At 45.2% G+C, this 57,146-nt stretch overlaps 3 protein-coding genes across 5 annotated transcripts; all 3 read left to right on the forward strand.

Moving 5' to 3' along the window:
- The first annotated feature begins 1,115 nt into the window (after window positions 1-1,115).
- Window positions 1,116-10,906, forward strand: LOC125398432 (alpha-1-antitrypsin-like). The gene is made up of 4 exons (XM_048431191.3): window positions 1,116-1,743; window positions 5,169-5,439; window positions 9,126-9,276; window positions 10,417-10,906. Exons 1-4 carry the CDS (start codon window positions 1,116-1,118, stop codon window positions 10,606-10,608), a joined length of 1,242 nt encoding a protein of 413 aa, XP_048287148.3. The 3' UTR covers window positions 10,609-10,906.
- A 10,669-nt stretch (window positions 10,907-21,575) lies between these two features.
- On the forward strand, window positions 21,576-30,275 carry Serpina6 (serpin family A member 6). Its single transcript, XM_048431477.3, has 5 exons — window positions 21,576-21,733; window positions 24,803-25,416; window positions 27,338-27,614; window positions 29,249-29,396; window positions 29,883-30,275. The coding sequence occupies exons 2-5, from the start codon at window positions 24,822-24,824 to the stop codon at window positions 30,066-30,068; spliced, it is 1,206 nt and encodes a 401-aa protein (XP_048287434.3). The 5' UTR covers window positions 21,576-21,733; window positions 24,803-24,821; the 3' UTR covers window positions 30,069-30,275.
- A 16,574-nt stretch (window positions 30,276-46,849) lies between these two features.
- Window positions 46,850-55,619, forward strand: Serpina10 (serpin family A member 10). Of its 3 annotated transcripts, none has more exons than XM_085697874.2 (5): window positions 46,850-46,997; window positions 49,246-49,964; window positions 51,359-51,632; window positions 53,721-53,871; window positions 55,265-55,619. In XM_085697874.2, the coding sequence occupies exons 2-5, from the start codon at window positions 49,280-49,282 to the stop codon at window positions 55,454-55,456; spliced, it is 1,302 nt and encodes a 433-aa protein (XP_085554000.2). In that variant the 5' UTR covers window positions 46,850-46,997; window positions 49,246-49,279; the 3' UTR covers window positions 55,457-55,619. The 3 variants fall into 3 exon arrangements, with proteins under 3 accessions (XP_085554000.2, XP_085554001.2, XP_085554002.2); XM_085697875.2 differs by having other exon boundaries at window positions 46,980-47,092; XM_085697876.2 differs by lacking the exon at window positions 46,850-46,997 and adding an exon at window positions 48,799-49,054.
- The last annotated feature ends 1,527 nt before the right edge of the window (window positions 55,620-57,146 follow it).

Genomic DNA, 57,146 nt, shown 5'->3' on the forward strand with positions numbered 1-57,146 from the left:
CACGATCAGAGACCACTGTTGGGATCAGCTCCAAGAATACCCCAACTTTGCAGGGCAGCATATCACAGGGCCTGGGGGGCTAGTTTTCAGAGGATCTTATTACAGATGGACACCATTCTGAATGGGGAGGGACAGTGAAAGATAAAGCAAAGCTTCATTGTTAGAGACACAGACTGACTTAGAAACCCGGCTGTGCCACTAGCTGGCTGTGAACCCTGAACAGGCCACCTGACCTCCTAGGGCCCAAGGTTTTGCATTTAATAGGATTAAATGGCGTATTGCTCAGAGCCCTTCCCATGACTCAAAGAATGAGACTGGACTGAGTAGGTTAGTGGGTGGGGGGTTGAAAGAGTCAGGGTAAGAATTCAAGACGGAGGCATCCTGAGCTGGGCCACAGGTTGAGTAAGAGCAGGAAACTGCCCGAGTCAAAGGGGCAGAAACCGTGAAACGAGCTGAAGAAGGACTTTCCTGGGTGGCAGAAGGATGCCGGAGGGTGGCACTGTGCCAACAAGGGAACGTAGATCTACCAGCCTCCCTTCTCCTGGCAAACTCCAGAACAAGCCAGAGGGTACAGAAGAAGTGGAGACCAGTCCCAAGACCGCAGACTCCAAGGGACTTGCAGGGCAGAGAAGGGCAAAAGCAGACACCTGGGCAGCAGCTGGCACAGAGGTTTCAGGTAAGTGGAAAGCTTGACTTGACTTGGCATTACGCACATATTGAGAACACCTACGCAGACAATGGGAGGCCGGAGCTCAGCTCCAAAGCTCCCATAGGGAGCAGTCAGAGCAGGTGTGCCATGGTCTAAAATTTGGTTTGATATCTATCAGCTTCCTCCTACTCTGTTTTCACAGCAGGCCTGGCATAGTCCGTGGGCAGGTGTTCTGACCCCTGTTTGTACATGGGGGCCTCTGCTGGGAGGGGCAGAAGTTGACTGAGCCAGGCTCCGATCTGTCAGATTCTCAAGCCCGAATGTGCCCAAGATCTTGCCAGTCCCTTAGAATTCCCAGACCCTCCCCAACCAAAGCCCCTGACAAGCAGTAGGAAGAGTCTGGAGCTCTGTGTCTTGTTCAGTCACAGGGTCAAACTGAGTAACACTACTGCTTTCTTTGTCTAGGATGGCACGCTCCATTCTGTGCCTCTGGCTGCTGGTAGCTGGGCTGGTTCCCCATTCCTGTGACCAAGAGACACCACCAACATCACTGCATCAAAGAATATCACCAACACCAGGGATTCATAGGGCACCAAGACCCTTCTTCAACAACCAAAAATTTGCCTTGAGTCTGTACAGACAGCTGCCAGAGACAGAAGGAGGCAAAAACGTACTCCTTTCTCCGTTCAGTATCAGTATACCCCTCACGCTGCTGGCCTTCCATGATAAGCCAGAAGTCCGCCACCTGGTCCTGAGGGATCTGGGGTTCAGAGTCACCAAAGACCTGGACACTCAAGCGCCCTTGCACTATGGGGAGCAGCTGGGTGCCCTGATGCCTTCTGAGAAGTGTGGGATCCACACCGGCAGTTTGTTGTTTATGGACAAGAGAGTACAACCAAAACGGAGGTTCCTCATGCTAGCCCAGCGCTTCTACAACAGCGACGTCATCCTCGTCTCCTTAGGGGACTATGAGTTAGCCAACAAGCAGATAAACTCGGCCATTCGTGACAGGACCCATGGGAAAGTGAAGAGGCTGCTGAGGAACCTGAAGCCACTATCTAACTTACTGCTGGCCAATTACAACTTCTTTAAAGGTCAGTGAGCCTCAGATGGAGCCTTGGCAGCCCCTTGCTGGCTTGAGACTTCCTCTGCTCCTCTAGATCTTTCTGGATGTCCTCTGTTCCTTTGGCTTGAGACAGCTTCCTGCTCTTGCCCACCTCTGGATCTATCTCTCTCTCTCTCTCTCTCTCTCTCTCTCTCTCTCTCTCTCTCTCTCTCTTTCTCTCTCTCTCCTTAGTGTCATCTAGTCCTTTAGTCCTTTAATCATTAGAAAGGTCTTGAGCAATACTTTCCTTAGGGTCCAGGGAGGTCGGGATTATCTAAGTCTCTTCTCGTTTTTGGAAAGTCAACCATTTTTTGCCCCAGACAAATACTCCCTCTCCTCCTCCTGAACTGCTTGCCTGGCCTCTCCTGTGCTTACGTCTTCTCATCCTGCTCCTTTCTTCCATCCTGTACCTCTCTCTTCTAGAATTGGAAGCTCCTTTTATAGATACAGTCCCCACTCCCTCCTCCTTGCTAACTTTCGGGACAAGGCATCTCAATCCAGGACCAGCTACATTACTCTTAGGACTCACTGACAAATGAGACGAGGGGCCCTATGCTCTAAGGTCACATTCCAGTGTGGTGGTAGAGCATGAGGCCACCCGTGGAGCCCTGTGTGACCGTCTAGCCCACACCTCTGAAGGTCAGACTTGCCACTGGCGGTACACCACTGAGCCTTCCGTTCTACCTCACACAAGCCTGAGCTAGGGGAGGGTTATATGCTGTGTCTCAAACTCTTTCAACAAGCTGCCTTCGACCCTCCACACAGAAGGGTACCTTGTCCTTCCACACCTGTCTGGCCTGGCTGCCAGTGGCTCTTCTGCTGGCCATCCAGCTGGACACTTCCCCAAAGTCAGCAGGACTTGCAGCTCCTCTGCCCGACCTTGGTGTTTTTCTCTCTCCAGGAAATCAACACAGTGCTGACAAATCATGGCATTCCCTCCCTTCCCCCTTCTTCCAGTCTAGGTCCTCCCCTCCAGCAAGCGGGGCCGTGTAAGCTGCCTGCAACCTTTCTGTGCACGGAACACTCCCAACTTCGTGTCAGATCCCCATGCCTGCCAGGCCCCTGGTCACCTCCGTTCAAATGGAGCAGCCTGGGCTTGGCGTGTTTCATACGGAAGTAGTACCTCCACCCAGGAAGTCCCCTTCTCCTAATCCTTCTCTTCAAGGCTTGGTAAATTGTCCCGCGCTATCGTCTCGCCAGCAAGAACCACGCGGGACACTAGGATTCTTCTGCAGAAATAGCTTTAATGCATCCTGAGAGAGAGAGCATCAGCTAACATGGCCGGGGACCCAGATATGAAGGAACCCATCCCTTATATAGGAAACAGTCCTTGCTTCGGACATGTCACTCTTGGATTGGTCTGCTGCCCAATTAGCCCAGGTGAAGCCTCAGGAGTAGGCGGGGACAGCAGTGGAAAGTTACCAAGCACATGTACGTTCACCTGGCAGTGAAACCAGATGCCAGCGCCATCTTGTAATGGGGCATGTGGATGCGGCCCTTCACAGTAAATTGCTCTGATTCTAGCCCAAGCTAGGGACGTTGATGCTCCCTCGCCCCAGGCCTCTTTTCTCCCCACACCATGTGCTAAATCTGACCATTGCCCCAACCATGGCCACTATTCTTGTTCAGCTTGCCAAGCTACGTTAACTCTTCCCAACGTTACTATGAGTGTGTCTGCATTTTTCCTCTCTATTTCTTTTGCAGGGAGGGACGTATGATCCTTCTGCCTCAGTCTCCCACATCCTGGGACTCCAAGTGTGTGTCCCCGTACCCGCAGCTATGAGTTCTAAAGGAGTCTGTCTTCAACTTGTCTCCCCCAGGGCCCTTGAATGACCCATCCCCTGCCCTCTCTCCCATCCATCTCTGTTATCCTCTCTACCTCCCCCTCCCCCCAAAGCACCACAGTTACTTAAAACTTCAGCCCTACCTCAGCTACACAACCCTAGTGCTGTCAGCCTAGCTGATGCCTCCTCCATCGCGCACATGAATGGCTTTGCTCCTTCCTCCTCTCTTCTTCCTCAGCGATGGGCCCTCCTTCGGGGCTCAGCTCGGGCTTCCAGAAAGTCTTTCGTGACAAGCTCTCAGGAGAGATTGCCAACTTTAAGAAGAAAGCAAAACCACAAAATGTCACAGATATTTAACCATGGTTGTACCTCCAACATTTAGACGTAACTGGGCATCTTATCTTTTATCTGGGCTCCCTTCCTATCCCTGCTCGAAGGAGGTGGCTGTGGAGAAAAACAAGCTTTTGTTTGGTACATGAAATCTGAGCTGCTTCTAGGGAGTTTGGATGGCAGTGGTAGGCGGTTGTCGGGATGGGGTCTGGCACTTTGAGAGGTGCAGGTTTGGGAACTAGGGGCTTAGAGCCCCAGAGAGTGGACGGCTTGGAGCTGCTAAAGAGAACAGCTCGCTTCTGAGTTCACCCACTCCGTTCTATTAGGAGCTCTCATGACTTTCCGATTATTTTTTCTGAGGTTGTGAACGGCTTTGTAAGGAAGGGTAGGTTCTTCTGTAAAACACCCACCTTTGCCCTATCCAGTCAGGATTAAATGCAAGAAAGTCAGCTTCCTAGTCCTCCCCAGAGGTCTCCGGCCTCAGGTGGAGCTCCAAGTTCAGTGAATCCATAGCACTGTCAGGTTCGCCTGCCACTGAAGAGCTGACCATCCACATCCTGGCCAGAACCTCAGTGACAGGGAAAGAGGCTGGAAAAGCAGCTCTCAGATGGCTGAGATGTAAAAGTTCTTGGCTCTAAGCCCACGGGGACTGCATTCTCTCTGTTTCCACAGACACCAGGGGAAGAACGCCTTCTGCCTTGGTAGACTGGCGCTGTGCTAAGGAAACAGATGGCTAGCAATTTCTGAGCAACTGCTGTGTGAAGGACCATACACAGGGCTTTGCTTACAATGCCTCGCTGATGTGCACAGGCATCCTTAAGAGACCTATTACCTCTGCAGGTGACCCAGGACTGGTTGACTCCCACTTCCTCTGGCCTCACCCACAACTCGGTCTCTTCCCTTCTCATTCCAGCTACACACCTTCCCTGTCCCTGAAACAAGACATTCCCACTACTGGGCTGTTGCGCATCATTGTTTCCTCTTGAGAATGTTCCTCCGCTGGCTGTTCTGTGGCTTGTCCCACGCACTGTTAAGTCTTTAACCGGTGTCTAGGAAGTTACGTGGATATGCAACTATCCCTTATTTCTCTCCTTAGCCAATATCCCTGCCAGCTCATTGGCTTCCTTATCAATCGTGGTGTTTATATTTTCTTACTTCATAAGATCTGTGTGGACAAGGATCTCTCACATGTGCCTGTGTGGTTTGCCTGGCACGTGTCAGTCCTAGGGCCTCCCTGATGGACAAGTGATGTGTCCTGGATATTGCTGGCCACTCTGATTCCTGTGCACTCTCTTGTCAGGAAAATGGAAATATCGCTTTAACCCGAAGCTCACAGCAATGAAGTACTTCTCGGTAGGCGAGGGCGTCCGGACCATGGTACCCATGATGCAGCGGGTAGGCTGGTTCCACTTGCAGCATTTCAGCCACCTGCACAGCCATGTGCTCCAGCTGCCCTACACCTGCAACATCTCAGGAGTCTTCATTCTCCCGGATGAGGGGAGATTTGAGGACTGTGAGAACGCGCTGATGAAGGAGAGCTTCGACACATGGACTCAGCCCTTACCACGGAGGTGAGAACCCAGCTATTGCCACCTCCTGCAGCGCGGCAAGACCTTTTCCACCATCGCCTTAGCTCTGGGTGAGAGGTGGAGACCTTTCTAGTCTTTGGGGAATGACATGGCATGGGATCTGGGACATGGTCTCACACATTATCAGACAGGATTCAGTCAACCTTACCTTTCAAAGATGGGGAAAACACACAAATCAAAATCACTACCATCACCATCTTTATCATCATTATCACCATCACCACCATCACTATTATCACATCATCACCACCACCACCATCATCATCACCACCATCACCATCATCACCACCATCATCACCAACACCACCATCACCATCATCACCACCATCACCACCATCACCATCATCACCACCATCACCACCATCACCATGGTATCAGCCCGCTGCATCTTCCTGTGAGAGATTTACAGTCGTCAACTGTGCTTTGAAGTCCTGTAGAGTTATAAAGAAGTGAAGAGGGGAGGTGGGAAGATGCTTCAGTTGGTAAAGGGTTTGCCTTGTAAGTATGAGAACTGGAATTGAACCCCCAAAACCTATCTACAAAAAAGCTTGTGATTCTTGTGCCAGGTCAATCTGATGGAGTCATTTTCTCACTCTCTGTCAAGGGTCCTCTTCCCAGATGACCTTTCACAGTGTCCAATTGACAAAACAGAAAGAAAACTAACCAACACAGTGAACTCCAGGCTGATGGGAGACCTAGCTGAGAAAAAGAGGCACAACACTACTATTCCCCCTTTACCTTCACACATGTATGCACACACATGTGTACCTGCACACATATGCGCACAGAGTGGAAGGAACAGTGAGTCACTAAGAAGGCCATGAACAGACCACAGCACTGGGAAACCCTTGTCTGGATGTGTCCTGCCATGCCACTATTGAATGGTGACCTGTTAATGACCCCCCTGGGAACCAGAAGCTAGCCTCTTTTCTGGCGGCCTTGCCCAGAGGGAAAGCTGTGACTTTCTGGCCACTCGCCCTTCTCTGCCTTGCTCTAATGTTAGTTTCCTTGTGTCTCTAAGAAAGAACAGAGAACAAACAAAAAACACAAAATAACTGGACGCTTAAACACTGGTTCTCAGCCTTCCTAACGCTGTGACCCTTGAATACAGTTCCTCATGTTGTAGTGACCCCCCAGTCACAACATTTATTTTCACTACTACTTAATACCTGCAATTTTACTGCTATTATAAATCATAATATAAAGATCTGTGTTTTTTGAAGGTCTTAGGCAACCCCTGTGAAAGGGTTATTCGACCCCTCTAAGGGGTCATGACCCACAGGTTGAGAACCACTGCTATGAAGTAATGCTTTCGCTATCCAAAGTCTAGCCCATGGCCAACGTCTCTGGCTTCTGGATATTTGAACTCTCAGGTACACCCCAAATCCTGCAGGTTCCAGCAGACTGTGTACATGTTAAAGATTGAGAAGCCCTGGTACAGGCAAGTCTTTCTGCTTTTGGATGGATCCTCCAGCTCCCCACCATGCAAACCACCTCTGTCTTGCCTGCCTTGTCCTGTCTGTACAACTGTTCTGTCTTCTTCTGTGGGCTAGACTCCTGAGCATCAAGGTTTACTTAGATCATCATTATCACCATCACCACCATCACTATTATCACATCATCACCACCACCACCATCATCATCACCACCATCACCATCATCACCACCATCATCACCAACACCACCATCACCATCATCACCACCATCACCATCATCACCAACACCACCATCACCATCATCACCATCATCACCACCATCACCACCATCACCATCATCACCAGAAGTCAGAAATGTCTCCGTGTCTAGACGTAACAACCAAATTGTCCCCAGTTGTTGCTCTATGGCCACTGAGCATTAGAATTGGTTGAGCTGTAGATGGTGGGTCAGAGGCATCACCTAAAGGGCTGAGATTTCATCGCATTCAACACCTGTCTGGCGGGACAGGGAAGAGCTGCATGGAGCTTAAGGTTGCTTTCACCCAGACAGGACTTCTCCCACCCTCAGTGCCCCCCTGTAGAAACAGCTAGGAGACTCACAGATCACTGATGCTTTGTTCACAATGAAGACTCTGGAGCTATTATTCAGCTCCATTGGGCCAATGCCTGGGAGTCAAAGTGGAGGGAGATAGACTCACATCCTTGTGTTTCAGAAACAAAAGCCAGGAAGGTATACTTTTGGCACGTGGTCATCTGGGGTCTGTGGCACACAGCCTCCATATGGCTGTTGGGTAGAAAATGTCCTTTTGAGTGTATGATTTTTTTTAAAAAAAAATGTTTGTTTCTTACTTTATTTTTTCTAACATAAGCAGCAAGGAGACACAGTGTGTGTTTAAGGTGGGCACCCTGATGGGCATGGGCATAGTGTTCAGCTACTGAGCCCAGCCATTGCCCCACGCGGGCCCCATTTTGTATGTATGGCAGAAACACTTAGAAAGCCTCCACTAAGCCATTACAAGTCCAGGTCCAGGGCTGCATGATGGGAATCCAGAAATACCCATCCTGCTTGAGCCAAGCAGCACCTCCCATTTCTCCTCCCCCATCTCCTGGCAGGCACTCTCTAGGACCAGAGGTGAGACTCTTTTGGTCTCATGATCTGACGTGTGAACATATAACATCATCTGGTGTCCTTTTGATACACAAGCAAGAAAGTGTGACACTCAGTCTGTCCTCAGGCCTTTGAAATCCAAGACCGGGCAGACAGGAGGAGGAAAGGAACTTAGGCCAAGGTGAAGCACCGATAGACAGAATCTTTTTATTTCTGCTGGACCAGGGCAATCACAGCCTCTTTAAGAAGTAATATACTATAGCTCAAGGACCCTCAAGGACTATAGCTTTTAGGAACACTGTGACTTTGTGCCCCAGCCCTGGCAAGCCCCACAGCTGGCAACAGCTGGCAAGGAGAACTCAGGCGGTGAAGAAGGAAGCTCAGGTCAATACCACTTCAGCAGGTGCCGGCTGGAAACTTCCAGAGTTTGACCTCGTGGTTAAACGCAGTAAAACTTCAGGAAAGGTTTCCAGGTGACAGTTATCACAGCAAAGTAGTCAAGCACCTGTGACCTTACAATAAGAATGAACTCTATTGGCTGATAAACAGTGCTCAGGGCAAGGGTCTCAGGAGGAAGCATTTGTGATAAGAATCAGGATGGATTCTATTGGTCGAGGATGCAAAGAACAGGGGGCCTCTTTCATACAGATGGGTTCTTTCCACCGAGAGATAAAGTTCAGGACTAGGGGGGCCTAATCGATGTCCAACATTTGGGAGATGGCTGGCTCACAGAACAGCGCAGAGACCACCAGATTATTAAACAGCCTCTATGCCAGCCTTTCAGGTGGGCCGGTGTCAGTCATCCTCTTCGTTTAAAGAAAAAAGGTGGGTGTGGTTAACAAGCCTTGTTCCACCAATGCTTGCTCGAAGCTGTACCCCCTGCTGCTTCAGACAAACTCACACCCCCTTTGATTCCACCGCTCATGTTCTGAGCAAGCCCTCTGACCACCTCCCAACATTGCCAGGAGGATGGAAGGAAATTGCCTCGCGGAGTCCCTGGTGCAACCTGCCTGTTGCAGGCATGCAGCACAGAGCTGCTCTTGCTTGTTCAGGGAATCCGCAGGTTCGGGTGGACTATTAGGCTGCATGACTTCAACTCTGCTTTCTTTCATCTTCCTGAGCAGCAGGATGCAGCTGTTTTTCCCCAAATTCTCCATTCCCGTGGCTCTTCATATGGAGAATCTCAAGTATGCTACCAGCAGACTTAAATTGTTCTATGAACACAGGGACCTCATGGGAATCACTGTGAAAAGGACACCCATGAGGGTCACCACGGTAGGTTAACACCCGTGACGAGGCTCTTTATGCTTAATGGTTCCTATGGTTTCCCTTTCCTAACGCATTTAGGGACCGATGAGCACCCAGTGTTCTGTGAATGCAATGGGTGACGTGGTGGGTGACAGCTCCAGCAGTGTCCTGGACCTGGCTGTTCCTCAGAGATGGCTCTTCTAGGGAAATAAAAAGTTGTGTTCTCATGCGCACTACCTGTTGTGGAGACAGCCAGGATGCTGGGTGTGAATATGCAACCAAGGGACTGTCACAGCCCTGGTGACATGAAGGCATCCTGTGAATACAAGAGCGTGGTGTCATACACACATCCGGTGTCCACCCACAACCACACTGCAAGAGGTTAGGAAGTTAGATTACGGCAGAATACGGCAGGGATGGAGTCAAGCCACACAAGGGGGCTTTTCCTGGAACAGAGAAGGGGTGCCGAGTTACTGGTTGGCAAGGTTGCAGGGGAGGCCCAAAGAGCAGATGCTGGACCCAGTGACTCAACGACCTGGCCTTCAGGTTACATGCAGGTCACGTGTAGTGTGAGGACCATCAGGGCCTGTGACAGGAGAAAGATTGGATGGAATCTGAGCCAGTGAAAGGAGAGCACTGCAGGCCACCAGAGAAACAAGCCAGTGAGTGACAGCAGAGGCAGGCTTCAGAGAAAAGGGAGGGAGTGGGAAGAGAGTCTGGGAAAGTGTCATTTCAGGGGTGGAAATTCCAGGACTCTCAGTGGCTCGAGATAGGGCAAAGAATAAGAAAGCTATCCTTCTGGAAGGCAAGGCTGTGAGCCCGGCATAGAAGCAGGTGTACAAACGGTTGAGGCTACAAGCGCGCGCTACTCCCCAGAAAGCCAGGTTGCCTCTTGGCTGGGAGCAGAGGGAGGAAAACAGCCACAATGTGAAGTCAGAGGTGGGGGGTGGTGCAGACTGAGTGAAAAAACGGCACAGTGTTCTGGAACTCTCGGGGATGCAGAAATGAGCCTCCATTCTGCAACATCATGCACCTACCTATCCAGTGCTAGACCTGGATCCTGGGCATCCTGGGCCCAGTGCAGATAGAGAGTCAGGGTGATACTTGCTGAGGGTGGGCTTGTCAGAGCTCCTGCTCCCTCAACACTCTGAACCTTGATCTCCAAAGGCAGTGCACAGGACGGAGCTGACTGTGAATGAGGATGGAGCGGAAGAAGAAGACATCTCCAGCCTCCGGTCCATCCCGAAGCCACTCATCCCTTCCTTCCACTTCAATAGGCCCTTTATAATGTTAATCCTGGAGGGGGCTGGCCACAACCTTCTCTTCATGGGGAAAGTGATGAACCCTAATAGTGCCTGATCCATTTCCAAGAAAGAGTTGAGACTTTAGAAGACAGGAGAGTGACCAAAGCATAGGCTAGTGACTGGCCTATGGTGCTCACAGGAAGGCTGGGGTTGGGGCGGTGAGTCTGACCTTCCTTTTCTCATGACTGTGGCTGGGGCAGTGGCTTGCTAATCTTTGATGTGAGAGCGGCTACTGAAGGGGGCCTCCTGCAAAGACAGGAAGACAGACACACAGGTTAAGCATCTGTGTGGGAGAGCTCCAGACCTGATGTCCTTGAAGGACCACAAAGGAAGGCAGTACATGGAGGGTAGAGCTGGAGGCCCTGAATTCTGATTTTCTTGGATCTGTACTGCCTGGGTTGTAGTAGAGTTCTATTCCTTCGTAGATCGGTTCAATAAAACAGCAGATGAGAATGTTGTGATGGGTGTTCTTCAACAGCGGGGCAGGGAGGGACCTGGAGGGCCTTGGAGACTCTGGAAGAGCAACCTGGGAGCATGCTCATGAGAAAGGTCAGAGCCCTCCTTCCAGTGCTGTTTGCTGGAATCCAGATGACTCAGTGGCTCCCAAGGGTGTCTGCCAAGCCTCCATCTCCTTGGCACGTGGCTGGGAAGGAAGCGTGCAGAGCAAGTCTCTGGGTCTCTTTGCTGAAAGGAGCTACAGGAATTGAAGCTGTATCAAAGGCCATCTTCGGGCGACAGTCAGCACTGCTCTCGCAAAGACAGCTCCCCATGCCTTTTCCAAGAGGGACCCATCCTCCGCGAGAAAAATGTCTTTGCACAAGTCGTCAGGGCCAGCATCCATTGAGCACCAACTGCATACACAGAAGCACAGTCATAGAACTGAAAGATGAAGGTAGAGCAGGGTCTCCAACTTCAAGAGCCCATTCCACAGACGCAGGGCATGCCACCGTTCTGCAGCCATCACGGGTGCAGAGGCGTGGGCTAACACTCCAACATGTCTTCTTGATCCACAAACAGGATTCACATTCTTGATGACAGTCATGTCAGATGGAGTTTTGAGAGGAATGGGTGAGTAGCCCAGAGCTGGCAGTGGGCCTCACTGTGAGAGAGGGAAAAGAGGTCGCTTTGCTGCCAGCTGATGCCAATGAGCATCAGTGAACGAGCAGTTCAAGTTGAGGGGAACTTGTAGGAACTTTGAATATTCCTTTGGTCACCTGCAGATACCGTCATATAACAGCCACGGCCTCTCCAGATCTCACAACCTTCATGCTCCAGCTGAGTGAGACCTGCCAAGCATGCGGCTGCCCTCCTGCATTCCAGCTCATTCCATTTGTATGCAATTCCAACAACACTGCAGCCCCACCAGGATGCACAGCCCATAGAGGGTTCTGGTTATGCTTCCCCATCTTCCGTCAGGTTCCCCTTGATCCCTTACTCAGTGAATGTCCATAGTCAGTTCCATCCCGGCTCTTTTGCTCTTATCCCTGGGCAAAATCAGCTAACTCCATGCTTAAGTCTCAGCTTCCGGAAGTGGCCAAAGACCATGCGCACATTGATGGCCTCACTTTACTCGGGACTCTCACCTCTGAGCTGTCCTTAGGCTCAGGGTGGTGACTGGCCTTTCACGATCCCTCTGTCCACCCTCATCCCACCCCTTCCTAAGTCACTCTCAGCCCCAACCTCCCTCTCTATCACCCTCAGCTGACGACCTCGTTAACCACCAACTACTCCCATCCACCCCTCCCTCCCCTCCTGTGACATCAGGAGCCTGTCCTGCCCAGACTGAGGCCACTCCATCACCTGCTAGCTGCCTTTTCTAGCTCTCAGGCAAACCCTGCTGCAGATGTCACCACCTCAGAAGCTCTAGTCACAGACCTTCCCTGTCACCAAGTTGTTGCTAGCAGGATACAAACAGTCTTCTAGGTCCCAAAGGGCTAAGCATCTCCACCTCTCAGGCTCCGCCATTCCCAACACACAGGTCTCACAGGCTCAGACTGGCCACCACTCCACAGCTGCTGTCCTTGGTAGTCTTTCCACAGTCCTGACATCTACAAAATGTTAGGTCTTCGCAGGTTACACCTTCACCAATGGCCTCCTGGAGGACTCTGACCCTGCCGTGTGGCACCAGGCCTCAGCCTCCATGTCCCCTTCAGTCCTATAGTTTCCACAACCAATGAGACTGCACCTTGACCAGTGGCCTCTCCTAGTCTCTCACTGTGCCAGGTTTCTTATGCTCCCATCTTCTCCTCAGGTCTGAAGCTCTCATACTATCAACACCAGCTACATGTAGGAGATTCTTACACATGACCAAGCTCCGTTGCCAGAATGAGGTGTAGCCCTGACCTCCTCTACCCACAGTCCCTCTGTGCTCCCCTGAGGAAATACTCTAGAAGATTCCATCTCAGTGCTGCTAGTCTCTTCCTTTTTACTTAATTTATTAGATTTTAAAAAGATACCTATCCAAGTTCCCACTTCCTCCTCTCCTCCCATTCTCTCCACACACCCTCCCACCCCACCCCCATTTAATCCTCAAAGACGGTAAGGCACATTGGCTTGTGGAAGGTCCAAGGCCCTCCCTACTCTATCTCAGCTGAGCAAGGTATACATGCGAAGAGAATAGATCCCAAAAGTCAGTACCTGTAGTAGGGATAAATCCTGATGCCACTGTCAGTCTGCCCCAGCCATGCAACTGTCAACCACATTCAGAGGAACTAGTTTGGTCCTATGCTTGTTCCTTCCCAGTCCGGTTGGATTTGGTGAGCTCCCATTAGCTCAGGCAAATTGTTTCAGTGCGTGAACCTATCATGGTCTTGACCTTCTTGCTCATATTCTCATTCCTCCCACTCTTCAGCTGGACTTTGGGAGCCCAGTCTAGTTCTGCGATGTGGGTCTCTGCCTCTGCCTCCATCAGTTGCTGAATGAAGGCGCTATGGTGGACAGATATTTATCAGTCTGACTAGAAGGCAAGTCAAGATCGAGCCCCCTCTCCTCTATTGCCCAGGGTCCTAGGTGGGGTCATCCTTTTAGATTCCTGGGAATTTCTCTAGAGTCAGGTTTCTGTGAACCCTATAATGGCTCCCTCAATCAAGATATCTCTCCTTGTTCTCATCTCTGTCCTTCCTCCATCTCAACCATCCCATTTCCTCAAGTTCTCCTCTCCCTCCCTCTCTCCCCTCCTCTTCTCCTCCTACCCTCCTCTCTCTGCCACCCCCATGCTCCCAACCCTGCCAGTCAGTCCTGTCCATCTCTTCTTAATCACAGCTGATTTCTCGGCTTCCAACAAGCTTCCAGTTGTCCCATTGGTTGTCCTAATCTGATGGAGACATTTCCTCAACTGAGGATCTCTCTTCCCAAATAACCATAGCAATGCCAAGGAGACAAAAACAACAGCAACCAGCACAAAGGCTTCACTTCCAGTGTCCTCACACGAATGGCCCTGATACTTTGTCTTTCTCTGAAACCTCACATGCATTTCTCTCGGTTCTCTTCCTGAGTGCCACACCTCTTCAATCACAGAATAGTCAATGGCTTTTCCAGGCCAGAGTTCCAAGATGCTTCCACAATAGTCTCCAAAACACCATCAGGTCTGTCACATCAATACCCCACTCCTGGTACAAATTTCTGTCCTAATTTGGCTTTTTATTGCTATGATAAAACAGTAATCAAGAGAAGTTTGAGGAGGAAAGTTTTTTGTTTGTTTTGTTTGTTTGTTTTTTGCCTTTCATGTCCTGACTACGGGTCATCATTAAGGGGAGCCAAGGCAGGAACTTAGGGCAGTAACCTGAAAGCAGGAACTGAAGCAGAGGCTGTAGTTGGTGGATCTTTTAAAACTCTTTAGAGGCGCACCACCAAGCTCCCAAATAAATACACAGAGACCTATTCTTACTTAGGAATGCCCAGCCTTAGCCTGGCTTGTTACTAGTCAGCTTTTCTTAACTTAAATTATCCCATTCACCTTTTGCCTCTGGCCTTTTACCTCTCTCTATTTCTGCATATTTCTCCTTCCTTCCTTCCTTCCTTGCTTCTTTCCTTCCTTTATTCCTTCCTTCCTTTCTCTCTTTTTTTCTTTCTTTGGCCATGTCTGGCTGTGTGGCTGTGTGGCTGTGTGGCTGGGTAGCTGGCCTCTGACATCTTCTTTTCTCATTCCTTCTATTTATTCCCTCTGCCTTGCAGCCAAGCCCATCCTTTCTCCTCCCTAGCTATTGGCTATTCAGCTCTTTATTAGGCCAATCAGGTGTTTTAGGCAGGTAAAGTAACACAGCTTCACAGAGTTAAACAAATACAACATAAGAGAATGCAACACATCTTTGCATTATTAAACAAATATTCCACAGCATAAAATAATGTAACTAATTCAACAAGAAGAGACCACAGAAGATCACTGCTTCCTGGCTTGCACATCATGGATTTCCCAGCTTACTTTCTTATACAACGCAGGGCAACCAGCCCAGGTGTACCGCCTCTCACAGTGTGTTGGGCCCTGCCACATCAATCACCACAGAACTGTCTACAAACTGACCTACAGGCCAAGCTAATGGAAGCATTTTCTCAGTTAAGATCCCATCATCTTCTCAGATAACCCTAGCTTGTATCCAGTTGATAAAAATAACACATTATCTTTATAAGCAATGAACTCTGAGGTTAAGAGTGTGTACTCCTCTTGCAGAGGACCTGAATTCAATTCCCAGCACCACATAAGGTGGCTCACAACCACCTGTAACTCCTCAGAAGATTCTAAACCTCTTGTGCCTGAGGGTACCTGCACTCACTTACACACACACACACACACACACACACACACACACACACACACACACACTTAAAATATTAAGATAGAAACTCATATATTGAAATTCAGTTTTCAGAGAAAAATGTGCCAAGGAAACTCTATTGAGGACAAATGATCTTTTCAGCAAACTAACCTTGGAAGGCTTGATACTCAGATGAAAAGGAAAAGGGGGTTAGGAGAGAAGAAACTGGAGCAAGAGGAAGTAAAGAGGAAAAGGAAAGAAAAAGGAAGAGAGGGAGGGAGAGAAAGAATGGAAAAAGAACATAAATCTCACCCCACATCCTACTCAAAATTCGCTCACAATGAATCTATATACCCACAAAAAAGCCTAAAACTAACAAAATTCTAAAATAAACCACATGAGAAATCTTTATGGCCTCAGCTTAGGTCAAAAAATTCTTTAGTCAGGCAGTGGCGGAGCACGCCTTTAATCCTAGCACTCAGGAGGCAGAGGCAGGCGGATCTTTGTGAGTTCGAGGCCAGCCTGGTCTACAAGAGCTAGTTCCAGGACAGGCTCCAAAGCTACAGAGAAATCCTGTCTCAAAAGACCAAAAAAATTTCTTTTAAAAACACCAAAAAAAATATGAGCAATAAAAGGATAAACCATAAAAGACAGAACTTGGCCAAGAATTGGACTTCAAAGTACTACTAAGAAATTGAAAAGTTAACCCAACAGCTTATCGTACCCAACAACCATCATCTTAGATGTTTACCAAATCAATCTGAAAGTACTCTACACAGACAGACAGACAGATGGATGGACGAACAGACAGATAGACGGATGGACACACACACACAAAACTGTACTCAAAGGCCTATTGGTTTTATTCAAGGTCACTAAAAGTTGGAAACAACAACCACGTTCTTCAATAAGATGAATAAGCTTTCAAACAACAAAGGATTTCCGAGCAATAATGAGCTAACACAACGAGAAGAATCTGACTTATGAAATAATAAAGGAATGCAATGGCCTGACACATACACTGTGTTGACAAAGAGACTCAACAGAGAGTCCCCAGGCTGTGGGGCTCCAATCATCTGAAATTCAGGAAAGAAAGATCCGGGGGCAGCAGAAAGATCAGTAGTTCCAGGTGGCTTGGGGAAGAGGAAATGATTAAGAAATGGAACACAGGTGCGAAGATATTGTGTATGACGTGTAGCAGTGGACACATGACCGTGCACATTTATCAAAACCCATTAAGCTAATTTATAGAACCAAATATGAACCTTAAAATTATGACCTTGAAAAAGTCATTTCGCAACAGCCATCATGAGGAACTGTATTAAAGGGCCACAGCATCAGGAAGATTGGGAACAAATGCCCTGGAGCCCCACAACTGCGAAGCAAATGGGCTTGTTGTCTTTTTAAAGTTTCCCAGCTGCTAGTATCACAGGAATGGAAAACAAACAAATACACTGAGCCTCAGAGAATTCAAGCAACTTGTGTAAGATCGTGGAGCTAGATCCTGACAGAGCTCCGGGCAGAACTCAGATTTTGTTCAGTTTTCCTCAGGAGAGATGATGGCCCCCTACAGAACCTGCCTCCCTTACCTCGTGTCTCTGGAACTTTCTCAGGACACTGTTGACGTGTAACTCCATGGGACACATCTGGACCAATGGCAGGCATTCACATAACCACTCTACCCCAACTCAGCACCCTGTTTTAGGCTCTAAAAACAGATGTGTTCCATGGAGTGTCGTGGCCTCTGCCCCAGTGTGAGACACAGCAAGGGGGAGCGGAACAAAGACAGAGCAGTAGAGTTAGGTCAGAGGAGCGTGGGCTTTGGCTAGGGTACGTGCTTCAAATCCACTTCATTGTCCATTTGTTGGCACAAGTGACTTAATGAATTCACCTGACATCTCTGCCAGCTTTCTCAGATGCCCAGGGGAAGTAGCAACACTCACTAGCGTCCATGGTAAGTAAGGGTGCAGTAAGTCAACACTATTCCAAGCTCTTTCTTTTTTTTCTCTTTTTTTTCTTATTTATTTATTTATTTATAAGAATTTCCACTTCCTCCCCTCCTCCCAATACCCTCCCCCAAGATCTTTCAATGGATTACCTCATCTAACCTTTATGACATTCCAGAGAGACTCTAGGGACTGAAGTGACCCTAGGAACCCATGGAGGGTATGTGACAAAGTAAGAGACTTGGATTTGAATCCAGCTCTAACTCTTGCTGTGTTATCCTGGATGACAATACATCTACCCCATAGGGTTCTTGAAAGGATAAGCAAGTCAACACACATCCAACAGCAGAGCTGGGAGCTTGTGAGAGGTGCCAGGCCTCATACTCAACTCAGTGAGTTACATGTTGCTGGACCAGCAGAGCAAAATTGAATGTGTAGGAAGGGAGAAAGAAGACAAAGGGGATAACAGACCCTCCTCATTAGGAAAGATGTGGAAACGAAAGCAAATTAAATGGCTTCCCCATGAAAAGGAGGGCTGATGGGGGCATGCGGGATGCTTTGTTCAGGCTCTACCCAAAGCCTGAGACCAAGAGTAAGGGCATGTAGTTCCAGTGATTATGACCAACAGGAAACAACAAAATTTAGTCTCATGGCCTAAAAGGGAGGTCTTAGTATCAGTGACATTCCACCCAGGTTCAGTATTCTCAGCTCAGGATTGGAGAGAAAGAGTGGAAACCCCCCTGACGATCAGCCTACCTATGTCACCCACATACAGCCCACGGGCACTGGTTGACATCTGTGTTTGCCAACACAGCTCATGACCCCTTGAGTAAATGGCTCATGACCCCTTGAGTAAATAACTGGGGTGGGGAAGGCCAGCCAAATGCCTCTCTGGAAGATCTAATCACTGTAGTCTTTGACTTGGCATGATCTTTCCCATGCCAGGCAAGGACTGGGTCCAGTTTTTCTGGCCATCTGATTCCAAAGAGCACTGCTGTTGTGTGACTTTTCCTGAGGAGACATGAAGGGCACTGGGATGGACCCAAGAAAAGATTTCACCTGAGTATCACTTAGTGAGCTAGTGGGTTTCCTGAGCCTCCTTATAGGATCATGGCTTTTGATGCCTCAAAAGCCCCCACATCAACAAAAAGCCCTTCCTAGCATGCATGGTTAATGAGTCTGCAGAACAGAATCCCTGAAGCTACTGAAATGGCTGGCAGGCTGCTCAACTTGTGAAAGAGTCTCCTCTGCCAGTCATTGCTCTGCTCCCTGCTCGAGGAGGAAGGGGCCTTGTGAGTCTTGTCACTTTCAGGAGTTTCCTGAGCCTCGTGAGTTCTCTGTTTACTTCCTGTGTTGTTCATGCCTCTCCAGGTGGCTGTCCACATGGTACTGGCTTTACAGCTATGGAGACTCACTGAGGTATCCACACACATTTTTTATAGAAGGCCAGGGAGTTAACTGTGTGCAGTGGAACCAAATTCCCCAAGAGAGCCTCCGGGAAGGGGGATAATGTTTTAAACTGTGAGTGTGATGTGTGAGCATCAGTGGGTACCCCAGGATGTTGAAGATGCGAGGAACAGGAGATAACTGCCAAGGAAAGCCAAGGAAATGAGTGAAGTCCACCCAGGAGATAGGCCACATGGGCTGCAAACCGCAAGGCGACAGGAGCAGGGTTGCTCAGGCCTGTTGGGGCACACATCATGGTATCGTGGGCCCTAGAAACAAAATGTGGAGCCACAGGATAAACATTTGCCCTGTTGTGTTTTGTTGTTTCTTGCTTTGGTCCCATCCTTCTTTGCGGCTGGTTAGTCTTCCTTTTGGCATGGGATCATCTGTCATGTACGATTGAAATTTGAAAGTACTTAATCAACTTTTACTGGAGTGCACAGCCAAGAGTTCTCTGAGTCTCAGTGGAGACTTTATACTTAGGCTGTTGAGCAATGCTGGAACTGGGAAGGTGGATTTCAGCTCTCAACAGGGACCTAGTGTTTTGTGTTATGAAATGGCCGTGTTATAGCTTCAAACCATGAGGCTTCATCTTCATTGTCAACTTGACTAGGAGATACAGGTGTGCCCTAGTGTGTCCACAAGAATGTTCACAGAGAACATTAAATGAGGAAGGAAGACCCACCCTGAATATGAGTGACACCAACACATAAGTTGGGACCCAGACAGAATAAACTCAGGGGAATACCACCCTCCTAGCCTGTCTTCTGGCTCGCAGTAATGTGAATGGAAGTGTTCCACAAGATTCTCCTGCTGTGACAGACTGAATGACCTGAAACCAAGAGCCAAGGTTAATATTTTCTTCTTTAAGATGAGTAGGCCATGTCTTTGGTCACAGTGTGATGTGGGATTTTCAATGTGATTATTTCAGGTTTGGGCAGCTGTCTCTGTCAACAACAGTGATGAAGTAAACTAAGACTTTGTCTCAAGAAACAGAAGACAACAGATCAACACCCAGAGATTTATTTAAAAGTTGGTTTCTAAAAATAAAAATAGGTTACATTTACCCCTTCTCTTCCCCCTCTAACCCCTCTTTAAGAAAACAACAATTTTCTTAAAAACTAAAAGCTGAATCTTCTAAAGATCAGTTAGACAGATCTCTCTAAAAAGACTTATCGAAGGGATAGGAGATAGTTCAGTCAATTGAGGGCTTGCCTTGCAAACTCGAGGTCCTGAATTGGATCCCCCGAGCCCACATTTTAAAAAAAATCTTGGCATGATGGCATTCCCTTGCAATGGTAGGGCTGAGGAGGTGGAAACAGGCTAATCACTGAGGAGAGTTCCAAGCCTGAGAGAAACCCTGCCTCAAAAACTAATGGATGGAGCCTAGGGGACATTACGTGAAGTTGAATTTGTCTTCCACAGAACTGGGTATGAGCAACACACACACAGCTTATTAAGGAGAGGAGAAATATAAATATATAAGTGTGTGTATATATAAACAAATGAGAAATACTGATATTAAATAATAATCAAAACACTAATGGGGGCCTTGTGAATCGCTTGTTTGGGTTTTTGTTTTGCTTTGGTTTTGACAGGATTTCTCTGTGTAATTCTAGCTGTCCTAGATCTTCCTGTGAAGACCAGGGTACCCTGAACTCACAGAGATCCACCCGAGTCTGCCTTCCTAGTGCTGGGATTAAAGGAAGGCACCACTATACCCAGTTAACTGTGAATAACAATCTACAAATCTAGATGAGAAAAATTCTTGGCTCTAAAGTCCAACATTGGCTTGTGAAACAGAAAAGTTGAAAAGAACAACAATTAACAAAACTTCTAGGCATGACCTCTGACCTTCTTTCTTTCCCAGCTTCCCTCAGCCTTGGATGAACTAACGGTGCTGTCAACCAAACCCAGGGCTCAGGGCTGCAAAGGCGCATCCCCTTGGACACTGTGGTTGTTCCGGGTACAGGTTAATATTCCTAGCCACAGTCTCTGAGGGACTGATAGAAACACTGAGGCAAAATAATTATTTTTTTTCCTTCGCTGTTAGTAAAATCTATGTAACCCGGGGTTTCAAAAGACTCCATTCTCCTCACTACAGATGAATGGAAATATGACCGAAAGGGAAGAGAAGAGAAAGATCTGCTAACTAACTGGAGACTCTGAAGCCTTTTCCACTCTTTGGAAGAACCATTCATGGAGAAAAGTTCCCTTCTGCTTTGCAATGCTTCGCTGGGTGCCTCCTGCAACAAGAGAGATCGGGGAATGCACATGTGGGGAGGAGGAAGGACACTGGACGTCAGGATGTAAACGGTCTCGGGCCACTCACTTCATCTCCAGCACCTCTCAGTTTCCTTATGTCAAGAAGAGATGCTGATGAGGCTGTAGCTCAGCAGTGGAGCCCTTGACCAGCATGCATAAGATCTCAGGTTCAATCCCTGGTAGCTACAGAAAAATCAAATTAAAACAAAACAAAACAAAAAACTAGGCCAAGTCAAGTCTCTTAAAGATGGTAGCAGTTTGTTCAGTGAGCCATTGGGAGGCTTGAGATAACCCACAGAAAGCCCTTAGCTGGTTACTCATTCATTCATGCATGTCTGTTTCTCCCACCCTTAGCTGATTCTTCCCCTCCTGGTGCCAAGAACTTGACTCTTCAGAGAGGCCATGTCATGGTGCCTATTAATGACACCAGTGAGTCCCCCGCCAGCTGGCACGAGCAACCACAAACACTGTTGCAACTCTAACCACATTTTGATATCAAACGTAAAACTTCAGGGAGCAGATGCCGTGGAAAGTTAATTTGCAGCATTGCTGTGTTTACCCTCACTACCTTTAAAGCTTCCCATTGGTTGATGTTTGGGGGGTGGGGACCACCAAATGGTGAAGGCCACTGTCCCCCTCCTCTAACCATTAACCAGCAGAGACACCGACAAACAGGATTTAGCAGGCAGTCTCCCTGGAGACTACTGTACATCTGCTAGGATCCCAGGCAGCAGAGCAGAGCCCGCAGGAGCGACCTGAGCCTACTGCAGACGTGAGTTACCTCTGAGCGTACTCTGCTCCCCCTACTCTTGTCAGGGTCCCCACCTCTGCATCTGTGCACTCCAGAACGCAGCCACATGTGCAGTTTGCTCGTTGGAGATTTTTAGTAAACGAACACGCAGTCAGCTGTGAAATGAGCCAACCTTGTGGAATGAGCCAACCTTGTGGAGGACTTCCAAGACCCTAGAATCTGGGGGTCACCACTGGGGTTTCATTTCTCCTCAGCTACTGCCTTGCAGGAACTGTCACTGAGAGTGGTAGCTATGTTTCACCGGTTGCCCAGGGAAGCATCATTAGCTACCAGGAACTGGAGCTACTCTCAGAGCTGAGACGGATAAGTGCCAAGCAGGACTATGGGATGGGGCTGGGGGTACACAGCCTGGGCATGCAGGGGCACTCTAAAGAGTGCCCACACACCCCTCTTTCATGGTTCCTCCCTTGGTAATCTGGGATGGGGATGATGCTGTTAGGAGAAAGACCTGTACTAACTCTCTGTATCATCCAACGAGCTATGATACCTGCCTAACACCCCACCTGATCCAAGTCACTTGGGAGAGGAATGGCAAGGAGGATGTTAGTCGAAAGAAACATATGGCCCTCGGTCCTTTCACAGGCTGCCCTTAAAGAGCCACCTCGCTGGCCATGTGGCTTTTGATAGAGATAAGCAGGGTGGCTCAGGAGATGCATGCCCTGCCCTTTAGGGATGTCCTGCCTTGGCCAGTTCAGTTTGCCCAGCTCTACAATGAACTGAAGGATGACTCATGAATTGAGTTTATGTAAGTCATGTATTGATGACAGCCACACCAGACATTCACAACAGTCTCGTGAGGCAGTGGGAGTGTTCAGCTCCATCCTGCAGGTTTGACACAGGAAGAATGAGGCACACAGTCCCCCCCCCCCCCGGAAAAAAACAATGGCAGGAAGAGGAAGGAGATCCGGGTAACTGGGGTCCTTCCCCCAAAGGGGATCATAGACAGGCAATGGTCCAGTGAAGAAACCAATAAGTCCATGTGTAGAAAACAAGGCCAGGGGCAGAAAGAAGGGAAGAAGAGAGGCTTTCTGGAGACAGTGATCTGAGTGTCAAAGACCGAAAAGAGAATGAGTTGGGTAGAGGATGGAAAAGATGGGCCCACAGAGTGGAGCCACATGGGCAGGGGCAGGGTAGGGTCGTCTTTATCTCCATGTCTCAGGTCAGGACGGAGCTCAGCAAACACTACAGGGACTTTAGTGACCTGCCCTGCCTTCTGTGTCCTGCCCTGTCCTGTCCTAACCTCTGACCTGGCCTAAAGGAGGGTAACAATCCAGTGTGTGTCCAAAGGAAACCTGTGACATCCAGCAGTGCTGCAGACAGACAGACAGCATTCCAACTTAAGACTGAAGGACTGGGTCATGAGAGTCCAGTAGGCTGGGTCTCCTTCCTCTTCCTGCTGTTTCTGGGGGCAACTGTGTGCCTCACTCATATGAGTTGCCCACATGAATGAGGGTGATCTTCCTGTGGGCACTGGGGAGCCCCTGAAAACTCATCTTCTCCACAGCTGTGTCCTACCCCTATTCAGTCACAAATGTTAACTTTCTAGATTGGGTAGTCCCCAAGACATTGACTTATAATGTTGTTGTTGCTTGAGAATTTGAGAATTTCACACATGAATATGTGTTCTGATCAAATCCACTCTCCGTTCCCTCCCCTTCAGGTCCTTCCCTCTTCCTACCGCATCTTCCCAACTTCATATGCTTTTGTTTTTGAGTTTTAGGGTTTTTTTTTTGTTGTTGTTGTTGTTGTTGTCATTTTGATTTGTTTTTCTAGTCAGGGTTTCCCTGTTGTAACAGTCCTAGATATCCTGGAACTCACTTTGTAGACCAAGCTGAGCTCAAACACATGCAGGTCTGCCTCCTGAGTGCTGGAATTAAAGGTGTGCGGCCGCCACCACTACCTGGCCTTCTTTTTTTGAATACCGAGTCTACTTCGTGTGGCTAGCATGTGCATGGGTGTAGGGCCGTCTCCAGAAGCATGGCTAGTCTCTCATTCTGGAGTGGCCTTCTGGAACTGATTCTCCCTTTCCCAGAAGCCATCAATGGAAAACCTACCGCTGTTGCTCTGCTCCAGAAACATAGTAGCAATCTGCCTGCTGGGTTCTCATCTGTTACCCAGGGATGATGTGTTCTGATCAAATCCACTCTCCGTTCCCTCCCCTTCAGGTCCTTCCCTCTTCCTACCACATCTTCCCAACTTCATGTGCTTTTGTTTTTGAGTTTTAGGGGTATTTTTTGTTGTTGTTGTCATTTTGATTTGTTTTTCTAGTCAGGGTTTCCCTGTTGTAACAGTCCTAGATATCCTGGAACTCACTTTGTAGACCAAGCTGAGCTCAAACACATGACTCTCAACCCTACCTCACCATAGAGGCTTCTTTCTGCAGTAGGCAGCGGTTGGCACAGAGACCCTCAACAAGTCAACATCAAGGCTTTTAAAAATCACACAAGAAATAAAAAGGTGGCTTTACAAAGTAAAAGTCCAACCACACCCAACCTGAGCATTGTTTGCACACTGCCCTTTAGCAGGGCATCTTTCTCTCCCTATGCGTCTCACTATGTCCAGTGGCTTTTCATTCTGAGCGGGAATCAAAGGGAAACCCACTTAGCAGGGTTTCGTACTGTGCGAACTGAGCATGGTTTAGCAAGCCATCAGTTTTGAAGGCGAGCTTGGCCGCACTTTGTTTTTTTTTTCTTGTATGTTAAATATATGAGTTTGTATGGGTACTTAACCCGTCTGAGTTTCCGGCTGCCTACAGTAGAATTAGGAAAGCCTACTTTGAGTTTTTTGACGTAAAGTACACAAGAATATAGGTGGAATACTTGAGGAAGTGTTGGGTTAAGTAGCAATGGTGCTGAGTAAAGCTGTCTTTAATTAAGGACACCGAAGTCCAGAACTTTGTTGTGACTGCCTGGGTCAATTTCTCTCACAGCCAATGTGAAGGAAAAACGGGTCTTGGCCTGCCTCCCACGGCACTGTGTGCCCCGACTCTGGGACTGCCATACTGTCTAACAAACACTCTTGGTTTGGCAGGACCTAGTCAACCAGAACAATGCCATTTGCTCTGTATGCCTGTCTCCTATGGCTCTCCACCAGTGGCCTTGTGACTGCCAATTCTATAGATGACAGCAGTTCCGGGAACCCTCACCGAGGCCTGGCTCCCACCAATCTTGACTTTGGCTTCAACCTGTATCGTCACCTAGGGGCCATGGATCCTCACAAGAATATCTTAATCTCCCCCGTGAGCATCTCCATGGGCTTGGTAATGATGTCCCATGGTGCCTCAGGCCCCATAAGGACCAAGCTTTTCCAGGAGCAAGGCTTCAACATGACAGAGATAACTGAAGATGAGATCTACCAGAGTTTCCAGCAGCTCGATCACCTTCTCAGTCAGCCAGACAGCAACTTGAAGATGAACATGGGAAACGCCATGTCCCTTGACCAGAGCCTGGATCCAAGAGACTCATTCTTAGCAGACGTCAAAAAGTATCATGAGTCAGAGGCCTTGATCACCAAGAACTGGCCTGAAGCCTGCCAGAGAATCAACAAGTATGTCGAGAGTAAGACACAGGGGAAAATGACAGACATATTCTCAGAAGAGGATCATAAAGCCCCCCTCATCCTGGTCAACTACATCCTTCTCAGAGGTACTGTTCTCCCCGCATTTCCATCCCGATGAGCTCCCACTCCACTGCACATCTCCCGAGTACCCACAAAGCCATCCCATACAAAATGGTCTAGAGTTCAGTTCACAGCCGGTTCTGATCATGTGTTGTCCCTAACAAATGCCAGTGTCCAGCAGGTTGGAACCTCCACAATGCTGTTCTCGAACACTTCCTAAAAGATGTGTTAAAATTATAGATTCTAGAACTCATGACAGACCTCCTGAAACAAAACTTCTGTAGAAAACCAAGAATATGCCATGTGTGCCAAGTGTGCTAACCTAACGCCACTTTTATGATCAGTCAGGGATGAGATATCTCCAAACTGACTGAACTTCTGCTATAACACTGCTTCTCAGCTGAGGGTGAAACTGAAGCCCCGAATTTCCCAGAGACATTAGGCAACCTTGGCGAACATTTTTTTTTTATGTCACATCCAGGAGTGAGATAGGATGAACTATTGGTGTCCAGTAAGTAGAGGCCAGAAGGTCTGCTGGACATGCTACTCACAATGCTATTCACAATGAACACACGCACATGCATGCACAATGCACACATATACAAACACACAAACGTAGAGAACATATACACTGATGTATACACAAACACACAGCCCCCCCCCATGGTGTCATCTTCCCTAAATATCCAGAGGGTCAAGACTGAAAGCCTCTACTTTTTTGTCTTCTTTGGCCTCGTGTCTTACACTTTTCCTCCACTAAGATCTTAATACACAGTGTGTGTGTACACACGCAATACACATACAAACACATACAACACAAAAACACACATAGCACACATGCACAACATGTGCCCATATACAGTACACACACAAATACAGTGCACACACAAATACATATAGCACTCATACACACACTGCACACACACACAACTCACATACACACACACACACACACACACACCTCGTCTGGCTGTACCATATTCCTCTCCTGTCCTTGAGCATGCCTGTTTCCATAGAAGACCATGTGAGCCCCTTGATAGTACTGTAACCAATTACTGCGGACAGTGGCTATATGCATTTGTTATCGGATCACTGTGGGAGTCAGGAAAATAGAATGGGCTGTGCTGCTTGGGGCTGGCTCCTGAAGACCAGAAGAGGCTGGGGGTTGGGAGGTTGTTGCAAGCAGAGAAGTTTTGACTCAGTTTAAGGAGCAACATTCTTCCTGTCAGAACTGACCAATCCCATAACAAATAAACAGACTGGATGATGACCCCACCAGCTGAGGGTGATGGGGGAGCTGTGAGCCTAAAGGCATCCTTCATCCTTACTCTGTACAGGAAGCATCATTGTCTGGAATGCCCTCATTCCAAGTGACAGAGGTATGAGCCTCCTCCAGGAACTGACTAGACTTTAAAGATGGTTCATTTTCCCAAAGCCAGCTCTTCCCTCTTCTCACCAGAGACCCTGAGTTCAAGGTTTGAGTTTCTAGGACCACCAGAACTCTCAGCACTGAGTCTCACCTCAGGCCCAGAGTCCCAGGTAGAAGTCAAGTTCAAGTGAGGCCTACCCTACATCCCAAACCCATTACCCTGTTTCTCTTCCCTTGCCTGTGTTTGAAAGCCAATCAAGCAAACCTAATCCTTAACCACTAGAGAGGCATGGAACAGGACAGGCTTCATAGCCCAGCATGCTGCTGCTGGTCCACTCTGTTGCATGCAGAACAGTCTGTAGATCCTGGGGATCATTTCATCATTCTGGAAACCAGGCAGCCCAAGCTGGGATAATCCTGGCATGCAGCAGACAGCTGCCTAGCTTGTTTCTACAGGGACAGTGGGTGTTCAGCGGCTTCAGAAGAAGGTGTCCAGTCTTTATTTTAATTTCCAGTCTATAAACCTAATGACTGATATTCCCTTACCCCATCTTTCCCCCTCCCTCACATCTTTTAAGGCATGTGGCAACTTCCCATAAACCCAGAGAACACCAAGGATGAGGACTTCCACGTGAACGAGACAAACACAGTCCGGGTACCCATGATGTTCCAGTCCGGAAATATCGGTTACCTTCGGGACACGGCGATTCCCTGCCAGCTGGTACAGATGAAGCATTTGGGAAACGGAAATGGAACTACCTTCCTCATCCTTCCTGACCAGGGCCAGATGGACACTGTCACTGCCGCACTTAACCGGGACACAGTTGAGAGGTGGGACAAGACCCTGACCAAAAGGTAAGCCCTCCAGGCACCATGTTGGTTTCTATGAGGTGTGTTACTGGAAAATGAGGCAGAGAGACTTTTTCTCTCTGGTATAGACCCCAGAAGGCCTTTTGGCAGAAACAGCTGGTGATGGTAGCAACAGAGTAGGTGAAAGGTCAGATGAGCTCGCCAGCAAGACAGGCAAGCAAGCAGAGCTTTTCCCTCTGATCTCTCTTCCTCCGTCTCATATCAAAACTCAAGCCATTTTGATGGGTCCTCTCTCCTTTGTTCAACCTCTCTAAAAAGGTTTTGATGGATATGCCTGGAAATGTGTCTCCTAGGCAATTCTAATGTCCAGTCATTTGAAAATGAAGATCAACCATCAGAGGCCTTAATAGCACATAGGCTGAAGCAGCCATGATAGGAATATTAGCAGAGGGGACAGGATTTGGTTTTTGAGACGAAGAATCACATAGCTAGCTTGGCCAGGACTACTGCTCCTGACCAGGAGTTCTCACTAACTCTTCTCCTCTCTTCTTCAGAGACCGTAAGTATTGATCAGCGGTCCAGTGTTGTGGGAGGCTACTCATTTGTTCCCGGCCGCCCCGACTCTAAATAACCACACAAAAATCTGTATTAACCACAATACTGTTTGGCCAATAGCTTAAGCATATTTCTGGCTAACTCTTATATCTTAAATTAACCCATTTTATTTTGTTAATCTGTGTATCACCATGTGGCTACAGCTTACCGGCAAGGTTCTAGTGGGCTCCAGCAAAGGCACCTCTCTCCTGAAGGTGGCTACATAGCTTCTCCCTGACTCTGCCTTCTCTCTCTCTCTCTCTCTCTCTCTCTCTCTCTCTCTCTCTCTCCATATATGGCTTTACTCTGTTAATCCATTGGCTAAAAGCAGTTTCTTTATTAACCAATGGTAATAAAACATATTCACAGCATTCATCACTTTCCCTTTTCTGTCTAAATAAAAAGGAAGGTTTTAAATTTAACAAGGCACGATTACATATAACAAAACAGGTATAAAGCAAGAATTACTATTACAGTATTTATATATACTTTATTTTATCATAACTAAGGAAAACTATAATTATAGTTATCTATTCTTAACTCCATCAAAGACTCCAGAAGGATATACTATTACCTACGTAAACAGGAGGAGCATTATAAGCAACTTCCAAAACTATAGAATTGATAGAGACATCTCTCTGCCTGGACAGTCACCCAAAGTTCTTTTGTAACATTGGGGCATCCATCTTTAGCCTACAGGCCCAGAGTAGCCAGTAGACTTTTCTATGAAGCAGGAAATTTCAAAGACAGTTTCACCTACATTGGCAGTTTGTCAGTCACTTTCTTATGAATCCTGCAGAATGTCTGACAGACTCTTTTATGAAGCAGAAATCCCAAAGGACTGTCTTAACTTTAGGCAAGTTTAGCAGTCATTTTTTTCTGTGGATCCTGCATGTCCAGTTCATCAAGCAGTCCAGGCAAGAAAATCTTGCCCTACCTTTCATCCCTAGTGAGTGAGTCAGACTTGTGTTAAATGTGCTGAAGGGATCACACAAAGTGGACATCTGTCTGAGAAAGGATATGTTGCTGTCTGCCTCTAGGTCTAGTCTTGGACCCTCTAACCTTTCCTGTTTCACCCTGAACAGGCAAGTGAACCTGTACATCCCCAAAGTCTCCATGACTGGTACCTATGACCTTAAAGATGTGCTGGCAAGCATGGGCATTGCAGACTTGTTTGTCAACCAATCCATTTTCTCAGGCATCACCCAGGATTCCCCACTGCCGTCTTCCAAGGTAAGTGTCTTGGAGTCTTTTCTCCAAAATTTACACTAAATATCTTAACAGTAAGCAACACAGCACATTTGTGAATGGTCCCCTGTAGGTGGAGTTTTTCTGTCCCACAGCCACTATCAAATAATCACTCAGAGGCTTAATATTAATTAAAAATGCTTGGCCAGTATCTCAGGCTCATTACTTACTAGATCTTACAACTTAACCCATTTCTATTAACCTATGCATTGCCCTGAGGCTCATGGCTTTTACCTTTATTCCTCTAATCTCTGTGTGGTGCATGCAGCCTGTATCCCAACAGGGAAGAAGTTAGGTGCAGTCTAGGCTCTGTAGCTGCTGCTTGGACAAGGAGCAAACACATGATGCTTTGGGAATCTTGACTGCTTCCCTTCCTGTGGAGCAGAGGGTGAGATGTCCATGTGATGAGACATGGATAGTTCCTGCCTCATGTCAGGTGCTCATTTCCTGCCTCTGGTATGTTTCCCACAGATGGTCCACAAGGCCTTGCTGCAACTGGATGAGACAGGTGAACCAACCAGAACCACCAAAGAGGCTCCCCTAGAGGTGACATCTGAACCACCCACTGTCAAACTCGACAGGCCCTTCATCATCCTGATGTTTGACGGCTTCACATGGAGCAGCCTGTTGATGGGCAAAATCATGAATCCAGCTTAGTGCGTGCCAGAGGAGTTACGGTGCACCCGACTTTGGGGGAATCAAAACCTCTCCCCAGTCTTCTTTAGGTTTACCCCAAACCCACCCAGGCATCCCCACTTTTAGATATCTTGCAATGAATAACAATTGTTACTACTCCCAAGACAAGTCAATTGAGAAGAGAGCATGGAGAAAGAGGAAACAGTTATTAAAGGATGTTTTTGCAAACTCTGGAGTCCTGGACAGTTGCATTCTGATGAGGGCTCCATTCTTGATTTATATATATGTGGTGCCTTCTCCCTGTCCTCACATGGAGGGAAGAGCAGGAAGAACTCTCTAGGGTTGTTCCAAAGGGCACTAATCCTATTCATGAGGGCTCCACCCTTATGATCTCATCACCTCCAGAAGCCCTGCTGGGCTTCTAAGGCTAGGTTTCAAAATGAACCTGTAAGACATTCAGTCCATGACATTTAATCCTAACACAAGAGGGGTGATTCCAACCAATAAACCACCTCTATTCCGACAAGAACAAGAACACAACACAGGGCATCTTGGATCAGCCATGGATCCAGAATGCAATGTGTTCAGGGAGATGTGTGGCCTCAGAGGGAGACTGGCCTGAGACAGAAGCCCAGCCAGGTCATGGAGCAGTCCACAGCTGAAACTAGAACAATGTGGTTTTCTTTAGAATGTTGAGGAGAGAGGGACTGGCAACTCCTGGAGGGGCACTGGAAGGGATGACAGATGAAGCCTGTCATGGGTGAATGGCACAGTTATCAGAGGAGAAAGTGGCAGATGTGAGGGATCAGGTCTAACACTTGCTGGTTCTCTGTTCTTACAGAGATACGTGCACACAAATGCAGAGCCCCCCTCATCCCCACAGGTTTGGACCAGCCACATTGAGGCAGTTCCCCTACCTCTACTCAGAATGTTCTCATGTCAGCTGTGAACAGGACACTATTTCCTCTCCACCATGGCTGTGGTTATGGTTTTGGTTTCATTTTTTTTGCAAACTTTTGCAAAGAATAATCAAACCAAGTTCATAGTTTCCTTCCTCTTAATTCCACCAATCCTTAAATATACTTCATGTATGTGTTTCATGTGTAATATGGTTTCAGAATATGCATTTTTAAATAACAGATATTTAGTATAAATCAAAAGTGCCAGTGCCATCTGAAATCAATTGGTTGGGAAAATTCTTTTAAGCCATGTAATGCTTAGGAATTGCTAGGTACTGAAGGAAACGTGCAATTCTTCTCATTTTTGAACTAATTCCAGATGAATCAAAGATATAAGCACAAAAATTAAAATCATCATGAAATAAGAAGGCAATGCATGTTTTTAAAACAACTTCAAAAGGAGCAAGCATATGTAAAACTCAGAACCACTGAAGAAAAGGCTGGTACACTGAGCTACACAAACAAAGTTTATTGAGTTTCAAAGACAATGAGGAAGGGCCTCTTAGTTAGGGTTTCCTTGTAGTAAAGAGACACCATGATCATGGCAACTCTTATAAAGAAAATATTTAATTGAGGTGGCTACTTACAGTTTCAGAGATTTAGTCCATTATCATCATGACAGGGAGCATAGCAGTCGGGAGTATGGTGGTGTGCAGGCAGACATGGTGCTGGAGAGGTAGCTGAGAATTCTAAATCATTCAAGCAGACAGGAAGTGGTCTGCGACTCTGGGTGGTATCTTGAGCATATATGAGACCTCAAAGCCCGCCTCTACAGTGACATGCTTCCTCTAACCAGGTCTTATCTACTATAACAAAATCATACCTCCTAATAGTGCTTTTTTTTCCCCTTTGGGGCATTTTCTTTCAAACCACCACAGAGGAATAAAAATATAAAAGTTAATTTCTCTAACATGTCACTTATTAGTTTTAAGAGATATGGAGGAGCTTGGATTGGACCTGGGACAATAATGGCTGATTGAATATTCTTTTTTCATATTAAAAAGAGAATAATTTTTTAGCAAATAATTGATTTTCTATCTCCAGTAATTTCAAAAAGCATCTGACTCAACTTTACTAGTAAAAGCCCTTGTCTAGGAAAGCACACGTTTTTCAAAGGCCAACTTTTAGAAAAATTGTAGCACTAGGGTTAGAGATTTAACTCAGGGAAGTATACCATTACTGCACTACTTTTCCTAGCAGCAATGACTAACATATGGCTTTGAATTTTCTGCAAAGAAAATACTATTTGTGAAAACAATTTTCTGCCTTTTTTAAATTGTTTTTATTGAGTTATACATTTTCCCCACTCCCCTTCCTTCCTGACCTCTCCCCTTCCACCTTCCCCTTGCCCCAGCCTTCCAATTTACTCAGGAGATCTTGCTTTTTTTCTCTTCCTTAAGTATATCCATGTGTGTCTCTCTTAGGGTCTTCTTTGTTGTATAGGCTCTCTGAGGTTGAGGACTATAGGCTGGTTATCCCTTGCTTTATGTCTAATATTCCCTTATGAGTGAGTACATATTGTATTTGTTTTTCTGGGTCTGGGTTACCTCACTCAATATGGATATTTCTACTTCTGTCCATTTGCCTGCAAATTTCATTATTTTTTTTTTACCACTGAGTGAATAGTACTCCATTGTATAAATGTACCACAATTTACTTATTCATTCTTCAGCTGAGAGGCATCTATATTGCTTTCAGGTTCTGGTTATTACAAATAATGTTACTATGAACCTAATTAAGCAAATGTCCTTGAGGCATGATTGAGCATCCTTTGGGTATATGCCCAAAAGTAATATTTCTGGATCTTGAGATAAATTTATTTCTAATTTTCTGAGAAACCACTATACTGATTTCCAAAGCAGTTGTGCAAGTTTGCTGTCCCACCAACAATGGAGAAGTGTTCCCCTTACTCCACATCCTCTCTAGCATAAGTTCTCATCAGTGTTTTTTATCCTGGCCATTCTGACAGGTGTAAGATGGCATCCCAGAGTTGTTTTCATTTGTATTTCTCTGATGACTAAGGAAGTTGAGCATTTCCTTAAGTGTCTTTCAATCATTTGAGATTCCTCAGTTGAGAATTCTCTATTTAGGTCTGTACACCATTTTTTTATTGGATTATTTGTTCTTTTGATGTCTAGCTTCTTGAGTTCTTTGTATATTTTGGAGATCAGTCCTCTGTCAGATGTGGGGTTAGTGAAGATATTTTCCCATTCTGTAGGCTGCCATTTTGTCTTGTTGATAAATTCCTTTGCTTTACAGAAGCTTCTCGGGTATAGAAAGTCCCATTTATTAATTGTTGCTCTCAGTGTCTGTGCTACTGAAGTTACATTTAGGAAGTGGTCATCTATGCCAATGTGTTCAAGGCTACTTCCCACTTTCTTTTCTACGAAGTTAAGTGTGGTTGGTTTTATGATGAGGTCTTTGATCCACCTGGACTTGAGTTTTGTGCAGGAAGATAGATATGGATCTATTTTCATTATTCTACATCTTAACATACAGTTATGCTAGCACCGTTTGTTGAAGATGCTTTCCTTTTTCCATTTTATAATTTTATCTTCTTTGTCAAAAATCAGGCATTCATAGATGTGTGGATTGATATCTGGGTCTTCAATTCGAGTCTAATGGTTCTTCTGGCTGTTTTTTTTTTTTATAGCAACACTAAGCTGTTTTCATTACTGTAACTCTATATAGTACAATTTGAAGTCAGGGATGGTGATGCCTCCAAAGTTCCTTTACTGAACAGGATTGTTTTGGCTATCTTGGGTGTTTTGGTTTTCCATATGAAGTTGAGTATTTCCTTTCAAGGTCTGTGAAGAATTTTTCTGGGATTTTAATGGTTATTGCATTGAATCTGTAGATTATTTTCGGTAAGATTGTCATTTTTACTGTGTTACTCCTACTCACCCAAGAGCATGGGAGATCTTTACATTTTCTGATATCTTCTTTTATTTCTATCCTCAAAGATTTAAAGTTCTTGTCATATAGGTCTTTCACTTGCTTCATTCGAGTTACCTCAAGATATTCTATGTTATTTGTGGCTATTGTAAAGGGTGACGTGTCTCTGATTTCTTTCTCATCCCATTTATCATCTGTAAATAGAAGAGCTATTGAATTTTTAAATTTAATCTTGTATACAACTACATTACTGAAGGTGTTTATTCATTGTAGGAGTTCCCTGGTAGAATTTTTAAGGTCACTTATGTATACTATCATATCATCAGCAAATAGTGAAAGTCTGACTTGTTTTCCAATTTGTATTCCCTTGATATTCTTTTGCTGTTTTATTGCTCTAGCTAGAACTTCAACTACTATATTGAATAGATATGGAGAGAGTAGACAGCCTTGTCTTGCTCCTGATTTTAGTGGGATTGATTTGAGTTTCTTTCCATTTAGTTTGATGCTAGCTGTCAGCTTGCTGTACAGTACCTTTATTATATTTAGGCATATTTCTTATATCCATGCTTTCTCCAAGACCTTTATCATGAAGGAGTGTTGAATTTTGTCAAAGGTTTTTTTCAGCATCTAAGGAGATGGTCATGAGTATTGTTTTCTTTGTTTGTTTGTTTTTCTTTAACTTCCAGATTGTTTATATGGTGAATTACATTGATGGATTTCTGTATGTTGAACTATCCCATCATCTCTGGAATGAAGCTTACTCGATGGAGTATGTTTCAGATTTTATAGAGTATTTTTGCATCAATGTTCATCAGGGAGATTGGTCTGTAATTCGCTTTTTTATTTGTGTCTTTGTGTAGTTTGGTTATCAAAGTAACTGTAGCCTCATAAAAGTTTGGCAATGTCCCTACAGTTTCTATTGTGTGGAACAATTTGAGGAGTATTGGTATTAGTTCTTCTTTGAAATCCTTGTTGAATTCTGTGCCAAAACCATCTGGCCCTGGGCATTTTTTTATTGTGAGACTTTTGATGACTGTTTGTATTTCCTTAGCAGTTATGAGTCTATTTAATTTGTTTATGTGGTCTTGATTTAATTTGGGTATTTGGTACTTATCCAGAAAATTGTCTATTTCTTTTAAATTTTTTGTGGAGTACAGGTTTTTGAAATATGACCTGATGATTCTTTGTATTTCCTTCAATTCTGTTGTTTTATATCCCTTTTCATTTCTGATTTTGTTAATTTGGATATTCTCTCTGCCTTTTGGTTAGTTTGGATAAAGGTTTGTCTATTTTGTTAATTTTCTCAACTCTTTGTCTCATTGATTCTTTGTATTATTTTCTTTGCTTCTGTTTTGTTGATTTCAGTTCTCAATTTGATTATTTCCTGTCATCTAGTTCTCCTGGGTAAGTTTGCTTCTTTTGTTCTAGAGATTTCAGGTGTTCTGTTAATTCACTAGTATGGGATTTTTCCAGCTTCTTTATGTAGGTATTTAGTGCTATGAACTTAGCACTGCTTTCATTTTGTCCCAGAAGTTTGTGTATGTTGTGCAGTCATTTCAATTTTTTGCATCTGTTAAGATTTGCTTTGTTACCAAATATGTGGTCAGTTTTACAAAAGGATCTATGTGTTACTGAGAAGAAGGTATATTCTTTGGGGTTTGGGTGGAATGTTCTATAGATGTCTGTTAAGCCCATTGAGTTATAACATCTGTTAGTTCCTCTATTTCTCTGTTAAGTTTCTGTCCAGTGGTGAAAGTGGGGTATTGATTGTCTTCCACTATTAGTGTATGTGGCTTGATGTGTAGATGGAAGTTTCAGTTCTACACAGTTCTGCAGCCATTCAGTCACAAAGAAACACACAGAGGCCTATATTAATTATAAACTGTTTGACCTATTAGCTCAGGTTTACTATTAACTAGCTCTTGCAATTTAAATTAACTGATAATTTTTGTCTTTGCTAGCCACATGGCTTGGTATCTTCTATCAATGAGGCATTCTCACCTTGCTTCCTCTGCATCTGCCTGGTGACTGCAGACTGAGCCTTTCCTCTTCCCAGAATTCTCTGAGTCTGGCTGCCTCAGCAATACTTCCCACCTGGCTACTGCCAATCAGTGTTTTATTAAACCAAAAGAGAGAGAAATCTTTACAGGGTACAAGAGCATTATCCTACAGCACTGATATGTGATTTAAACTTTAGTAATGTTTCTTTTACAAATGAGGGTGCCCTTGTATTTGGGGCATAGATGCTCATAATTGAGACTTCATCTTGATGGATTTTCCCTGTGATGCATATGAAATGACCTTCTTCATCTCTTTTGACTAATTTTAGTTTGAAGTCTATTTTGTTAGATACTAGGATAACTACACAAGATTGTTTCTTAAGACCATTTGATTGGAAAATTTTTTCTCAACCCTTTACTCTGAGGTAATGTCTGTATTTGTAGTTGAGGTGTGTTTCTTGTATGCAGCAAAAGGATGGATTCTGTTTTGTACCAAATCTGTTATCTTGTGTCTTTTTTATAGGTGAATTGAATCCATTTATATTAAGGGATATTGATGATCAGTGATTGTTAGTTCCTGTTATTTTTGATTTTGTTGGTGGTGGTATTCTATGTGCATTTCTCTTCTTTGGGATTTGCTGGTGTAGGATTATCTATTGTCTTTGTTTTTGTAGGTGTAGCTAACTTCCTTGGGTTGGAGTTTTCCTCCTTGTACTTTCCATAGGGCTGGATTTGTCATGGAATATATTGTTTTCTCTGTCTATGTTGATTGAAAGCTTTGCTAGATATAGTAGTCTGAGCTGGCATCTGTGATCTCTTAGTGTCTTCATAATGCCTGACCAATACGTTCTGACTTTCATTGTTTCCACTGAGAAGTCAGGTGAAATTCTGATAGGTCTGCCTTTATATGTTAATTGGCTTTTTTTTTCCTTTGCAGCTCTTAATAGTTTTATTTATTCTGTATGTTTAGTGTTTTGATTATTATGTGGCAAGGTGACTTTTTGGGAAGTCTAGTCTATTTGGTGTTCTGTAAGTTTCTTGTATTTTCATAGGCTTGACCTTCTTTACATTGGGAAAGTTTTCTTTTATGATATTGTTGAATATATTTTCTGTGCATTTGAGCTGGATTTCTCCCTCTTCAATTCCTATTATTTTTAGGTTTGGTTTTTTCATGGTGTTCCAGATTCCCTGGATTTTTTGTGATAAGGATTTATTGAATTTATTATTTTCTTTGATTGATGAACCTATTTCCTTTATTGTACCTTTAATGCCTGAGATTCTCTCTTCCATCTCCTGTATTGTGTTGTTTATGCTTGCTTCTGTAATTCTTGGTCATTTACTCAGATTTTCCATTTCCAGATTTCCTTGGTTTGTGTTTTCTTTATTGCCTCTATTTCAGTTTTCAAGTCTCCAATCATTTTTTCCACCTGTTTGTTGCTTTTTTTTTTTTGGTTTTCTTTATGGGATTTGATGATTTCTTCCATTTTTGCTTGTCTCTTCCTCCACTTCTTTGAGGGAATTTTTCATTTCCATTTTAAGGGCCTCAGTCATCATCATAAAGTTATCTTTAAGGTCATTTTCATCTGCATTGGGATATTCAGGTCTTTCTGATGTAGAACCACTAATTTCTGGCATGTTGGATTGTTTTTATGTTGCTGAGTGTACTGCTGTCCACCCATCTTTTCCTCCATTCAGAACAGGTGGTGTAGTTGGGGGCTGTGGCTCTGTTGAGGTGTAAGCAGGGCAGACTCTTTGGTAATTGTTCCTATGGTTGCTTACAGACCCAAGGCTCAGATGGTCAGTCCTCCAGGTGCAGGTGTGGTTGGAGCTGAGGTTAATTTTGGGAGGCCATGGCTGTCACTGCTGAGGCTTCCCTCAGCAGCCTGAACAAACCTCTGCACCACTGAGGCTTCAATATTCTTATGTATCTTCCCAGAATGCAATAAAACCAATACGATACAAATAAAACTCCCTGTGATTCAGGCTTCCACATGGCATTATCACCTGAAATCTGAACTCCAGGAGAGGGTGGGTGTAGGAAAAGAAAAACACTTGGGAAAACATCCTAGCATTATTGGGAAGTGGTGATAAGCAGGCTATGGAGCCAAATATGTGGGCACAACTCACTGGGGGTGTGTCATATCTTGCCTTGGCCACTTCCTTTATTCCGTTTCTGTTTCCTGACCACCATAAGGCAAGCAGCCCCTCATGTTCCTACCACCATAGCGTTTCACATCACTACAGCTCCCAAACGAGTGGGTTCAATGATCATGATTTGGGGATGCCTCAGTTCTAAGCAAAATTAACCCTTTTTCTTCTTTTGAGCTATTCTGTCAGGCATTTGTCAAAGCAATAAGAAAGCTAATGAGAAATGTCTGGATTCTACTTTTGCTTTCTTTTGTTTCACTTTTGTCAAAACTTGACAAACAAATCCACAAGAGAAATACAAAGAACCTCAGGCAAGAAATAACATGACCAAGTATCAAGAGAAAACTCTTAAAATCAGCCCCCCTCCCAACAAAAAGACACACTACACAAAGAGGACAAAAGTAAGATGAGGCTGGATTTCTCACCTGAAGCTGAATTTTCACCTCAGGTTATATTAACCAGTTGGTATGCAAAGTGAAAAAACACACTCTATTTCTGTGCGATCCTAAGGCACACCATACAAACTGAGGTTAACAGGAAGGGACCACAGACAGGCCTAAAGTGAAAAACCCACAAAGCAGCTAGGCATAATCCTTCCAACAGGCCTGAAGAGAAAAGAAACAAGCCTGTATTGCCTGGGTGGGAGAACAACCAAGCGACATGAAAACCACATGCACTGGGAGCTCTGGGAGTGGACTCTAAACCAGAAAACGTGGGGCAGTTGAAAAGATTTGAATAATTGATATAATAAACACAATATAGTATCCCTATAAGTTTTCTGGGTTTGATCAGTATATGGTGTTTATGTACGTAGTTTAAAGATGGTATAAATGCATTATGGTTTTTTGCAAAGTTTGGTAAGTTCAAGAATGTTTATAAATAGAAAGTTAAAAATCAGAATTCATTATAACTATAATCTAAAGATGTATTTAAAGTTCCGGAAGTGAAGGAGGGAAGTGATAACATTTTTCAGGAAGAAAAGTACCCTTCAAATATGAAAACAAATGGGTGAAGAGGTGACTCGGAGGTAAAGAGCACTGGTTGCTTTCCAGAGGACCCAGGTTCGACTCCCCACACCATCATCTGGGCTCTCAACCGTTAACTCCAGTTCCAGGGGGATAAAGCGCCCTCTTTTGAACTCTGTGGGCACTGCACACACATGGCATACAGACATGCAGGCAAAACATCCATACACACAAAATCAAAATAAAAGCATAAATGACAGCAAAGATTTTAGAAGACCAAAGATGACACACTTATTAAATACAAGTTTAAAATAGTTATTTAGGCAGAAGATGATTCCAGGTGGGAATTTGAACCTACTTGGAAAAATGAAGAGCATCAGAACAGTAATATGTGGGCAAAGACGGAAAATATTTCAAAGATATCTTTAAACTATGAATTATTATAACAGAAGTAATAGTAACACAGCTTGACAAGCAAGTTATCAATTAATTTCGTCAGCTCTTCCACCATCATTGCTCTATAAATCTAAGTCTGGATCTTCTTGTTTCGGCTTCCACATTGGGCACGATGCTGGACTTTGTCAGTAGAGGGCGCCAGAGAGACACTGCAGAATGAAAGGGCTTCAGTTTCTTGCCTGATTCAGGACAAACAAGTGAGATGGAGCCCTAGATGATAATTAGATATAGATAGAGACTGACAAGGATGGTAGAGAATAGAGACAAAATATAGTCAGAAGTGTGGACACATGTCTAGATGAATGCAGCAGATGATGGAAGTAGATACCCTGAAAAATAGTAGTTAAAAGATTTTTTCTTAACGATACCTCTCAAATGCATATTTAGACACACATACAAACCTGATTCTTATTTTTTTCTTTTGCTTTTTTTTAAGTAGTTTTTCAAAAAAGGATTTTTTTCTGTAGTTTTGGAGCCTATCCTGAAAGTAGTTCTTGTAGACCAGGCTGGCCTTGAATTCAGAGATCCACCTGCCTCTGTATTCTGAGTGCTGAGATTAAAGGCCTGTGCCACCGGGCACACCTGATTCTTAAAGCCAGAACTTTTTTTACATTAAAAAAAAACATTAAATTTATTCTTGATTCTTACTAAAGCAAAAGTTGAGACAAAAACACTGATTATTTACACTGTCATTTCACATTGTACTGGGATTATTTATCAGATGATGCAATTAATTACAGAAAGGGGAGTGGAAGGAGCAGAATCAGACTGTCTGCATTTTCACAGTGTGGTCATAGGCCTGCATCACTAAATAGACAATAGGATTCCAAAGTCTATATCGAAACTACACATGAAAGCCAATGATCACAGAAATCGGAAAATGAATCACCAAAATGTCATGTTATAATTAGCATAAAATGACACTTTCAATATACACAAATAACTGCCAGCCAAGACTTGCAATGAAAGAACAAAGCCAGCAGCTGTCCAAAAGATGCCACACATGGGGATAAATATACAGTGCCCCAAACCTGTATTGAGTAAAATAAACCGCTCCTTAAAAATCCAAAATCAAGTCGGGTGGTGGTGGCACACACCTGTAATCCCAGCACGTGGGAGGCAGAGGCAGGTGGATCTCGGTGAGTTCGAGACCAGCCTGGTCTACAGAGCAAGTTCCAGGGAAGTGAGGGCTATTACACAGAGAAACCCTGTCTCAAAAAACCAGAGGGAATGTGCAATACAAAATCAGACATGAACAAATTAGATGTGGAAAGTTATTCCTTCCCGAGTGGTTCAAAATCACCCACATGCTGCTTCCTCTCATACAATGGATTAATTTATTGGGGTTCCAGTAAAGAGACCAACAGTTTCCTTCTCCTAGGCAGACAGCACGACATCAACCATTTACAAAACATCCAAGGATTCCAGGACAAGAAGAAGCTGTGGTCTTGGGAAGAAGGGGGGAGGCTCTTGTGACAGACGGAGAGTGGGTGACACAGATTCCTTAGTTCTAACGCTGGCAACTGCACATAAGCACATAGGCAGACTGATGGGTGAGAGCTTTAAAGATGAGTCAGGACAGCCAACCACAATAAAGTAGGGATAAAAACAAACAAACAAACAAAGGAAACCGGCTACTTTATAATTTTAAAAATAATTTTAAAAAATGTGGATAATGTCTAGCTTGCTGATTTATTATAATTAAAATAAAGTGTAATTAAAGATGGTTAATGATTAGAGGGTTAAAAAAAAGTCTGGAAATGACTCAAGCACAAATGACAATAATATTTGATAAAGAATGATTTTTAGGAACTGGAGAGATGATGTGGTGGTTAAGAGCACTGGCAGCTCTTCCAGAGGTCCTGAGTTCAATTCCCAGCAACCACATAGTGGCACACAGCCATCCATAATGGAATCCGAAGCCCTCTTCTGGCATGCAGACATACATGCAGATAGAGCGCACTCAGTATACATAAATAAATCAGTAAGTAAATAAATAAATAAATAAATATTTTTCAAAATGAATGACTTTTAAATAAGTGACTTGGGACAACTGGATGACCATTTGAATAGGGAGGTGTAGAATTCGAGCCATTCAACATGTGAGACATTGTACAGAGGAATAAAAAGAATCAAAGATAAATGAAAAAAAGAAATGAAGCTACACAGTATGAAAAGGAAAGTGTCCTCCGTGCTGTGCAGGAGGTTATGGAACCTGTTGAGTTACAGGGTCAAGTTCATGGGCAGACTGTGAGGGGCATGCCCTTAAATAAGTTTTAGCTCAGTCTTTCTTCTATCCCTGTCGTCTGTCCCCTGGTGGTTCACAATGTGGCTGGGGGCCTCTGCCAGAAGCTCCCCACTACTTGAAGCAATGTACAGAAGACAACATTTATTCTGGCTCCAGGTTTCAATCTGTGCATTGTTTCTGTCCAATATTTTGTCACTGTGATGAAAGAGAGCAGTTAGTGCAGAAACCGGTACCAAGCAGTGGGGCCATTGCTGCGGTAAACCTGACAGTGGTCTAAAGGGGCCTCAGAGTGATGTAGGCACCATGTAAGGGGTCAGCATGGCAGGACTTCAGAAACGCCGATACCATCTGGACTGCAGGGTCTGTGTTCATGGCTTCCAGATGGGAGCAAAGACCCAGCTGGAACTTGAGGCCATTCGTGGTGCATTTTAACGAAGAATCTGACTATGTTCTGCCCATGTCCAGACATTTTGAGACAGGATCTTAAAATAATATGCAGATTTGTTTGGCAGGTAGAATTTCAAGATAGTGTAATGTTCAGACCAACCCATGGTCCTTACTTGATGTTTTAGGCCCCGGTTATAACAATAATCTAGAGTGAGAAGAGGAGCAGAAAGCTGAGAGAAATACACAGTTTGGGAGGATGGGTTTAATGTTACAGGCAAGGTGAGCACAGAGAAAAGAGATCTATTGTTAAAATGATGGACACAACTGAAAGGCAGTCATGCACTTTGCTCGGGCACCATAAGAAATGTACCCTAAGAGGGTCCTGCCCTCCATCTGAGGATCCAGGGTATAAAAATGCAGTCATTAGAAACACATTCCTTTAAAAGTGAGTGCTTGAGAAGATTGAGCCTCGCAGGCACACAGTTCAAACAGCCACCGAGGTGGGTATTTTCTCAGGCTCAGCCACACAGGCATTCAGGGAATGCTGCATCCATGGTACAAGTGAGCCATGATGAGCTAGTCTCAAGATGAGCACAGATGTTGATGTCATATAGCTGGGGCTGTCTGCAGGCTCAACAATTTCCAGGGTTATGGGGCCATGGAGACCTGCATTGAAGTTCTAGAGGAAAACCAATCAGAGTAGGCAACAAGTAACAGAACTGAGTTCTGTGTGTGAGAGATGTGCTTAGGGAAAGACTAAGTGACAGCTGGGACTCCTGAGGCCATGTGTGCCACAGGCAGCAGAGACACAGGAATGGGACTAACCAGGCCCATTGGAGCCTAAACAATGTCACCACTTGTCACAGCTGGTTTGGGGTTCTCACCGTGGCCCAGTCTTTCCTTGTTCTCCTTCTGGTCTCTTTTGGAATGGAGACATATACTCTGTGTTACCGTACAGAATAAGGATGTAACTCATGATTCGACTTTATAGGGGCTCGCGGCAAAGAGTTTGCTTTGAGTCTCAGAAGAGACTTTGGATTTGGGACCTTTGAACAGTGTTGAAACTGTTAAGACTTTGGGGAGTATTGAAGTGAATGTTGCATTATCAGATGGCTATAAGCCATGTCAAGGACATGGCCTGGGTATAAATGTTCCCCGTAGACTCATATGTTTAAACATATGATATCCAGTTGGTGATTCTGTTGAGATTATGGTCCCTTAGGAGCATAGAACCTACTTCATGGATGCAGGATACTTAGGAACAGAATTTTAAGGACTATAGGTAAGCCCTGTTTCTAGTCTTTTTTTTCTCTAGTGCTTGATCCACTAAGATGTGGGGAGTGTCTATCACATGCTTTTAGCAATAAGAACTCAACTGTGTCTTCCCCTGAGATGATGGATAGAAACCATGAGCCAAAATAAATCTTCCCTTCCTTAGATAGCTTCAGTTGGGTGTTTTGTCAAAATAATGAGAAAATTAACTAATGCTGACACTACCATATGTGATAATTAGTTTGTAATTTAATGAAAAATTAAAAAAATATATATACAAAATGAGCAGAGAGACATGAACACAAATATAGAGATAGTGATTAAACATTTGGATACATGCTCAACCTCACTTAAAAGTCACCAACTAAAACTGCCCCGAATTCCCATTTGCTAAGTACTGGGACAGCAGCAAATGTGAATAGATGGGGGTGTGGCTGGGTGTGAAAACGGCCCATCTCATTCTTCTTTAGTAGAGGCCAGACTTTCCCTGCGAAGAGAAGTTGGTAATCTGCTTGGTGTTTGTTTTCTAAGGCGGATGTAACCAATTACCATAGACTAAATAGCTTTAAACAACAGAAGCCATGCAGTTCAGTTTGGGAGGGCTAAGGTCAAGGTTAAGGCCTATCATTCTGTGTCTCCCTCCTAGCTTGCAGGTGTCAGCAGCCATCTGCATTCCTTGGTTGTGGAGACAGCTCTAGTTTCTGCACCCATCTTCATGTGGCCTTCCTCACTCATGGTTCTCTGCCTTTTGGCCCCCTCTGCCTTTCTCTTGTGGGAATATTCATCATCCAAGCCAGTAATCTCTTCCTACCATCCTTAACCTGATTACACCCACAAAGACTAGTTCACCTAATTCTGTCACATTTATACATTCTGAGAGTTAGCTTGCATCTAATGCAGTGTTTTCTTTAAAAGGTTTTATTTATCTTACGTGTGTGAGTGTTGTCTTTTGTATGTGCAGCATATTCATATTTGGTGCCCATGGAGGTCAGAAGAGGGTGTTAGATTTTCTGGAACTGGAGTTAACAATGACTGTGAGCCACCGTGTTGGTGCTGGGAACCAAATCTAGGTCCTCTGCAAGAGCAGTCGAAGCTCTCAAACACACATATATAGATTACAATACACACTCATAAAACTCCAACCCCAAGTGGTCATTGTGTGTGTGTGTGTGTGCTTGTGTGTGCTTGTGTGTACAAGCACACACAACCTCAAGGCATGTGCTGTCTTTCTCTCATACTTCTCTCCCATTTAATGTTCATGCTTAAATCTACATTAAAATCTCCTCTTAGTCAATTCCAACTTTATTCTAAAAAACAAAATAAACGAAACAAAACCTTATGATTTTAAGCATTTACCCTTGATGCAGAAGCCTGACTTTGAGGAAATTAAGCTAATGACACACATTTGGCAGTTTTAAAAAATAATCTCCCTAAAGTGTTTTGCAGTTGCAAAACATTAGACATCATATTAAAGCCTAAACCTGGGAAATTTGTTGAGTAAACGCTAGAATACTGTGAAGTCATGTAAAGAAGTATCAGTTCCTATAGGTGTCGTCATGATTTCGTAAAAAAAAAAATAAGAAAGACAAACACATATGTTTATCCTTACATAAAGAAATGAAAGAAAAAGAGCCGGAAAGAAAGTGGTTAAATGATGCTCAGGAGACAGGGAAGGGTCAGATGAGAGTATGAGGGATGGTGTGCAATGGTGCACCTCCTCCTGCACCTTTTCATATGGCTTAGACTCTGGGCATAACAGTATCATTTTACAGACTCAACAGTACAATGAAGATGATAAAAGTCTCAAAGCCAAACGAAAAGATAAGCATAGCAGCACATTTCGGATAACCACACAGAAGGAGAGAGAAAGAATTGAGCCAAGGATCTTCTGAACATGGCGTTTGGACCATCTGCTCCCAGTTTAAAGGAGAAAACACTGCCAGCAAATCTCCAAGTTTTCTTTGCAGATTTGCTTCCAGATTGGCGTAAGCATATGACACTGTGATATTATTTATGTGCCGGTGGGACAGAGCAAAGAAGGGAAATGCAAATACGGGCTAAGACAGCAAGGAATAATGCTGGAATACAGTTCAGTGGGAGAGTGCTTGCCTAGGATGTGTGAGGACCTAGGTTCTATCCCAAGCAAGAGAGAAACAGAGAGATGAAGGAGATGGGGACAGAGAAAGACAGAGGAGACAAAGACACAGAGACAGAGGAGAGAGATAAGCAAAGAGACAAAAGTAGATAGAGTGACAGGGGAAGAAGGGACCGGAAGGGTAGACTAAGGGAAGGAAGGGAAGATGAAGGGAGGGGAGGGAAAGGGGGGCAAGGAATGGTCCTATGGGGCTAGATATGGATTGGAGGCATAAATGCATCCTTAGAGATATACATAAGTGCAAGCATAATGAAAAAAATAAACCAGTCCTGAATTGAGAAAGTACTGAATACTCTTGACTCTTGAGAATCCATGGATCTCTTTTAGTATATATATATATATATATATATATATATATATGAAAATATGACATGGGACATGCACAAATGTAAAAGGTGTGGGGGAATGAAGAAAGTGACTAAGTACCCTGCAAAGATGAGGCAATTTACAATCTCTGTAAGAACTCAGCTTGGCATGCCTGCATCCATCTTGAGCTGCAATGACCACGATTGCCCCAGCACGATCCTAGCTAGTTTCCCTGTGTAATTTTCTAGCTGTCTATAGACAGAAGAACTGTTTCAGGGTATGTGGAGTGCTGCAACAGGATCCTGGTACCAGAAATGGGCCTGACTCAAACTCTAATCTAAGACAATTCCAGCACAATGAAGTCACTCAGACTAGCCAACTAAGTAGCCCCATTTGGTCCCAGTGATTGGATGCATTTGGACTTGATACCACCAAGGGTCATGCTTTTGTCAGTAAGTCCATGAAATCACACTTTATGTCAGATGCCCACCTCTATACACAGACTGTTCCAAAGCAATCTCTCAGATGAAACCCAGAAACACTCAGCCAACTAACCTTCAATCCCAGACCCTATTACTTGTTTTCCTATTCTTTGGGTAAGCTATATTGACTTTAAGTCTCATCTCAAGAATAGGAAGGGATACATAACAAAGCTGACACATGACAACCAGCTATTGTGTCTTAAAGAGTCTTTTCCAGCTCTGAATCAGCGCTTGCTCGTGAGGGCCAGTCTCAACACAGATTGTCGTATATGGAACTTGCAACAGGCTTTTTGTTGGAAGAAGTGAACCAGTAGGAACCCGGTCTCTAGCACTGGACTGACAGTTCTTTGGGGAAAAGGCAGTGGGTCTTAAATTCCACCCAAATTCACCTATGACTCCCAGAAGTAGCCATGAGGCCCACCATAACCTTCTTTCTAGAACCTTCACTCCCCACCCCATCAGGGTGAGCCTCTTGCAAATTCTGGTTATTGTTGGGGCCACAGGATCAGCCTACGGAATTTCCAGAAAGTCAACCATATCCCAGCAGGGTGTTAATCAGTAACACCCCAAGGGAACCACACTTTGGAATAACAAATATTTGCACAAGGCTCTGGGCCGCAAGCTTCTGCATGCCTCTTTGCTCTGAATGATCTTCTTAACACCAGAGGTCGGAACTGGTAAGAGACGGTGGATGGCGGGGGCCCTCCTGCATGTCTAACAGGGCTGGGGTGGGGAGAAGCACCACTTCCACTCTCTTCTAGTGGGCTTCAAGGTGAGATCTGTGGGGAAGGCATGCTGTCTTTCAGCTTAGACCCCAAAGGACTATAAATCCAAGTTGGTTATGGGGTGGCATAAAAGGCATGTCAGCCAGAGATAGGAGGCATCCAGGGGAATGGCTCTGAAGACCTGGTCTTTGTCTGCCATAGCTCACTGCCCAGGCAAGCGAGCCTGGTCTCACCAGGGCTGGGGAGAGGCGCGGGAGGCTCTGCTCCACACACGCTGCTCAGAGCTGAGTGTCAGGTCAACAGCCCATTTCCTGCTGTTCAGGCTCCGTGTGAGCAGGTGTGTCCTCAGCACACCTGATGGTGCCCCACTCCCAGGAGCACCATCCCGGGAGCAGCCCGCATACATTGTGGATGGCTCCCATGATGAACAAAGACCTGAAAGGACAGGTTACACTGTTCAGTAAGCAGGTGTCGTAACACCGGTAACAGACATTACAGGGCTACTTCAGGAACAGTGAGACTTAGTCCTAGGAAAGGGTGACATCGAGCTGGTGCGCTGGCAAAGTTCCCTGATGGCTGAGACAATCAGAAGCAACTATGAAACCAGGAATAATCGGAGGGTGTAAGTCACAAAGCTGAGCTAAACACAGTGATGGAATTCTCCTGGGCAGCTCGGGCTATTGGGACAGAAAGTAACAAATTCAGGAAGCTTAACAAATATGTTTTCACAGTTCTAGAGGTCCAAAATGAGGGGCAGCATGCTTGGGTGTGGTGAGGACCCACTTACTGGTTTGCAGATGGCTGACCTCTCAATGTGTCCTTGGTGGTGAGAGGAAGTCTCCAGTGTCTCATATTCTAAGGACACAAACTAGCACCATCTCCCTATGCTTATGACCTATTCCAGCCACCTCTCAAAGGCCCCGCCTTGCCATACCCTCAACTTAGAGGGTAGGGCTTCAGTTATGAGCTGTGAAGGAACAGAGGTATGGTGTCCATAACCAAAATGAAGGCATGATACTAGGGATATTTTGTACCTGGGAGGAGGTAACAACCCAATGCTTACAGCAATGTGGTGGCCTACAAAGTGTGACCTTGCCGTTAACACTGGGAAGCAAATAGTGACATTTGAGAAACCCAGCGAGTCATTCAGGTTGGAAGGCAAGGGTGGCACTGGTTTCTGTGCGGGCATTTAGCAAAGCAAGTGGCAAGAATCTGTGTCCTAGGGTTGGATGTGGATTGTGACAAGTACAGAAGAGGGACTGGGAGCAGTTCAGAAGCTGCTTGTCACATTCTGACTTGGGGTCCCATGGTCAGAGTGAGGGGCTCTACTGATGGGAACTGTCAGGCATCCCCCACAGGATACCTGCTGGCCTGGGTATCCTGTTATCCAGGCCTTCCTGTGGGCCAGCGGAGAGTGGACTACTGGGGACATCTTAGTGGCATATATGTCAGACTCTAGGATACTGGTAATATGGATGAATACATTGAATGGCATAGTCCCAGAGCCAGATTTTGGATCTGAGTGTGAAGAGGAAATTTCAGAAAGGTAGCGGCTGACATCAGAGGGAAGAGTATGGTGCTAGAAAGCCACTGCCAGGGCAAAGTTAGCTTCCACTGGGCTGTGGGTAGAGAAAGGGAGGAGCCCTTCCAGGAACTGTGTACAGGACATGTAGAGGAGGAAGGGCTTAAACCACAAAGCTCTACGTGGGGACACCTTCCTTTGGTCAGACTCTCTCTTAAACCCTCCAAACCCACAGTCAAAGGTGTCATCCATGGAGGTCCTGTGGCTCAGCATGGAGGGGCTGCATGATATATCTGCAGTCAAATGATAAAGGCAAAGCCTGAAGCAGATCAGTCAATGGCCCTAACTCCCACCTGGTCCTGCTCTGAGGCCCATTCCATAGAAAAGAGCCATACCCAGCCCTGCCGGAGGAAAGCCAGTGAGCAGAAACTGGGGGAGGAACCACAAGCTGCTCAAGAACCTGGCAGAGGACAGGACTTGGAAGAAGGTTTGTAACCACCCCCCAATGTGGTGTCCCCCAACCTATCTGCTCCAGGTCAGTCTAGGATATAGCTAACCTGCAAGAACCCAGGGAAGCCCACACCTAGCAAAGATGTTTTATTAGGTATTAAGACTCTCTCTCTCTCTCTCTCTCTCTCTCTCTCTCTCTCTCTCTCTCTCTCTCTCTCTCTCTTCCAGGATAAAGTGGCCCCTGGCCTCCACAGTTGTGCATATGAGGGCAGCTTCTAGCCTTTTGCTTCCTGTCCTCCTGGCAGAGGTGTGTCTGGTGACCAGTTTAAACTTCAGCTCCCATTTACCAGAGGCCCAGGCAGAGTTGAAGTCTCAGGATCCTCAGAACCAGACTTGGGTTCCCAGCAATGAAGAGGAGGAAGAACATTGGCTGAGGACTAGCCAGCAGCAGCTCTCCAATGAGACTTCAAACTTTGGGTTCAGCCTGCTTCGGAAGATCTCTATGAAGCACGATGGCAATGTAATCTTTTCACCATTTGGCCTGTCTGTGGCCATGGTAAACTTGATGCTGGGGGCCAAGGGAGAGACCAAAGTCCAGGTGGAGAATGGGCTCCATCTACAGGCCCTGAGTCAGGCAGAAGCCCTGATCCTCCCATCCCTCTTCAAGAGGCTCAGAGAAACCCTCTCCAGCAATCAGGAGCTGGACCTCACCCAGGGGAGCTTTGCCTTCATCCACAAGGACTTTGATATCAAAGAGACCTACCTCAATCTATCCAAGAAGTATTTTGATACAGAGTGTGTGCCTACAAATTTTCGAAATTCCTCACAGGCCAAAGGGCTTATGAACTACTACATTAACAAAGAGACTCGGGGAAAAATTCCCAAGCTCTTTGATGAGATTAATCCTGAAACAAAGTTAATTCTGGTGGACTACATCTTGTTCAAAGGTATTTTGTTAGTCTTCTGTTGCTGCAAAGCCATGGGAACCTGACCTTCTCTCCCTTTCCTTCTTCTGGTCAGTGTAGATAGTGCTAAAGGATGCTCTGCAAGCATGGGCTCTGCTTTACAGGTTCAGCATACATTGAAGAGGGAACGATGCTTTCCCTGAGGCCCCTCTCTTACCACCTGCAGACCTGTGGTCCTCAGTTCCCACAGCTCCTCAGTTCCCAGCTTTCTTCCTAATGTTTGAAAGAGGTAGCACGGGAGTATTGAATGTGAAGCTCACTGTCAGTGAGACTTGGGCTGCATCTCCCAATCTCTGTTTTTGTGATCTGGGCCAAAAGTGTGTGTGCGTGCGTGAGTGCATGTATGCGTATCTGTGTGCAGGTACACCCAGAGGTCAGAGGTGTTGGATCCTCCTAGAATTGGAGTTACAAGTAGTTGTGAGCCACCCAGTATGGGTGTTAGGAACCACACTTGAGTCTTCTGTACAAGCAATATGTGCTCTTAACTGCTAGGCCACCTCTCCAGTACCCTGATCTTAGATTTTTTTAAATATAAAAATTGGGATTCTAACTTGCTATAGGTATAAAGCCACCAGAGCTGACATATGCTAGGTACTGCACATTGTGCTTAGAACTTACTGCCCACCATGGGACAGGAACAGGTGGTATCTTTGCTAGCCCTGGTAGTCAATGTAGCAAGCAGAGTAGGGCCACTGTCTCCTTTCTTAAGGGGATGCAGGTGAAGATTGAAGAAGCTAGGTTGATCAGGATCACAAATGGACGGTAGAGGCTAACTACAAAGAAAGATCCCATAACCTCATTACCCCAATTTCTTCCAGCTTCAACAAGCCACAGGGTATGGTGTGGATGCCTCTGGTACTTAAAGCTGTACCAGGAGACTCACAAAGCCCTAGGTTGAAGGACCATTTGCCAGAACCCCCAAAAAGATACTTAGTAGAGTCATGTAGTGGCCTCTCCTCTCAGAGCCACATGAAGCAATGTTGAACTGGAAAAACTCCTACTACCAGTAAAGTATATGTTTCCATATGGGCATGATGGGGCCATGTGGTAGCCAGGAGTCCCTCATGCAGACAGTCATTGGAAGCCATCACCAGGAAATGAAGTTTTGTTCAGATCCAGAATAAGGAAACAAATAAGAGGAGGGGACATCTTTGTCTTTGTGGGTGGTTCCATGATGGGTCATGGTTAGAGCTAAAATTTGAACTTTGGGGAATTTGTTGCCTGGGCTGTGGTTCAAGCAAACCTGAAAAAGGAGTGGCACTCCCTGTTTGGAGTAAACAGGGTAGGTAGGATAGTCTCCCCTCCACCACTCAAGCAAAAACCAATGTGTTCTGTGGAGGCTTGCTTCCATAGGGGCTTTCTTCTGACTTGTTCAGGGAAGTGGCTGACTCCATTTGATCCCGGCTCCACCGAGGCTGACAATTTCCACCTGGACAAATATAAGGCTGTTAAGGTGCCCATGATGTATCGGGAAGGCAACTTTGCTTCCACCTTTGATAAGAAGTTCCGTTGTCACATCCTCAAACTGCCCTACCAAGGAAATGCCACCATGCTAGTGGTCCTCATGGAGAAAACAAGTGACCCCTTGGCCCTAGAGGACTACCTGACCATAGACCTCGTGGAGACATGGCTCCAGAATATGAAAACCAGGTATGTTGCTTCCCCTGCCTCTCAGATTTGGCCTGTCATCCTCATGATCACTCCCAACAATTTTACCCAATGCCCTGTGGCTTACTGCCCGTGCTCCCCAGTGAGTACCAAGCTCCAACAGGTAGAAGCAATATCTGTCCTGTTTTCTATTCTATCTTCAGCATCCCCAGTGTAGGCCTAGGTTTATTGTTCATTAACTCAGCAAATATAACTATTTGCCTATTGAGATACCTCTTGATGTCATGGTTGTATCAGTTAAGAATCTGGGCCAAGGGAGAGAGACCACACTGTGAGAGGACGGAGCACATCAGCAGGTGCAGGCCAAAGCCAGGGATGTTCTCATCTGGTGATGAAGGGTAAATTTCATGAGTGTATCTGTGGGGAAGAGTATTTAGAGGCAGTTCTGAGATAAAGCACAGCTGGTGGCTCTGAGGAACAGCAAAGCGTCGCTGCAGCCATTGGAGAAGAGGTGAGATGATTCAGGCCTCAGGACCTCACATCACAAGCTCAGAAGTCCTGGGCTTTGCCTGCAGGAGCTGGGGAGCCACAGAGGGTTCTGAACAGAGGCTTGAGGAGATCTGAAGATAAGATCACACAAAAGCCTGTGCTGGGAGCAGGCACTAAGGATGAGGACCACAAGGAAGTCAGTCAGTAGATGCCGTGTACTTCAAGACGCCACCGCTTAGGCTATGATGGTAGCAGGAGGTGGCAGAGGTAGATGAGACTCTGGATCTGTCAGGAGGCAACAACTGACAATACTGATGACTAGATAAGGAATGGGTGGGGAGAAAAAGAAAGAGAAATAGAGACATGGGTCCTGGGGGATAGCAGTCAGCCAACAGTAGCTGTAGATCTGTAGATCTTGGCGTCAGCATCTCAAGGATGGGTATACTTACTAAGAACATGAAAGGAATATGTCTGATAGTGAGTTCAGAGCTCAGTCCTAACATCTGGACTAGAAAAGTCTCCCTAGTTCTATGTGAAGGAAACCAGGCCAGGGCTAGACCAGGGTCTGACTCTAGGAATGACAAGTGGTTTCCTGGGTTAGGACCATAAGAGCAGGTAAGATTAAACAGGGGACTCTGTGTGAAGAGAAGAGATGGAAGGGCAGGGTAGACATTCGGGTGTTTGTTGGAAGTCAGTCCACCCACTGGAGTGCAAGGCAGACAGCTCCAATAAGAATCTCATGGTGCACCTTCCAAGTTCTTCCACTCCAGAACTGGTACGGAGATGAGCTCAATCCACGATGCAGGTTTCACTTTCATTTTTCTGTCATTTTTTTTCCAAATCTTTAGGAACTAGCCCTAACAAATGTCTGTTGACTGATTATATTTATGAATTAACACTTAGGAAGTGTCATATCCTCAGATATTTCCAGAGTGAAACCTGGTCCAGCGTGCAACAAGGAGAAAGGTGGGGAAGGGCATATTTATGGAATAGTTGCTGTATACTAGACACTGTTCTGGACACCTTGCATATGTCAATCATTCTTTGCATTAACTCTGATATTGGTATATGCACTTTTGACTACTCTTTATAGAGCAAGAAAACTAAAAATTAAGATTAATTTGATGTAATTAGTAGCTTTTTAATTTTTTTCTGAGCCACAAAACTCATCTTTCCAAATCTCATCATCTCAGAGAACTCTGAGGGAAAATAAATAACCTCAGAGCCTCCCTGGCTAAGATGGCTGGGTTAGTTGAAAGCCCTTTTTGCTTCCTTTGTCTGCTCATCCCCATGTTCTCTGGGAATACTTGGTCTGAGGTACTGGGCTGGGACAGCATCCTCCAGCAGTCTGAAGGGATACAGGAAGCAGCTAGGAAGTTGGTTGAGGTTGCTTTTTTAACAGAGGGAAATGGACATGGAGTGTGGCATTCTTTGCTAATTCTTTGGATTTTGCATAGTGAGCTAAGAAACTAGTTCACGGAGGGAGACAAACTGACTCTTCATAAGCCTAAAGTACTTTCTCTGAGACAGAACATGAGCTATGTAAAGTCAGGCAAGAGAAATATTCTTGGAGGAAGAAAGAAACCATGTTGTTATCAGCAGTCCCTAGCCATTTTACCATCATCTGTCCATGTGCCACAGGAAAATGGAAGTTTTCTTCCCCAAGTTCAAGCTGGACCAGAGGTATGAGATGCATAAGCTGCTCCAGCAGATGGGAATCAGGAGAATCTTTTCCACCTCAGCTGACCTCAGTGAACTCTCAGCCGTGGCAAGAAACCTTCAGGTGTCCAAGGCAAGTCAGGGGCTCCGCTGAGGCCCAGTCCTCAGCTGCAATGCCACTGAAACCAACAAATACTGTGCAAACCATGTTGTGATTAAATGTCTAGCTTTGGTAAGGAATTTTACTCCACTTCTAAAAACTTGAAGTAGCATCCAAGCCGGGTGTTCTGAGAACCTTAAGCCATGCTACTCAAACACCTTTTTAACTAGGTTCTCATTGGAAGAGCTCCATCCCTCTTCTCTCCCAAGGCCTAGGAAGGCATCTGCTCCTCATACAGACTGCCTTATAACCCATCAGTACCTGTGTTGAATATCAAAAAGGCTCAAGAAATTATATCACCTTTAGTATGAAAGAAACCTCTAGTCATCACCTGGCCCAACCTGCCACGTCTTGTGAGGGACATTCTACCTCCTCTATAATTAGCCTCAGAAGAACCTCTTGTTCTTCTTCTCCCCACCGATCCCCCCCCCCTCCTTCCCATTCTTCAGACAAGGATTTCATCCCTTCTTTGGAAAACAGCCCAATACACAAATGGCTGATTATTTTGCAATATGTTGACTGGTAAGTACACCAACTCACACTTTTTGGTCCTGTTTCTGAAGTACTGAGAACAAGTTTATTCAACTTTGGTACTAGTAAGCACATACTTTGTATGTATGAGAGCTGGTACCTGTGAAAGATATCTTGAGGTGCCTGGACACACCAAACCCTTTGATGTCCTTCTGGCTAGCACTGCTAGCTCACACCAGATCTCTTCAGCTAATTAGTGTTCTTCTGGGAAGTAATCTTGGTTCTTGCAGCAGTTCTGTGCACTGTAGTGAACTAGTGAGCATTCCTGGCCTGTGCTCATTACGACTCTGTCCCTCATCATTACAAACAAGGTTTGATTCAGATTTGCTAATATAATTGTTAATTCTGAGAGATTTAAATTGGTATCCATGTAAGTAGAAGCCAGCAGGGTAACCTCAGTCTGAGTACAGACAACCAAGGTCCAGGAAGGCACCATAAACCCTCAGGTTTGCCCACAGGAAATGCCTTAGAGCAATATCAGGCAGCCCAAAGTGCCTTCAAGGCCCAGGAGCTCAGCTCAAGAATCAGCATCACAAAGTACATGTTCAATAAATACATGCTAGATGCCCACATGTAGAAATTTACCAGCCAGCTTCCCTGATCCTAAGCCTAGGAGGCATCTCACAGACACCACACCGGTTGCCATAGCCTCCTAGTCTTGTTTTGATTTATGAGGCAGTCTCTGGCACAATCTCATGCACCTCTTGGCAAAGATAGGCTGCAACACTGAACCCCAGGAACATGGCTGGGTGGGCAGAACTACTGTGGAGATTTTCAGTCAATTCCCTTTTCCCATTACCACACAAATAGTCTTCTGCGTCCTTTCCTTTTCTAGGTCTTACAACAATCAGTGCTTGAAGTAGATGAAAGAGGAACTGAGGCAGTGGCAGGGACACTGTCTGAGATTGTCGCTTACTCCATGCCTCCTGTCATCAAAGTGAATCGACCTTTTCATTTCATGATCTATGAGGAGATGTCCAAGATGCTTCTGTTTCTGGGCAGGGTGGTGAACCCCACTGTCCTGTGACTCAGGCGTGTATAAGCCTCGGCCAGATCAGATGCTGAGTCAGAGGGGTCTGAACCACAGGACACTGCTGGTGAATGGTAAAGAGTGTGCTCTCCTCTGCATTTGGCCAGTTTGTTGTGGCTGTTCTCTAACACAGAAATTAAAATGACTCATATTTTAAGGAGATTCTGTGCAATCTGTCCAGCATTTTAAACTTGCTCCTGAGAGCCTTTGATGACTGACTGAAGACTAGCTGAGGAGAATTCTTCTCTGCAGCTCACATGTCTGCACGTTGAGAGCAGTGGTAGGGCTGCTGGTGTCTCTGGGGAGCACATGGGCATTCTCCTACAGGCATGTTTCTCCCTCTAGTTCTCTCTCATGCAAAATCAGGGTTTTAATTTAGTTTATCCCAGAATTCCTCTGTCTCTCTCTTTCCCTCTCTCTCTTCCTCCCCATCCCCACCCCACCCTCCAGTGACAGGGGCCTACAACATAGCTCTGACTGGCATGGAACTCTATGAAGATCAGGTTGACCTTGAACTTGAAGAAATCCACCTGCTTCTGCCTCCTGAGTGCTGGAACTAAAGGTGTGCGCCACCATGCTCAGAATTTTTTGTGTTGTAACATGTTTTAATTAATCACAGAATTCTTTCCTTTTTATTAAAATTAGCACGAAATCACCATAATCTATCTTAATCACAATGTCTGACTCAACAATACCCCCTCATCTCCAGGATACATCTAGTCACACATTTCCATCACAGGAATCACAGATCATCCAGTTCAATGCTTTCATTTTATACAGAAAACAAATGGGCCAGAACTAGGGCCACATCCTGACTTTCAGGAGTGACAGGCACTTTTTCCTCTATGCACTCCTTTCTTCCTAAGAGTTTATATATGTACATATAAATACATATGCTACAGCAATGAATACAGTCTCAATTATATTTATCTTTTGCCAACAAAAAGTATATGTCTTGTTCATTGCTGATTAAGGACACATCTTCATGAGCCTTTATCATGTGGAGGGCCTTGACTATAGTGCCCACTGTACGTGATGAATATATCAAATCTTATATCTCAGTGGGAGGAAAACACTTGCCCAAGGCCATTCAGTATGACCATGGTGAGCCAATCCTTCCTTCTTATTCTAGTCTCAAGTCTCCATCTTCCCTCTTTAAAAGTCTCTCAGAGACTGCTTTGATCATCCACTGTGGTTGAACAAAAGTGAGCATGGACTTTGTCCCAATATGAAAGGAAAATGAAAATACCTCTAAAGCATTCTTGGATAGTCATTTTCTATCTTATAGAAATAAGACAGTACTTTGGAACTGGGCGGTGGTGGCTTACACCTTTAATCCCAGTACTCGTAAAGCAGAGGCAGGCAGATCTCTGATTTCGAGGCCAGCCTGGTCTCCAGAGTGAGTTCCAGATCAGCCAGGACTATTACATAGAGAAACCCTGTCTCTAAAACACAAACAAACAAAAAGACAGTACTTTGGGATTAATCAGAGATTCCTGAATGAGGCTAACTAGTCTCAAAATGTCAACTATGTTGACAAAATTCTTAGTAGCACTTCTATCAGCTGTCTAATAATAAACACACCTAAAGTTAATTTGTTCCTTAGTTACTTAATGACTGTAAGTCAAGAGTAACATGAACAGGAGGCAGTCTAAACCAGACTTTCTCACCATAGTCTTGACATTAC

This window comes from Myodes glareolus, chromosome 11 (genome assembly GCF_982192425.1).
Source record: "Myodes glareolus chromosome 11, mMyoGla1.1, whole genome shotgun sequence".
Taxonomy (NCBI): Eukaryota; Metazoa; Chordata; class Mammalia; order Rodentia; family Cricetidae; genus Myodes; species Myodes glareolus.

What these genes read in the sequence shown, in the direction of transcription:
- Serpina6 (XM_048431477.3), top strand. Translation starts at nt 24,822, where the DNA reads ATGCCATTTGCTCTGTATGCCTGTCTCCTATGGCTCTCCACCAGTGGC. An exon ending in CAACTACATCCTTCTCAGAG is followed by an intron (nt 25,417 to 27,337) that starts GTACTGTTCTCC and finishes ACATCTTTTAAG; the next exon opens with GCATGTGGCAACTTCCCATA. An exon ending in CCCCACTGCCGTCTTCCAAG is followed by an intron (nt 29,397 to 29,882) that starts GTAAGTGTCTTG and finishes TGTTTCCCACAG; the next exon opens with ATGGTCCACAAGGCCTTGCT.
- LOC125398432 (XM_048431191.3), top strand. Translation starts at nt 1,116, where the DNA reads ATGGCACGCTCCATTCTGTGCCTCTGGCTGCTGGTAGCTGGGCTGGTT. An exon ending in CAATTACAACTTCTTTAAAG is followed by an intron (nt 1,744 to 5,168) that starts GTCAGTGAGCCT and finishes CTCTCTTGTCAG; the next exon opens with GAAAATGGAAATATCGCTTT. An exon ending in ACTCAGCCCTTACCACGGAG is followed by an intron (nt 5,440 to 9,125) that starts GTGAGAACCCAG and finishes CTTCCTGAGCAG; the next exon opens with CAGGATGCAGCTGTTTTTCC.
- Serpina10 (XM_085697874.2), top strand. Translation starts at nt 49,280, where the DNA reads ATGAGGGCAGCTTCTAGCCTTTTGCTTCCTGTCCTCCTGGCAGAGGTG. An exon ending in GGACTACATCTTGTTCAAAG is followed by an intron (nt 49,965 to 51,358) that starts GTATTTTGTTAG and finishes TGACTTGTTCAG; the next exon opens with GGAAGTGGCTGACTCCATTT. An exon ending in CTCCAGAATATGAAAACCAG is followed by an intron (nt 51,633 to 53,720) that starts GTATGTTGCTTC and finishes CATGTGCCACAG; the next exon opens with GAAAATGGAAGTTTTCTTCC.